This window comes from Myodes glareolus, chromosome 19, assembly GCF_982192425.1.
Source record: "Myodes glareolus chromosome 19, mMyoGla1.1, whole genome shotgun sequence".
Lineage (NCBI taxonomy): Eukaryota > Metazoa > Chordata > Mammalia > Rodentia > Cricetidae > Myodes > Myodes glareolus.
The window spans coordinates 9,014,141-9,086,229 of NC_142044.1; the positions used below are offsets into that span (position 1 = coordinate 9,014,141).

At 39.6% G+C, this 72,089-nt stretch overlaps 1 protein-coding gene across 2 annotated transcripts; it reads right to left on the reverse strand.

Annotated features, from left to right (window-relative positions):
* Window positions 1-19,536: 19,536 nt before the first annotated feature.
* On the reverse strand, window positions 19,537-44,615 carry Eif3e (eukaryotic translation initiation factor 3 subunit E). 2 transcript variants are annotated; one of them, XM_048457131.3, is made up of 13 exons: window positions 44,458-44,615; window positions 40,319-40,433; window positions 38,212-38,329; window positions 35,611-35,653; window positions 34,296-34,400; window positions 29,961-30,086; window positions 29,246-29,370; window positions 25,828-25,954; window positions 25,005-25,106; window positions 23,521-23,630; window positions 21,334-21,436; window positions 20,612-20,746; window positions 19,537-19,722 (listed from the first exon to the last, which is right to left on the reverse strand). In XM_048457131.3, exons 1-13 carry the CDS (start codon window positions 44,545-44,547, stop codon window positions 19,684-19,686), a joined length of 1,338 nt encoding a protein of 445 aa, XP_048313088.1. In that variant the 5' UTR covers window positions 44,548-44,615; the 3' UTR covers window positions 19,537-19,683. The 2 variants fall into 2 exon arrangements, with proteins under 2 accessions (XP_048313088.1, XP_085535129.1); XM_085679003.2 differs by lacking the exon at window positions 34,296-34,400.
* Between the last annotated feature and the right edge of the window lie 27,474 nt (window positions 44,616-72,089).

A 72,089-nucleotide genomic window follows, 5' to 3' on the forward strand; every position in this document is an offset into this window, starting at 1 on the left:
AAGCCAAGGCAGAATAGGGACTCTGAGACCAGTCTGGGCTACATTAAGTTCAAGGACAGCCTAGGCTAGTGAGGTCCTGATTCCAAAATGGGGCCAGAATGCCTAAGGATGGAGCTCAATGACAAAGACATGCGTAAAGTCTGAGGTCTGCTACCCAACTAGAAGAGGAGGAGGAAGACTGTATTTCATATCCTCACACTTTTTACAAAAATAACTTATTTATCATTTAAATATGACACATAAAATGATTCTAACATGTATATGTGAAGGCAAAGATACGAATAGACAGTTTTCAAAGAGAAAATCAGTGTTGGAGGACTAAAATTACCTGAAGTTAAAGCTTACTTTAAAGATGCAGCAATTGAAGAAGTGAGGTTTTAGTAAAAGTCATGTCTCTCTCTCTGGATCAGTGTATCAGAGTAGGTCCCTGAGTGACAGATATATATTGCCATTGCCATTGTGTGTGTATGTATGTATGTATGTGTGTGCATATATATGCAGACACATATATACAGACAACAAAAGTCCCCATAATCTTTAACAGTTTCAATACATTTTTAAAGTCCAAAGTCTCTTCTTAGACTTCAGGCAACACCCTTAATTGCAAAGCCCTGTTAAATAAAAAAGCAAGTTAAAGACTTCAACACATGATGGCTCATATTTCTTCCTGAGATGAATCCAGTTTGTCTTCTCCTTTTCTCACTGCCTTGTCAGAGTCTTCCAGAATAATTCTGAGTAGTATTGATGGGAGCAGACATCCTCATTTGCTCAGGTCTTAAGAGGAAAGTGGTCAGTCTCTTGCCATGATACTAGTTGTAATTTTCTTATATAAGTGCTTTGTAGTTTAAGGAGGGCTCCTTCCATCCTGCTTTCTGTGAGATATTACAAAAAGCTGTTGAGTTTTCTCGGATGTTCCGTAGACATCTTGTGAGAGTCATGAGATTATTTTCCTTCATCTTTTTGTGAATTACATTGTTTCCCCTATATATTCCTAGAATAAACCATATGTGGTTATACTGCATTTTCATCTAGTTTTTTGTCTTATTATATAACTCAGCCTAGCCTCAAATGTGCTCCTCTTCTAGTCTGCTAAATCTTGAATTCCACGTGTGCACTATGACACTTGGATTGTTTTATCTTTGTATGTGTTGCTTACTTGATTTAGTACTACAATGTTGAGAATTTTTGTAATCATGTTCGAGGATTATAGCCATTAATTTATTCTTGTAAAATCTTTATGTTGTCTTGATATTAAAATGGTGCTGACATCATTAAACACGTTTGGAAGGACATTTCCTACTTATATTGTCTGGAGCGGATTTTGAAGAATTCACACTCATTCTTTATTTATTTTGCAATTTTTAAATAGAACTATAGTTTTATTTGTTCATAGGCTTTCAACATATAATACAATTTCCTTAATGGCTATAGGACAATTCGTGTTAATGCTATCCACATTTTTCTAAATGAGTTCTGGTGATTTATGGTTTTCAGGGAATTTGTGGATTTAATTTAAATCATATAATTTATAAGTTTAAAAGCTTTAATTGTAGGGGCTAGTGAAGAGTGATTGCCCCTCTTCTAAGGGACTCAAGCTCTGTTCCCAGAACCCATGTTCAGCAGCTTACAGTCATGGAACTTCCATGGATTAAAATTCTGTCTTCTGGCCTCCAATGGCACCTGTACCCACAGGTAACTACACCCAAACCACACACAAAAACATGTAAATAGTAATGAAACATCTTTTTAATGAAGAGGTGGATTTCATTATTAGTCTTCAGGATTATAGAGACATCTTCCTTTTATTCAGGAATAAACGCTGAAAATTTTATTCCCTCCCCCCCTTTATAAACTGGGTGCATTTCAACCAAGAACCCCAAAATATGATATGACATTACTAGACCAAATAATAGATAGACCTTTATATCCTGTTTGATGGTTATAACAGTATACCCTTAGAACCACCAAATGTTTCTCCCCTGTTAAAGAAGCTTTTTGCTCTTCAGCTAAATATACTTCTTCAATGAGATGCACATGGAGTGCTGGGGGAGGGAGTGGGCATCTGCTTAGCCATGTAGATAAGCCAGTCAACCCTGGGGACCAAGGAGATGGCAGATTTTACAGACAGATGATATTTATAGAGGTTTTTCAGGAGATATGACATATAGCACACAAAAGTACTTGGTATCAGTTGAAGGTAGCAAATTTGAAATAAGATTTAGGTTTGAGTAAGTTTCCTATGTTTTTTTTTTTTTAAACTCAAACACATCTCTTTACCTACACTGTCATGCTTCTATGTTAAAAATTAGGCTTAGAACTCTCTTATTTAAAGAAAAGGGGGAGGTGCTGTACGAAGTATTACAGCTTGTAATTACCCGCCTACTGGGGCATGGCCTCTTATACTATATATGCGGAAGCCTAATGGAGGCGGTATTCCCTTTGCTCTCCCTCCCCTTCCTCCTTTTCCACAGTCTGCTCCTTTGGATGGCATGATTCAACTGGTCAAGTGGAGGATTCTGATTTGTGAGTTTACCCCTTAGTAAATGACTATTTCTCGATTCTGAGCTAGTGTGGGATTTCTTTTAAGCGTCTGATCACTGCACCAATTCTAACTTTGGCTGTTTGGGAAACTCAACAGCTATTTCAAATCAGTAAATAGTGCATTTTTCACATTGCCCAAACACATCTTTATAAAATCTCTGTTTACATTTGAAATAGTTAACAGACATGTCTCAATCACACATTAAATAGCATATTAATTCTTTAATTAAATAAAGTTATTGTGGCTCATAAAACTACGGGAATTACTGAAGATATCAACCTTTTCTCCAGATGGCCTTTAATATTGGTGATGGATTCATATACTCACACTGTCTCGAGAATAACAAGAGGGCTCGATAAGTGATTCAAGTATCTACAGTATTAAATTCATTTGCCCATTGACCTAAGTGTGCTAAATGTCAAGACAAATGGACTGGAAAATGCCCAATGTTCATCCTCTTTACAGAAATTCCAAGATTTAAGACGAAGCTATTTCTGTAAGTCTAGACCAGACTGCAGCTCTTTCCGTAATACTGAACGCTATGCCATCCCTGTACTGGAGTCTAAAAGATTAATCTGTATTTTAAGCTATGCCTATAATTATCCAACTCTGAATTAATAAAGATAATGACATATAAAATATTCAAATGTAACTGTTAAACTATATTTTGCTTCAATGTTTGTCACAAACAGAAAATTACCATAATTTCATCTAAAATCAGATTCACTGTCTTATCATCTTACTGCCTTTGTTGCTATTTTGTTTTTCTCGTTTTGTTTTTGTTTTTGTTTTTTTGTTTGTTTCTTTGTGTAACAGTCCTAGCTGTCCTGGAGCTAGCTCTTGTAGACCAGACTGGCCTCGAATTTACAGAGATCTGTCTGCCTCTGCCTCCTGAGTGCTGGGATTAAAGGCAGGTGCCACCACTCCCTGTATGATGCCACTTAAAAAACCCTTTCTCTAATGTACTGCCTAGAATTAAAGAAATGATAGGTTTCAGTTTAGAAGATAAACTATAATGTTGCCCTACGTAAAATGAGCTTGAGTCAAAATAATATAAAATCACTCATTAGTACTAACCAAGTACTAACCAAGTAACAATAAACTCGCAACAGCTACAAGGTAACGCCTACTTAAAAAAAATTAAACGACCATTAGGGCATATATGCAAGATTTATCAAGTTAATAAACAACCTTTGAAAAGAGAATTACTTGATGTGCTTAAGCAGGCATAAGTACAAGAAAGCTCCTTAAAATTTAAGCTTTCTATCAGAAGAAAAGCCGAAAGCACATATTTACCACTTATTCTTTTCTGGGACCCCTGGCACAGGGCCCAGAATCTAATGGATATTCAATAAATATATTTACTTGTTGCCTATAAGACAAGTAGTTTAGTACATGGGTGTCTTAGTTACTATTGCTGTGATGAAACACCATGACCCACAGCAACCTGGGGGAAAAGGGTTTATTTGGCTTGCATTTCCATATCACTGTTCATCATCAAAGGACGTCAGGACAGGAACTCCAACAGGGCAGGAACCTGGAAGCAGGAGCTAAAGCAGAGGGTATGGAGGGGGTGCTGCTTAACGGCTTGTTCACTATGGTTTACTCAGCCTGCTTTTGTATAAAACCCAGGACTGCCAGGCCCAGGGGCATTCCCACACACAATGGATTAGGCCCTTCCTAATCAATACTAATGAAGAAAATGTCGTACAGCTGCGTCTCTCTCTCTGTTTCTCTGGGTGTCTGTCTCTCTGTCTCTGTCTCTTTCCCTCTCTCCCTCTTTTAAACATCTTTTTCTCATACAATACATTCTGACTGCAGCCTCCTTTCTGTGCACTCCTCCAGTCTGCCCCTTAACCTCCCTTCTCCCCCAGAGCCCCAACCCCGGAAAAGAGCAGACCTTCCATGGGGCAGCAGCAGAAAAAGGAGCAACAGGATACAATAGGGCTCAGCATAAAGCCTTAGGTGAAGCTACCCAGAAGAGGAAAAGGGTCCCCAAAACAGGCAAATGAGTCATAAACACCGGCACTCCTATGGTAAGGAGCCCCCCACAAAGCCAACAACACCAAGTCAACAACGTAACATACGTGGACTTAGCACAAACCCACACAGGCTCCAAGAATGTGGCTTCAGTCTCTATGAGCACCTATGAGCCTTGCTTAGCTGATTCCTGAGACTGTGTTCTCCTGGTCCTCAACTCCTCTGGCTCCAAGAATTTCCCCCTGCTTCTTTCACAGGGCTCCCAAACTCCAAAGGGAGCACCCAGTGGAAACCTTCAGCCTGGGTTGTCTCTCTACCTAATGTTTGTGCAGCCAGATCTTATGGAGGCATTTAGTCATTGAGGTTCCCTTCTTTTTAGATGACACTAACTTGTGTCAAGCTGACATAAAACTAGCCGGGACAACGAACTAGAAATCCGACAGGAGTGCCAATAGGCTGCCTCATTCTGGGAGACACATAAGACTTCCGTTACAGACACTACTAGCCAGTTTATTCTACACACGCCGTAAGAAAGGATCACACAAGCTCTTAACAGAGAGGCTATCATTAAGGAAAATAATGAGAAGGCTTTGTTCCAGGCTCTGGATGCAGTCCTTAAAGAAGAACCCATTCTTGTTTCATGTGTGTAGACTGAGATGTGAGCTCAGGGCTGCTCTACTCCCTGCTGTGTGGGTAGACTTATATCCATCCCTCTAGAACTACAAGCCAGAAAAAAAAAATCTCCACCTTCTCTAAATTGCCCTTGTCATGGTGTTTTATCACAGCAATAGGAAAATAACTAAGAAAGAAGTTGGTACCAGGAGAGTAAGATACTGCTGTGACAGATTTAACCCTGTGCGGTTTTTGAGAAATGGAGAAAACTTTGGAGCTTTGGACTAGAGAAGCAGAGGGACAGCATGAGCAAAGCTAAACGGCCCATCCTAGCAGGAGCTTGGAAGACAGTGGAACTGAGAGCTCTGCACACTGTGGAAGCTCAGCTCAAGAGAGAGCCTTTTGATGGTATTTTGGCAAAGAATGTGGCTGCTTTTTATCCTTGTCCTAAGAATTTGCCTGAGGCTAAATTTAAAAATAATGAATTAATTTCTTTGGTGGAGGAGATGTCAAGACAACCTGATATTGACTCTATCATGTGGTAATTAGCAATCAACATTAGGCAGGCCTACAGTGATATAAAAAATAAATGGGGCAGAGAGAAACATAAAACGTAGTGTTTGGAGAGAAAAAGGACACTGACAAGCTAAATAGGATAGCCAAGGCTTTGAGTGGCTGTAACTGATAAGGAGATCAGCGTCCAGGGATAAAGGAAGAGTGTCTGCACAGCAAGGCCCCACCCAGCTTAACTTGGAACCTGTGAATGAGCCCCTAACAAACAACACGCGAAAACTGCTGCAAATGTGACTGGAGAGAGCAGGGCTCCGTCACAAAGTGGCAGCTGGACTTGCACGTGTTGTCAGCATGGTCCGTTCTGGCCTGGAGTAATAAAGGACACAGTAATGGGGCTGTGGAAACTTTTTCCATAGTTAGAGAGAGAGCTGCCTCTGAGGCCAGGTAACACGTGGTGTGGCAATCCCTGAATCTCTTATTAAGGGATTATTAAGGGTAATATTAAGGGTAAGGGGTATTATCAAAGTCCACAATATAGTTATAAAAACTAGAGGTTAACAACTCAACTTTTACGTTCCCAATAACATGGCATTATAATGTACAAAGTAACAAAGTAATAGTTATTAAGGAGAGACAAATAAAATATAATAAAGGAAAAATTTTAAATTCCATATATTTTGATCCTACTCTTTTTCTCCCCTAACTCCCCCAGAACCTCCCCATCTTTGAACCCAGTCAACTTCAGGTTATTGATCAACAACAACAAAAAACTCAATCAAAGGACAAAAACATCAAACCATAGATATGCATTTTTTGTGTTGGTTAACTAACTACTTCTGGGCGTGAGACTCCCCTGGAGAGTGATTAAATACTCAGTATCACTACATTGGAGAAAACTGATTCTCCCTCTCCCAGCAACCTCTTGGGTAGGGGTGGAACTCTGTGCCCTCTTCCCCTTCTCCCTGTGAGAATTTTGTCCAGCTTGAACTTGTGTGCTATGGTCTATGTAGCTCATGTGCACATCACCTGTTCTGTCTAGAAGAAGCTGTTTCCTTGGAGACACCTTCACCGCCAGCTCTTACAATCTTTTGGCCTCCTCTTCTGCATATATTCCTGAGCCCTTAGGGTAAGGTTTTGATAAAGACATCCCATTTGTTATTCCTTTTGGTCTGCGGTCCCTTTAAGGGGCAAGCCACGCCCACTCCCAGCGACTTCTGAGCTCTCCTCGCCATCTTTTTTTCTTTCTGTTCCCTCTCTTGGGGTGTGCACACGTGTCTCCTCTATGTCTCTCTGCCTCTCTGTCTCTCTTTTAAGTAATAAATGTTCAGCTGTATGTCTATTTACAATGTCTTGTAAATCTTTTATCTGCCGCCTGCTCACCAGCCCACTTGGATGACTCTCCTGGTCGCATGGCAGGACCAGCCTGCCCGGGACGCGCTCCTGCCTGCTCTGTGAGCTTGCCGCCTGTTCACATGGCCCCTGGGGATCTTGCAGGGACCCACAGCTGTCTCTGCTGGACTAGCGGCTGCTCTGTGAGCCTGCCGGGGTCATGCCATTATATTTTTTAAGGAATAAAACCATTTATGGCGAGTGCTCCAAAAATCTCTCACCTATGTGCACTACCCCGCTGTGGGTCTCTGTGTTAATTGCCATCTACTGCAAGAGCCAGTTTCTCTGATGAGGGCTGAGTGGATACACTAATCTATGAGAGCAATATTTCATTAGGAATCACTTTATTGCTATGGTCATTTAACAGAATAATAGTGGTAGATTTTCCCCACGGACCCATGACCTGTCTAGTCTCAGGTTCGTGACTACTTAGGGTCAGGCATGGGTTCCATCTTTTGGATTGGGCCTTATGTTCAAAAACAACAACAAAGTCCTATAACACCTGTGCCACAATTTCACCACCATCTTGCAGGCAGGTTATGACTGAATGACAGCATTCATAGCTGGGTGAGGCTGACGGCTTCTTTTCTCCTCCAGCAGCATGCTTTATAATAGTACTTTGCAGTATCATGGATGCTTATCAGAAGCCTCTAGTTGGGAACCAGCTTAATTTTCCTGTATTTAGTTTCACAAGTTAAGTGGTATCTTCATCAATATCACCTTATTGTCAGGTTGTGGAAGGTAACCAGTAGCACTGGCAGTAGCCTAGAATGTCTGGGGATCAAGTATGAGACCCCTTTGGCCAATAAATAAAGGAAAAATTTAACTCAAGACTCTAAGTGGCTGGTACATTCATTTAATAAGAAAGAAATGAAGAGACAGATGATCTAAATATTACAGCTAATGAAATTCGGGTGATGTTGGTCTGGAACTACACCAAAAACAGAAGAATTTTTTTTTTTAAGATTCTTAGCCACCTTTTAAAAATTTACTTTTATTTGTGCTCGTGTGTGTGTGTGTGTGTGTGTGTGTGTCCATGCACACACGCACAGATGTTTCATGAGGCTGTCAAATCCCCTGAACTTAGAATTATAGGTTAGTAGGACTTTAATAGGACAGTGGAGGAGGCACCATGCCTGGTACATAACAAAACTTAACTTTCTCTATATTTACAGAGTCATTTCAAGATCTATTTCAAAAAATGTTTAGTTATAAAAATTAGCAGGAAAAGTATTACAAAGATAAAGAGTAACAGTTATTGATAGTGATCTTTTGTGATGTTCATTTCCCAAGTATAAATTAATGGTTTTGTTCTCAGACTATAATTTTATAAACGTAAGTCAATAGGTATAGAACTTCCCTGGGTAGAAAAGCAGAGCAGTTGAATCAACTAGTTAAACTGAGTGTCATGGTGGAGACATGGTGGAGAAAATGAGCAAGGATTGATGAATGAATGGCGAGGAGGGTGTTTTACAGAGAGAAAGCACCAACTGGGAAGGGAGTCGGGGAAAGGAGAGCGTGGGAAGAGGGAAGGGAACTGAGTGCTGGCCAACAGGCCTTGTGGGCAGGTAATGTGATAATTATTTAAGTTGAAGCCCACAAAACATTGAAAACGGTTTTTAGGGGTTCACTTTCCAAGGATAACTCTAGTTCTTTATCAGCAGATTATTGCTGGGAAACAAAAGCAAAGTGAGGGGAAAAAAATGAGAGCAAACAGAGAGAGAGCAAAAGAACATGAGGAAAAACCAATGTGTGGCTCCATGCACGACTGAATCAGGAGTGAGGAGAAATTCAGATTTCAGCAGGGATGGGATGGAAGGTAAACGAAAAAGAATTTTCTTTAGCTTAACCATTCAAGACTGGTAAGTAGAACAAAATCAGTATGTGGAGGTTATACCAAATTATTTTGCATTACTGAATGTTAAACATAACCAAGTACACTGAAATGACTAAGGTGCCGTTCCTAACCTTTCCTTTGATCTCTGATTTCTAGGAAAGATAAAAATGGGAGACAGCAAAACACTTTTTCTTTTGTAACCAAGGCAAGCATTTTCAACTTAATAACTTTAGAAAAGCCCACAGTTGCCTCAATTTAATAAAACAACTTAAAACCAGGAGATGACGTTACTGTGTCCTGATGTTCACATAGCAAAGGGAACTTCGCGCCTTTAGAAGCACAGCTTTCCTGTGCCATGCTCCTTCCAGGAGACGCAGAGATTGGCTGGTGCCATCGCCATGCTGTGCCCACGCTTTCTTCTTTCTGACACCACCTGAATAAAGGCTGCCAGATCAAAGCACGGGCGGCAGAAAAGTGCTGTGGAGCCAACGCCATCCGTGGATGGAACCGCTGAAACCCATTTTAAAGTCTCATCACAAAGGGCTGCATATTTTTAGAAATGAGTTTTCTTTTAATACAAAGAAAAATGTTGGCCATTCCCTTATGTTTATAACAACATTCCAATTTAATCTTCAGTTTAAAAATTCCTTAATTATTGCACAACAGCACATTCTGGGTTGCACAACACCCATATTTCTGATACAAAAATATAGAGTTTTCCACCAGTCGGGGGGGGCAAGAATTATGCATTTCCAATCTTATAGTGATCATATATGTGTTTGTGGGGGGTGGGGTAGGGTGATATTGTTTTATTTTCTCAGACAGGGTTTTTCATAGTTCAGGTTGAACTAGAACTTGCTATGATGTAGCCCAGGCTTCCTTGAACTCCCGACCCCCCTGATGAGATGCACCAATAAAACCACACCTCCCCAGTAATGATAAATGTTAGAGCTATTGTTTCTAAGTTTTAACCCATCTTTTATGGGAAGCAATAAACAGGACAGAAAAAAACCTTCCATAAAAACCACTGGATTTTTATCAACTTATTACTCAAATATTTTCCTAGTAACAGTGATAGAACTAACAGGGAACACAATATAGTATAGGCATTTGATTCTGTTGCAAAAGCTTATTTTTCTTAGTCAAAATATCTTTATTTGCAGACAATTGACAGTAGACATAAGTGAAATTTCTACTGGGAAATTCCAAAGTAGCTGGATACAAAATCACCTCACAAAAATCAGTAACCCTTCTACACACTAATGACAAATGGACTGAGAAAGACATTAGGAAACAACACTTTTCAAAATAGCCCCAATTAATATCAAATATCCTGAGGTAACACGAACCAAGCAAGTTGAAGAGCTGTACCATAAAACCTTCAAGTCTTTGAAGGAAGAAACTGCAGATGATATCAGAAGATAGAAAGATCTCCCGTGCTCACGGACCAGTAAGATCACATAGTAAAAACGGCCAGATTCAATGCAATCCCCTTCAAAACTCCAACACAATTCTTCCCAGATCTAAAAAGGACAATTCTAAGCTTCATAGGGAAATAAAGAAAATCGAGGATAGTTAAAACAATCCTGAATAATAAAAGAACTGAGGGGGGTATCATTATGCTTAATTTTAAGTTGTACTTTACATTACAAGGCTACAGTAATAAAAAGTATCATATTGACATAAAATAGCCACGATGATCAATGAAATCAAACTGAAAACCCAGACCAAGTCCACATACTTATGAACATCTGATTTTTGCTACAGAAGACAAAGCCAGAAATGCCCACTTTAAAAAAACAGCATCCTCAACAAAGTGTCTGTCAAACTGGGTGGTTGCGTGTAGAAAAATACAGACAGATCCATATTTACAGTCCTGCACATATGGATCAAAACTTACCTCCATACGGATCAAACACGAAACCAGCTATACTGAACCTGATATAAGAGAAGGTGGGAAAGAGCTGTTTTTGCCACTCATTGACCCAGGAAAAGACACTAAACACAACGCTGCTAGCACAGATACTAAGAACAACAACTAATAAAAGGGGAGGGATCCCATAAAACTGAAAAGTTTCTGCTTGGCAAAGGACACTGTTGTGTGGACAAAACAGCAACCTACAGGATAGGAGTTCTTTTTACCAACTTCACTGATAGAGGGCTAACATCCAAAATATATAGAGTACAAAAAACCAGATACCAAGAAAGCAAATAACACAATTACGAATGGGTCACAGGTTTAAACTAAGAATTCTCAAAAGGGGAAACTCAAGTGACTGAGAAACACTTCATGAAATTGTTCAATGTTGTTAACCATCGGAGACACACAAATCAAAACCACTTTTAAGTTTTATCTCTATCTAGGAGGTTGGCTAAGATCAATACAGTAAGGGACAGCTCATGCTGCTGAGGATGTAGACTAAGAGGAACGCTCATGCACTGCTGGTGGGAATGTAAAAGAATTGCAGCATTTTTCTTTCTCTGTCAGACGGCTGCTTTTATGTTGCCAAACAACACCTGCTTGTGTGAAGAAGAAAATACCTACTCAGGATCTATGGGTCAATGACCATCCCTTTACTAAGAGGGCAAGGCAGAAGTAATACTTAAACACGTCCCTAAAAAATGCACCTCAGTATTTTATCCCTGCAGAACTTCCAGTTTGTAAATCCTAATGAAATAAGAAAGTTTTTTGTGACCTATTATGCTTTATGTCATTTTGCCCATTTGGCACATCTATGGCCTTCAATCCTTTCTAGCACTAATCCACATATCTTAGAAGTATATCTTTAGACAGACAGACAGACACACAGACACACACATCATCTTATTTACCTGGAATGATGCCTGCAAGTGGCCAAGCTGGTGTCTGTTCAAATGTCATCTTCAAAGAGTATTACTTCTGTCTCTTCATTGTTTTCATAACACTTAAAAACAAAAAAATCCATCAATCCTGGCATTTCCCCCCAACCCCAACTCATCAGATGAAACACCAGTCGGCTTTAGAACCCAAATAGGAAATGCATTAATGTTCATTTGTGCAGATTCTAACAGCCAAACCGTTTATTAAATTCAGAACATGAAAACTGGGCAGAACAGAACAGTGTTTGTGCTCCTTCTCCAGGAAGGTGGAGCTTTCTTCCAGAGGATCCTTGATCTCAAAATTGAAAACGCATCAGAGTAAATTATGCACAGGAAACACAGAAACGGTTGACCAGTGAGCTGCTTTTAAGAGTAATTAAAGTCTCACTGGAAGTGCTAAGCATTTCACTCTGATAGTCTGGCCCTGGCCTTGACTACTTTTCTTATTGCTGCTCTTTACAGGTCAGTTTCACTACCAGCAGTTACTGCTGATGTGATGTCATTTTCAGTGGCTCCCATGTTAATTCCTCTCTCTGAGAATTTTTTTTTCCTCTCTCAGATCCTTCTGAATATTATTCTTTGATTCAACAATTTACAGAAGCCTAAAATATGCCAGACATTAGGGATTCGCAGTAAAAAGAGATGTCACTCAAACAAATCAGTGTTATTCCGGATCAACCAACTCACAGGAACCACCATGGTTACATCCCAGTGGTCAAAACCAAGCGGAAAGATCTCTCAAAGTAGCAGCACCCTTTCTGTTCACAGGCTTACCAGTTGGGAAGCACAACAGTGGCCATATTTAGGGATCATCGGGGGAGGCTAGGAAGTATCGGCTAGAGTCACCTACCATCAGTTTGGAGCTCAGTGCTTCTGTACACTGCCTAGCTGTTTCACTGATGCTGCAAGACAGAGAGCAAAGAAGTTTTGAAGACCTTTCCACTCTAATTTCCACCATTACTAAGAAGACTAAAAAAAAAAAAAAAAAAAAAAAAAAAAAAAAAAAAAAAAAAAAAAAAAAAAAAAAAAAAACAACTTTAAACTTTTCCTATAAATGCAATGCCGAGAAACAGGTCTTCATGATTGACCATCCCATCCCCACCCCAGGACCCCGTTCTTCTCTAACAAAACAAATTCATCTAACAGCAATCTCAAGTCTAAATAACGCTTTCAATTTACTTAACAGCAGGGCTCTAACGATATATATTCGACTTTGTAGTCTTGGGTTTTGAGTTTGAGGCCCTGCATATGCTCAGCAAGCACCTCACCCCTTGCCTTATCTCTAGGCTTTGGAAAACCTTCAGGTTCTCAAATTGTTCCTCTGTCCCAGAAATGTGCTGGCACCGAGCTTCCCCTGAAGCCCACACAGCTCGTAAACTTTGAATCTTCCTGCTTCATCCTTCTGAGTATCTTAAGTCTGTGCCACGAGGCTCAACTATTGATTTATGGGGTGTTTGATCCAGGCACACAAAGAAACAGTCATATCACAACAACGGCAGAAGTACATTTTCTTTAGAGCTTCAAACCAACATTTTTTCCCTCCTTAGGCTTCTGAACATTATTCTTTGATTCAACAATTTACTGAAGACTAATATACACCAGAGAGAAGGAAAACCTTCCTTGATACCAGATTTGAGTTCCAGAGGAAAAGTAAAATGCAAATTAGAAGCACACACATGGGCAGTGATAGGATTCAGGCATTATGCTGGCCTGTCACCTAGCAGGAATGCACTCAGGCAGTAGTCTGTACACAGGTGCAAAGGCCCCTTTAAGAAACAAGCTCTGCCCATTCTCACTCTCGTCCCGCTGTTCTTCTGAAGAGGCAAGCTGGTCTCCTCCCTTCCCTCCCCTTTTACCCCTCTCTCAATAAACTCCTCACCTAAGCTCTGTCTGTATGACCTGTGTGTCACCTCACTCACAGTGGGCTCTCGCCACCAAGGGCCCTCTCGTGTAGAAATCATTACATAGTGAGGCTGTAGAGGGACAAAATTCATTCCCAGAGGAGTGGCACCTGGACAAGAGAGCAATGCTTCTATAAGGTATTTTAGCACCAATTAGCAGGTTCTCATTTTAGGGCCACAATTACCAGTATATACACTGCACGCGCGTGCACACACACACACACACACACACAGAGAGAGAGAGAGAGAGAGAGAGAGAGACAGAGAGAGAGAGAGAGACAGAGAGAGAGAGAGACAGAGACAGAGACAGAGAGAGGAAGAGAAAGAGAGAGAAGGGGGGGGATAGTTTATAAGGCTTTTCTTAACCCACAACCATCAAGACAGTTTGAAAACAGCAAGGCCAACAGTTGGCATAAAATGGAGCATTTTTTAGTCATGAAAAATAAAATGAGGAGTACTAAAGCTATAAAACTCATGGAGGTAACTGGTGGCAGCTTGGAAAAGGGAAGGAGCAGAGTATGTTCAGCACACAAAATATAAAGCTTAAACAGGTTGCATTTAAAAGATTTTTATTCTCTAGTTAATTATTTTTTTGCACTTGTGCGTCTGTGTATATAGTTGGTAAGTGCATAAAAATATAATAATTGAGAGTTAAAGTATAAAAACCACAGGCAAAGCTCCAGCTTGAGAATGGCCAATCTAACTAAAGGCACAGATATTCATTAAAGTGTGAGTTTGAGACCTGACAAGCACTTGAGTGATGACCTTCCATCTGTCTAAAGTAAGATTTTAAAAACAGGCCATAAAAAGTAGGGTGAAAAATCATCAAAGTGAGAAATTCAACAGATATTTACCAGCAAACCAGGTGAAACGAACACTTAAGAACCAGAAGGCATGTTAAAAAAAAAATCAACCAAAATATTTGGCAAATCTCTCGCTCGCTCGCGCGCGCATGCGCGCGCGCGCACACACACACACACACAAAAACTTACCCCCATGAATTTACTTGAGGAAACAAACCTCAGAAATTTGGGGGAAAAATATCCAAAGAGCCATCTTTCTATGAAGAGAACAGTACAAACACCTTGGTAGTCACAGTGAATCACATTTAGCATAACTAAAATTTGCACAGAGCTATTGTAGTGAGCCTGAAAAATATCAATTAAAGAAAGAAGTTCTAACAATGTTGTTTTGAGTGTTACAATATGGACAGAATGGCTATCAAAGAAAGATGGGAATTTCTTTCACTATAACAGTCCGTACATCTGAATAGTGCAGAAATAATAACTTTAAATTACAAGTAAAATCATGCGTGCCAGATTTTCTAGAATTAACCATTCTAAGAACAGAAATTCTAAGCACTGGGTTGTTCATCTATTCCAGGGGAAATAGTAAAACTTCAGAGAACAAGCAAAACAGCTAGAATTAAAAAAAAAAAAAAAAGCCCAAGGAGACAGACCAAAAATATTAAGTTGGAACCACTTCTATATTAATAATCAACAATACACACAGCTTTCCCTGGCATAAACACACACTATTCTAACATGTTCAAAAGAAACTCCATATTAAGCAAGAAGTTGGAAGCTTGTTTATCAACACTTGTGTGACAGGACCCTCTCTGGGGAGTTGCAATACATGCATCTACTCACCCCTCACGGGGATTCCAAGAAACACCAAAAGTGTGGATACCACAAAGGTCCAATTTGGTGAACCAAGGACGTTTATTGGTGTTATTTACATGAGTAGGTGAGAGCTCACTTATAGAAACCCAAATGATTCACAGACATCTGCATCACTAAAACCCACCCCAGCATGGATGACAGCTCACAAAGCTAGGAGCATGAAAAACTCTGCACAGACCGCAGACAGTTCAAGAGGTTCAAGTGTCCTTTCTGGGTGCCTCAGTATATTAAACCGTTTAAGCAACTGGTTTGGTCTAAGTCTTCTTCACAGCTCTAGGTTTCATTGTTTCATTCTAGCTTCAGTTTTCATTGTTTACTCTGAAAGGGAGGAGCAAAGTCAATCTGGTCAGTTTCAGGAGCTTCCTGAAGCTGTTTTGTTTACTTCCTGCTTAAAGAGCTTCCTGCAGGATGAGATGTTTTAATCTCAGAGTAAACTGTTACACAACACTTGCTTGAGTAATCTATTGTATCATATATACGTGGTTAACACAAAAGGCAGTGAGAAGCTATGGACTAAAGATGAATACACCTCAACCTGCTGAGTGAAGCAAGCTACAGGATACCAAGCATAATTTCAGTTTGACTGAAAAAAAAATGAAATCTAAACTTTTATATAAACAAAATATTCATACAAGTCACTACAGTGCTTACTTTTCAGGGGTGACAAGAAAATGTAACTCTTCAAGAATTAAGTTTGTCTTTTTTCTTTTCTTTTAATTTTTTTTTAGTTTTTTTGAGAAAGGGTTTCTCTGTAGTTTTGGAGCCTGTCCTGGAACTAGCTCTTGTAGACCAGGCTGGCCTCAAACTCAGAGATCTGCCTGCCTCTGCCTCCTGAGTGCTGGGATTAAAGGCGTGCGCTACCACCGCCTGGCAAGAATTAAGCATAAGAACTGAAAGGGGTTACTAGGTATTTCTTGCTTCCTTAAAACAGGTTGCATATGTTTGTGTGTGTCTATACACGCATATGGGTATACATTATATATACGTTTATATAGTTTATACTTATAAATAGCACAAACACAGGCTTACAAGTAGAAAACAATGTAAAATACACAAATATGCAAAGTTTACAAATATGTGAATTCTTCATGGATTTGCACAAAAGCTGCTAATGCATAGAATGTGGAATATAATAATAAAGAACAAAGTACAAACATGAAAAATAAAATTTATTTTGACTTGATACCTTACTGGAAAACTTTTTCTGTTGTTTAAGGTCATATCCACAGTCAAGTAATTTTTATACAAATGCATGTCAAGAATATATCTTAATAATGAACAGATGTTATAAATATGCAAAAAATGGCCATTATATAATTTTTTCTAAACGATACTAATGAAAGGGCTGGGGGAAGGAAGTGAGGGGAACAGGGGTATGGACAGGACAACGGACCAGCGAGCCCTGACAGAGACCAGACCTTAGTTTACGTTCACTAGAATGAGACAGAGCTGAGTAAGCAGTTCTCAGGAAAACCACAATTTATAGACAAACTGGTCAGCAGGCCCCCAAAGCCCTTCTGCCAACTTGGCAGACGCCCCCCCCCAACCCAACCTTCTGCAAGCTAAAGACAACTTTCCCTATCTCTATCCTGCCACCAGCAACTGCTAAGCACTAGGCCTCCCACCAGTCAGCTCTCACCAATCAACCCCCAGACTAACCTTTCCACCACCAGTCAACCCCAGATTAACCAATCCCTTCCCTCTGGATTTCCCTAGCTCTGCTTAAAAGCAGCTTGTAATCAGGTTGGAATCAATAAAGTGCTTTTGTTATTACACATGTGGCTATTGGTCTTCCTTTGAGGGCTTCTCTCGGACCCTGACAACCAAGAGTGGCATATTGTTTCAAGAAAAGTGGAAAACTACTGGCCAGAGATCACACTGGCAAACTGATCATGGAATACTTTTTGTGCTCACTTCCAATAACTGTCCCTGACCAGGACCCTAACAACCCACAAAAGACTACCCCTCAGCAACATGACAGATCTGATACAGCTGTTCTCTGCTCTACACTTTAACATAAATACTAGACTGACCATGTTTTGCCACCAATATACAACTACTATGGACATTTTCGTGTTTCTAGCTTGCCTATGGTAAATTCCTTTTCCTGAAGGTTGTTCCGAGCCCAGCAGAGACATGTTTAATAGTAACTACATCCCTTCCCTGAACTTTTGGTAACCCACGTAGGCCACATCTGGTGAACTTTTCAGCTGTGGAGAAATATTTGCTATTAATGTGTCTTGGTTAAGTTATAGATCAAAACTTGACATCGTAGTAGTGCATGCAATTCTACTTAGCCTTGTAATGAACTATGGCTTTGCTACTGATCAGAACTTTTGATAACGGAATTAGCTATTATTCGAGGATCACTTTCTATCTTGTTACTGATATCAATTTCTGAAGCTTTCAACATGAACTCTGATAATTTCATGCTACAAATATTCTTTTATACTATCTAGAGTTGCCAGGGTGACATTTAGATTTTCACAACAATCAGCACCTCTGGACTCCTATTTAGCAATACCCATATCCCAAGAGCCAGAAACCTCAATTCTGCACGTGGTTGATTACAGAAATGAAATTTTATTAAAGATAGCCATAAGCACTCACTTAATAAAACACACACTTTTGTACTATGTAACAGTTGAACAGTTCCAACAGGAAAGCATAAAGCCTTCAGGGCCAAAATATTATTATATGGTGTACACCCTGATCTTGGGAGTTCCGTGCTTTCTAAGTGGAATATGCAGTAAAATTACATGAGAATCTGAGCAACTGACTTTTAGCAGTGGTCTGACAAACGGTAAAACAGAAGAAAGGTCTTTCATGTTTATACCATTAGCATAGAGGAAGAGCAACATAGACCATCATACCAGTCCAATTCTGTGTGAGCAAGACCCAGTAAAAAAATTATACATAGATAACATAGGTATCTACTAAACTCAAGTGTATGACATTCAGGGAATTTATAAAATGTGACTTTATACTTCGACTTAGTCTCTAACTAGAGTAAGTAAGAAAATTATTTTTAAAAACTTTACTTGTAATATCACCAAACTAGATATCAACAGTGTTGGGGGAGGCTGCTTGTTTGTTTCCCGGTCGCCCAGACTCCCAAGATAATCACACAGAAACTATATTAATTAAAACACTGCTTGGCCAATCACTTAAGCATATTGTTAGCTAGCTCTTACATGTTTGGTTAACCCATTCTATCATTTTATATTTTATTATGAGGCTTGTGGCCTACCAGAAAGGTTCCAGCCGGCAGCTCATGTCTCTCCTCTGGCAGCTCCATGGCTCTCAATTCCACATCCTTTCTCTTCCTCTATCATTTTATTGTTGTTGACAGAAGTTTCTACCCTGCCCAGTCCCACAACCATTCAATCCCAAAGAAACACACAGAGGTCTGTATTAATTATAAACTGGTTGGCCTGTTAGCTTATGCTTCTTATTAACAAACTCTCACATTTTAACCCATAATTCTTGTCTGTGTTAGCCATGTGGCTTGGTACCGATAGCGAGGCATTCTCATCTTGCTTTCTCTGTGTCTGGGTGTCGACTGCAGACTAAGCCTTTCCTCTTCCAGAATTCTCCTGTTCTGGTCACCCAGTCTACACTTCCTGCCTGGCTACTGGCCAATCAGCACTTTATTAAACCAGTACAAGTGACAAACCTTTACAGGTACAAGACCACTGTCCCACAGCACCAAAGTATCTTTCAACAAATACATCATTATTACAATATGGTAAATAAACAAAAGGAGTCCTACTAAGTAATAAAAGTAATACAGGACTGACCTATATGACAATTTGTTGATTATACATTATATAGTATAGATACATTTGTTGGTCTGAGTATTTTTTGCTCTAAACAACTGTGCATGTAAAACTTGTCAATAAGGCTGGCCGATTCTAATTCCATTTTTGTAAAATTCTCAGAGACAGAGATTAGTGGCTGCCACATATTAGAACTACCAAGGTGACCTAATGCTAATTCTGTATCTCAACCACAAGGTACACAAACCTGCACATATTTAAAAAAGAACCACTTATACATACTGTTCCCATGCCAATACTCTGTTTTGTACTGTCCTACAGTACCCTGGGAAACTGGGTTTACACATGGATCTCTTATATACCTTTAGCAACGAGGAATATAGTTGTTTGAAAACAAAGTTAATAAAATACACTTGCACACACAAGGAAAACTCCAGCAAGATAAAAGTGAATCATGGCCAATTTTATTTAAATTCTCCAAAATTTACAGCAAACATGTCAATTGCTTCTAAAAATGTATGTCGTCCTTTATATATAATGGTTACTGTGTCTTTTACTGATTCCTTTTTCTTCTTTTCCTTAGAATTCTTTAGTAGAAGCCAGAATCTTGGGTTGCCCAGTTGGGAGCCTAAAATACACGCAGAGAGAAAGCATCAAGATGGAATGAAACCCCCATGTTAAGAAAGCACCTCACCACTGGTAGCTTTTGGACAGAGATAAAGCACACCAATAATCAGTCACTAACATGTTAACAATAATCAAATTCATTCTGGACATAGAGAAAAAAAGCAAACAAAAAAAATTATAGTATAAACTACTGTTCAGCTTCAGTTCTACTAGACTTGGTTGGAGAATGCAATTTAAATCCACTCTAACCTATTCTTCTGGTCTCAATTCAATGAGTCCTTAAATACTCTGAGTTACTTACTAACACTTTCTACCCTCAGTTGTATGTATTCAGTATGTAAAGAGAATTACAAATGCTTTGGAATTTTGAAGTCACAAGGCCACTCAAGTTCCGTGAATGTCTAAAACGAGGGATCTCTACTAAAAAGAGAATGGTCTATTTTGGACAGGTATTTATGAACATCAGATAAAAGATAAAATTAAAATTTATGTAAGATCAGCATAGAAAGCAGTATTTTGTTTTATAGAACTATGTCTTTAGAGTTAGAAAGAAACACATTTCAAGCACATGTAACTTATCATCTATCAGCATCAAAATGATGTGCTGAGCCCTGAGGAAGCAAGTTAATGAAGTCACATAAGAGTAAAAGAAAAAGAAAACCCAGTTATAATTAGGAACCTGTTTTTTTTCTGTTTCTTTGACTAATGAGTTTAACACATTTAAGACAAAATTTGTTTCAGGTTAGTACTTTCTTGAAGAAAATATTTATAAGCTTAAAAGGAAACACAAAATTAGAACTAACCAATACTGGTTATGTTCTCAACGTTCATGTAACAGTTGTTACATTATTGCTAAATATCAAACAGAATGGAAAATGCTTGGTTCTTACCTCTGATCTACTGTTCTGATTGAGTTTCTTTTCAATATTCATGGCCAACATTTGGCTTCTAAAAGAAAGACTTTTTGTCTTTTCAATCACTTGCTGATAGGGCGATACTGCATTGTTACCCATTACCACGTGACCCTAAAATGAAAGAGAAATCACTGTAGCAAAGCCAATGAGTGGAGCGTCTCAGTAAATCGTGAGCATGACACAACACCACATGTCTGCTGCACCCCTATACACTGTACTGGGACAACATTCACCCAGCAAGAAAACACAGGAGGTACTACCACCTTCAAACAACTACTTTTTGATGGGACATACAGTACCAGAAATGGGCTGACACTGAAAGGCAGGAACCCTGTCAGAGTTACAGTCCTGTCCTCGTGACAGCTCCCATCCTGGTTTTACTTTTCCATTTTGAGAGTAAATTTGCCCAGGACGGCCTTCAATCCTGCCTCAGAGCCCAACTAGGGACAATTACAGGCCTGCTTCACCAGGCTCAGCCTAATAACATTTCCTGAACAGGTGTTGTGTTGTGCATGCTTGTAATCCCAGCAGAGGAGGCACCTGGTCAGCCTCATCTATACAGTGAGTTCCAGGGCAGCCATAGCTTCACAGTGAGACCCTGTCTCAAACAAAGTTTACAGAATAAAATTTCTAACGAAAAACTTGTAGTTATTCTGTGACTGTTAAACAGCATGTACCAAACCTACAATAATACTTACTAGTTTGGAGTCAATCTTGGCATCCAACCTTGCATTTCTAATCAGATTCACAATCCATCTCTCAGCTTCTTCTGGAGTCATATTCAGTTTATCTGCTAGCATGCTAAGGACAGACAGATGTACACATTTAGTTTTTATACACGGAGTATTCCCGCAACTTGTCTTTCCTGTGTCTCCACAATTAATCCCTTCTGTTTCCCATTAGTACTTTAGAGAAATGTCAATTTTTGAGCAAGCTTTTAAAAAATATACTATCTCATCCAGCATAGGTGAGTCAATCTGTTTAAGTTGGATTGGCTGACAGTCAATTTTCCCTACATCCTTCTACTTATTTATCTTTGGAAGCAGAATTTTGCTGTTTAGCTCTGGCTGATCTCAAACCTGAGGTAAGCTTCCTGCCTCTGCCCACTCCACCCAAGTGCTGAGATTACAGGCATGTGTCAGCACATCCAGCTATAGTCTGCCGTTTACAGCAGAGCATCTGGGTTTCAGACAATAACTATGTTTTGGGCAGCATTAAAAATTAAAATCACAACAGAAACTCTGTTTTTGTACTTTTAATCTTCTAAAGCAGGCAAAAAGAAGTTTAGACAACCTCAAGTAAATGCAGTGCAGGGACTAGAAGAACCCAGGGCTTTGGAAGCCTCTGGAAATTTAGTTTAAAATGCTTTAGAGATAGTCTAGCAGAAGAGGAAAGAGATCCAAGAAAAATTAAAATGTCCATAAGATAAATAGGAACACTTTACGCACAGGTCAGTGTTCAAGAGCTTGCCTAACTCAAGGGCCTGGTTGGATTCCGGCAGCACAAAAAAAGCAAGCCAAGCAATCAACACGGACAAAACCGTAAGCATTCAGAGAGTCCCAGTCCATTACCATCACCAGGCTGCAAATTTCAACAGAGTAGGAATATATGGTCTCTTTCACTGACAAAGTAAACATAAACACAAATACCAACTTGTAAAGAGCGAGAATTATCACAAATTCCTCATCCATGACACCTCAGAAGCCTTACGATATAAGATGTTCAGAGCACATTTATTCACTGAACAAAAATTTGTACTAAATTCACTATAAAACACAGGAGCAAGAAGTTCTGGCCAAATACACATGCAAACAAAACAAATCAATTCCAAACACACAAGAGAACACAGCCTATGAGGGAATGGAGAAAATTACAAAAGAAAACCAAAATATTAAGCATTCCTTTCACAGAGAAGCCCAACAACAAATCTCCAAACAAAGAACACTCTAATCCAGGTAGCTGTCCATTGGCCCTATGTGCTATGCCTACCTTTTAAATCACACATCAATTTTTTTAAGATTAGGAAGAAAATCAATTTTAAAAGGCATGCCTGCAAACTACAATGAAGCCCTAACCCCGTAAGAAAGGCCCAATGATCACACTGCACGTCTAACTATGGACAACCACTTCAAGGACAACCCACTAAAATTAGGCAAGCATGGATAGATCTCTTACCAAAAACAAATGACATTAAGAAACAGAATTTGGTTCACACAAAATTCCTCAGAGGCAAACATTAAAAGTCCTAAGTTTTTATGTTTTATATTTGACTTCATCTGTGGCCAAAGGGCACTAATAATTTTTGAAAGCCTAATACATGAAATTACTTTCTAATAGGTCATGTACATTTCACAATTTTGCCAATTATTTTCTCACACAACAGAGAAACTTTCAACTCAACTTCACCACAAGTTTTCCATGTTTCAACATTTTAGGATGTCACAGCAGCTTACTATATGAGAATTCAAATATGTAATTAAATAAACAAACTAAATTAACAGAAATTATTACCAAATGGAGTGGTCTTACAACAAAATTTCCCATTTGCTAAGGGCTAACTCATTGCCCTACTGCTGAAAATCATCTTAAATAGCCCTTCCCAACGGTACAGCACTATTTACTGCTGGAAAAGGTAATAGAAAGGAAGTTTAGATTTTCAACGTGTCACTTGCAGAAATTATATTGTACCACACAAATAAAGACTAAAGATTCTCAAAATTCAAACAGATTAAAATTTCTACAAATCATTAGCAAATTTTGTTTCTTCTAAAAGCAAATAGAAAAATGGAATCAAATGAAATCTTATTTTATGTATCATTATAATAATTGGCAATTATATAGACTAAATAAAGGTAGAAACATATATCCAATCTGAGCGTTCTTACTTAATGCTGATACACTGGTGGATACGACAAAAGGTTTCAAATATGAAGAGACGGGCATTTTCAATGAAGTCCTCAAGACAAGCCACCAAGAAAAAGTCATTCACAAGCACCTATATGCATAAAAGAGATTATAAAATTAATGTTGCTGATGACTGCTTTTAAAACATGACTCACTTTGTCTACTTTATTGCTCTGTTCACTATAATCTACCTAAAAACTGTACAGCATACCAATTTCTAGAATATTGCTGTTTCAAATTTTTAATATTTTAAACAAGTAGTTAAAAAATGATGGAAGAAAATTTCCAAGAAAGCCTCAGTGGCTCCTTATTTCATTGATGATCTGAAATAGCAGAACAACTTCCTGACATGTTTTGTTTAGTCCAACATGCCCTAACTACTAAAAAGAAGAAATGAACTAAGGACATGAACTTTCTGCAACACAAGACAAACAGACTGAGAAAACAGTGCAGGAATGGCTACCATTTCAAAGACAGTAACACTTAAAAGAGATTATTTCAACAGCAACGGTAATGATCACATGGTTATAAGAATACAAACTATCAAGATAGATTTTAGTTTTCCATGTTGACTAATATTCAAAAAATACCACAATATGTATTTCCATTCTTCCCCTTAGAGAAAAAAAGATCCTAATTAAACTGCACACTTTTTCCCAAAATCTGATTTTAAAGGATGAAATTAGTTGAGCATGGTGTTATACACCTACAATCCCAGCACTCAAGAACCTAAGGTACAAAGATCATGGGCCTAGATCAGTTGAAGATAAATAACAAACTGTGCACTCAACCCTCACATAACCCCAAAATATGTTGTGAATATGAGCTAATCAATTAATTAACTAGATGTGGCAAAGCCCTGGATATGGTTCAGTGGGTAAAGCATAGCATGCAAGCATAAATCCTGGAACTCAGGCAACAGGGAAAGGACAAACAAGCTCCACAAAGCTCTCCTCTAGCTTTCATGTGTGTGCCCACAACACTAAAAAAGTTCTTTAAAAATCAAACGAACACACGATAAAAGCAGCAGCAGAGCCTTTAATACCAGCGTGTGGGAGGCAGAGGCAAGTGAATGGGTCTCTGTGAGTCCACTGACAGTTTGGTCTATGTATCAAGTTCCAGATTTTCTCTGAAAGAACTTGTCAACTAAACAAAGGAAAGATTGGGTATAAAATCATAACTATAAAAATTTCCTGGTTTATAGAAAATGTTAAATATAATCATTTAAAAAGTTCTAAAAATAACTCCAAATATGAGCCGAAGTTGTGATATGTATGTACATATGAACCAGATTAGAAAAAGAGAATTAAGGAGACCCAGATGCATTCAAAACAGCTGAGACAAATGCTAATTACATGACTTCATTCTACCAATAACCTGCCATCTAGCTTTCTTAATCCAATTACTTCAATACCACGTCTATAAATTTAAGAAGGTAAACTGGTTAGTAAAAATTCATACTTACCGATTCACATTCCCTCAGCTTTTTCTGAGCCCCATCAAAATCAAAGTTGACATATAAGCATTCAACAAATTCTGTAATTGGGTCTTTATAAGTGTAAGACTCCTGTAAAACCAAGTCACATGTCCAGTAAGAGCTGGTGGAGCACTTGTTTAGCACACTGCCTGTACATGGTATCCCCACTTTCCAGTTCACAGCAATACACCTGCCCTATTCTACAGCACCTAGTCAAACACCTATCCCAGGTAACTAGTCAAACACCTATCCCAGGTAACTCAGTAAGCCTGGACTACTGCCCAAAGTCTCTAAACTCTCAGAATTATTCATAAGTTTTCAATTCTAATACCTAGTCTCTTTTAGTTAATAAACAATGAAGAACTTCTCCAGGTATGAAGATATAACCCTACTACAACAATCGCTTCCTTGTATAACTGCATTATTATGTTAAATAAAGAGTTCTTAGGCTGTTTATGTTTGTTTTTCTGAGAAGCTCGATATAAATCTAACAGCAGTGGCTTCTGCACACCTTAAGAAACTTACTATATATTCTATTTCAAAGGTCACCATCTACTCGTGCAGGTAACAACTCCCCAAACCACCAAGACAGCTGTAGCAAGCCAGAGTCTTAGAAGAAAGAACCAATCACTCCCGCCACATATGTCACAGATACAGGGAATGTACAGAAGTGAACGGTCAGGGCTGGTCTCTCTTCTAACTTCATGTACACTTCCCTTCTACTTTACATATATTCACCTTAAGACCCCAGAGTATTACTTTAGAAGAGATTGCAATTAAGGTTTCAGCGCTTTAAGGTGTTTGGTTTTACCTGCTGAATAACTTTCACTAGGTCTTTCAGCACCTGCCGGCGTTTCCGCACATCTTTGTTCGTTATGACGGCAGTAGTCAGATAGCGGAGAATATGTGGACACATTGTCTGGATTGCATTAAGGTACCTAAAGTAAAAATACAATAATTACTTGATAGTCACTAAACTCACACAATTTTCAATGTAAATAATTCAGTGTGAATTAAAGGTAACATCTAACTACATTGTTTAACCTAAGACTGCAAACATTTAAGAATAACTTCTACAAGGGAATAACCACCTACAAAATCAGCAGAATTCAATGACAGGATGGGAACTGCACCACTACTGCCCATTAAGAGTGAGTTGGAAGACTCATTCAAGAATCCAGTAAGTCCTTACTATTGTGGAATCGATGTTGGAAGGTCTCTAGATGTACTATTAGTTTATCCCAAAAGCCCTGGATACAGCTATGACTTAGACTCTTTCATCAGAACACAGGAGAGAGACTTTGCACGTGCACGTACTTTTGCAGTCAGAACACTGGGCACGTACACAAACTAACTAATTTTGCTGATGTAAAAGTAGAAACAATGAGGACATTATTAAAGTATTACATGGTCTGGATTAAATGTGTAGCAGTGGCAATCATGAAAAACAGGAATAGATGTGACATAAATGTCAATGGGGTCTTTGCCGTTAATTACCAAATCATGCTACTACTGATGATAGACAACCGTCTAAGTCATTGCATTTCTCTAACAATTCCCTTACATAGATCCAATAAATACTAGTTGAGTACCTTCCCCACCAGGTATGATGTTGAGTTCAGAATTATGTCTGTAAAGATCATTTCTCAAAACTATATATTCAAGTTCTAGAGTATCAGTCCAGCTCCCATCAATAAAGCTGACTCCACAGAAATTGTACTTTCAATTATAAACTTCTCAGAAGATGAAATTCCAGGCAGCTTTTAAATATTAACTTCCATACTCTCCTAGACTATAACATGCACACATGCATATACACAAACATCATTGTATTACATAGTCTTACTGAATTCTTCAGGATTTTAGAATTTAATACCTAATAATCTGCAAATTTATCATATGATGCTAAGCTTGCATTCTTTTTACTTATTCTAAATTGTCTATCACTGCACAATGTTTTCATACTCCTGTGAGCCACATCCTTGGTGTGCCGTTTCTGAGAATACATGACAGAAACTGACAAAAACGATGTGAAGAAGTAGGAAGATTACATAGGTACTTATATAAGAAGTCTAATTTCTAAACTATTCTAATGACAAAATTAAAATAAAGCATTTGAGCGCATGTTTAAAAATATAAGTTAAGTAATAAGACAAACAGAATTCCTTCATTGGGGACAACTAACAGGGTTCAAAATTAAAAGTGCTTATAAAAATTGATGGCAACTGAGTTGGGCATGACAGTGCACACCTGTAATGTCCACACTTGGGAGTAGGATGCAGAAAATCAGACGTTCAAGTAATCCTTAGACACTAAAGTTCAAGGACAGGGTAGGCTCAATGAGATCATCTTTAAAAAAAAAGTAAATAAAAATTTTTTACACATTTTAAAATGTTTATTGGTTAATGCTGACCTATAATAAAACTTCCTAATACTTAATACTGGGGGGGGGGGGAGGTTGCAATGTCAGAGCTCAAGCCCAGGGCCTCAGAAAAGCTAGACAAAGATGTAGCTCTACCACTAAGCTAACATCCCAATTCTTATATTTAGTTTCTAAAATCATTTTTCTTTCTAGATACTTTTACTGCTATCTACTGACAAGCATATGGGAACACTTTATTGCTTACATAATTCAATTAAGTTGTCTTGACATTGCTTCTTCGCATGCAACTGCATTACAGATTCATCACTTCCAGTTGAAGTTAGTTGAATGAATTTAGAAATATGGGACTTTCCTTTGTGCTTGTAATGAGGTCTATGACATTCTAGAAGTGCAATGTGAGTTTGAGTGGATCAGTCACAGATCTGTTCAGCAAGGAAGTTCTGCTTCTTGTTTTAGCTTTAGACAGAACGGAAAACACACAAAGCTGCAAGGCCTGGCTTGTGATTCATATCATGCTGTCACTGAAATGACTTTACTAAAGCATAAATTTGACATGAAAGCACTGTTTTCCTTTGAAATCTCGGCCTGAATATTAGACTCCAGAAGTGAATCTCCACGTCCTGCTGTGCATGATGACAGTAGCCCAAGGGCAGCTGTAACTCAGAAAACATCTACCTTTCCCAGACCAAGGCCCTGGTCCCTCACCTCAGCAACGATTCTAGTTTCAATCAAGTTCATTTGTCCTGGTTGCGTGCCTTTGGCTGCTGAAAAAAACAACTGAATCCCTGCTGGTAAATGACTTTTCTTACTTGGCTAACAAAACAACCATTCAGAAACTTTATTTATTTAATTTATTCACACACACACACACACACACACACACACACACACACACACACAGAGCCTATATCTATCTGTAAGAGTCAAATTTGTGGTATATAACTGTGAGTCAAAGAAGGATGATCATGTTTTAGGCAAGACTGGGGTACACAGAGAACCTCAGTAACAGTGAGAACTTTAAAAAGGAAAACAAAAATTCAAATCAAAACAAAACTTCTGGTCAACAACACAACGGTATAGTTAACAAATTTACAAAGCAGTGGGTAGATTTCTTATCAACTCAAGATAAGCCAAAGACCGGACAGGGTAAGCTGCTAGAAAAGGGACTCTTCCATGATATAACCTCTACCCTTTTCCCTTCCAATAATTTAGCATAAGTCTTAATTACTAATACTTGACTATATAGTCACCCCTCAATATCAATAGGGAATTGGTTCTAAAATGTCATTGTGTGTCTAAATCTATGGATGCCAAAGTCCCTTATAAAATAATGTGCTACGCTTACATATACTCCTGTATAATTCAAATAATCTCTAATTACCTATAATATCTAATATATAGTTTCTGTTTGTTGATGTGGGTTTCCCTCTGTATCCTGTGATTACCACTGATAAATACAGTTACTGCTATATTATTTATGGAATAATTACAAGAAAATACTTGTACATATTCGGTAAAAATGAAATTTTTCTCAGTTGGTTACAGATATGTAACCCACTAAAACAGAAAGCCAGCTGTATGCAAGACAACAGAGGCCCCTGTGACAATGCAAAGTCTGATTTAATCCTCTGGTTGAGCCCTGAGTCTTCATGATATCTATATTGTTGGTTCAGAAATCATACTTTTTAAGAATAATTCTGAATGACGGGCCTAGAGTTATCAAGTAACTTACCTAACAGCTACATGTGAGGTTTTTAATTATCAAGTACATATATACTACAAACAAAATTGGCAGGTGGCAAATTTAGATAATCAAAAACTAAAATTAAACAGTGATGTAACTTACTGTGGTTGGTAAAGGAAGAGATCAATAATATTATCACGGCCTTTTGGATGGTTGAAAAAAACAAACAGAGACCAATGAATGAGCCACGTTCGCTGTTGAAGAGACTGGAGCGGAGAACTCACAGACTGAAGGATTAAGAAACATATACACAGGGAATATTAGTATGTGAAAAACAGACAAGCAATAAATATATGCAATCTTAAAACTGTAACTAGGACTAGACCGTAGTCTAAGGTGTGTACTAGCCAGGCAATATGATCAAGGTTTGACTCCTATCCTTTCCTCATGATCTTTGATATTACAAACTCTTACATGTTATAATCATTTCAGAAGACATTGTAGAAACAAGGGCAGAAGTAAACAGTCCATAATTTGTGTAGGGGGGTGACATTAACGTGGGTCTAGCCGTCATCCTCAGCAACAGCTCTCTACAGTAGGAGGCGGTTTCCACTGGCACAGTAAACAGGTAGAACCCCAACAGCAGACGTGACGGGCTAAACCCTTTTCTCTACCAGTCAAACCAAGTGTGTCAGTCTTCAAAGTTAAAAAGAGCAAATAAACTATGCTTTTTTGGTCAAGTCAAAACAGTAACAAAAACCCAAATGTAAAAGATTTTTATGTTTTTCCCCTCTTAAGAGAAAAATGTTGTCCCGTATCAGAAAACACAACAAGTACATAGAAATTTCAGACAATCAATCCAGAACACACAACTCACGTTATTGTCTATGGTCTCTTTTAACCGAGTAAGGTCTTCCATGGCTGCATCCCAATTCTGCATTAAGATTTCAGAGGCCAATTTTCCCCAGAGTGAACTTAATGCATTTCTATCTGTTGCTGGAACCTGTAGGAACAATTGGTTATAGTCTCAATATTGTACAGCAAGAATGTCGACTGAGGTTTACGCCCCACCTGGTCCGTAGCCATTTAGTTGCGAAGAAATACCATTTACTCTGTGTTTCTTTGAAACATGATCAAGAAGCCACTTGTTCCAATTTCTATCATTAAGCATACCCACAAAATGATCCATATACAAATACGCACAATTGTTAATAAGCTAAAACTGGAAGCAATCTAAATGTTTATGAGTAGATTAAAACCCCAACAGAAGTACATGCACAGAACGGAATACAACTGAGCAGTAAGAATTCTGATAGCTGCTGTAACACTATCTCCAAACCTCACTGATAAAGAACAGCCAGACACAAACACATATTTTATCATTCCACAACAAAGTTTGAAAGAAACAAAACCACCAATCTGCAGGCACACAAAGCAGATCAATAATGTCCAGGACTAGGAAATGGCTCAGTGGTCAAAAGCACTTGTCCTAACAGAGGCCCCAGGTTATATACCCAACACCCACCTGGTGGCTCACAACCATCTATAACTTTAGCTCCATGGGATGGATCTAATGCCCCCGCCCCCGTTTTTTGTTGCTGATTATTATGTTGTTGCTGTTATTTTTATATCTCTGCAGGCACTAGGCATCCACAAGGTGCAGTCACATTTAGACAAATACTCATACATGTAAATTTTTTGAAAATTCAGAAAAAGTATCTTTGTCAATTGGTGATGAGAAAGATGCATGTCAAAATTCATTGAAATTCAAAAATCATTTTATAAAGTTCCATAACATTGCTCCTATTATACAATGATTAAAACATTTCAATAGGAGCTAGAGAGATGGTTTAGTGGGTAGGGTACCAGCTGTTTATTTTAGGATCTCAACATCCACACACCAAACCGCCTCTAAGCATAGTACTGGGATTGGGGAGGTGAGATATGTTGGAGTTTGTTAGTCTAGTTCCAGGTACAGGTAAAGACGGTCTCAAAGGAATAATGCATAGAGTCATAGATAATACCCAACCTTACTTTGGGTTCGAATGCATGCAATAATCCTGAGTGTATATACTCACCCCCACCTGACACACACAATTTCATCAAGTCTACTATGCTATCAAATTCAACATACATTTACTTTGTCTCCCAACTCAATACATATTCCAATTAAGATAGTGAAGTATATATAGGCCATGCCTGGGAATCAGCATGAACTAGACACCTTTTAAAACTGACAGGACAGCAGGCACAGAGTCAAAACTGGCTAATGCTCAGTGAGTCACTGTTACCCAAGCTGTCTGGGAACCATGCAAAGTAATTTTAAAGGGACTGATATGCCACTGACTGTTAACATCAATACATCTTCAATTCTAATGGGGTGGGGGGATGACACAACCCTAAAAAATAGTAATCAGAAATGGTTCTGGTATTTTCAAATAACTTTTACTTTCAACAGGTGCTTAATGGTTCTATTTTAGAGGTAGACCAAAGGCTCTAAAATGAGAACAGATCCTTAATAAAAATTCAGTAACTTTCAAAACAAAAACATTCAAAAACGTCTACTAACTCTCCTGATTTCATTTTAATTAATACACTTTTGAGGCATAAGAAGTTTCACATCCAAACGGTACATTCAACATATTATAAAAGTCACCAAGTCTTTTAAAAATAAATCTAGGGTCACACAGCTTTAATTTATAAACACTGACCTACAATAGGTCATTTGGAGAGTCAAATTCTAATCTCAGCCCACAGTTACAAAGGCTCTTTCATAGCTTATGTTTCCTTAACCATAGATTCAAGAGTAACCAACCACCAGGAAAAAAAAAATCTAGAAATGAAAAAGTCTAATGCAAAAGAAATAACTAAATTAAAACATGTCATTCCAAACCCAAAGCAAGGCTTTTATTTTTACTATTAAACTTTCAAACAAACACCTACAATTTTTAATGGCAGTAGGTAAATCATCTGTTCTTCCTTTGCACTAGATAACAATGTGTCAAAAGAAAACAGCTTGCACCCAGCTCCAATCTTTTGTTATGAAATGAACAATAAAATTTGCATAAATTCTAAAAAAGACAATTTCCACTTGCTGCTCTTTATTATTTGAATTCCAACATAAGATTTCTTAGGAATAATGCGAAGGTATATAGCTGAATGTTTTTAAAGACAGAGTATTATGTGTGAAAATTTTTAAAGTAAATATTAAAACTCCCAATAATAAAGCATTCATCCACTAATTATAGAAATTATTAGGCTAATTATTAAGTTGCACTCCACGAACACGACACTCACAAAACTAGAATGTGTTCTAAGTGGTGGAATAAAAGCTTTTTGTACACCTTCAGCAAGTTTGTAACCCCACGGTTCGTGTGCACTGCGCTGGCTCAACTCCATCTCATTCCAGTTGGCTCTTCACAGCAACCTGCTTTCAAGCGTGGATATACTAGAAGAGTTTCAATATCTGGATTTCCAGCAGTTACCTTAAGTTTCCATGTCTTAGGAAAATGGCACGTTCACTCACTGGCCAGCAACAATAAATTTACTGTGCTGGAACTCTAACACGACACTAAATCTTCATTCTCAAAATTCACTCCCACAAGTAACAGATGATATGAATAACCGGCTCTTTTCATGGACCTGTAATCATACCAGGCTTCTGGTTTTACAACCCTAGCTTAAGCTGTTTATATTCTCAAGGTAATCAACTTTTGCTCTCTTCAATCCCTGCTAACATTCAAGGTAAAAGCGATGGAATTTTCTGATAAGTCACCACACGGTCAACATCAATGATTACCTTCAGTGCACTTGCAAGCTAATCACAGCTTATCCGTAAATGAACTCATTTACACAAATGAGAGAATGAGCAAACAATGCTTTAAATCAAGCTTGGAAATAGGCAGAAAAGATTTGTTTCCTTGAAGGAAGGACAGTGTGTAGTCTAGAGACTCTCCCATACAACCGCAGTGTAAGAGAAATCTGAATAAATGACAATCATCTGCCCCTTTAACTACCCCAAACAGGAAACCTGAATTTCATGGAAGGCACCAGAGACGGCATGCTCCACATGTTTTCTTTGTGACATATAAAACTAGAAGAAAAACAGCAAAAGAAAATAAAGAAACCTAAGTCATTGACCTAAGCAGGACTTTCTCTCATTTCTAGGATTAACTAAAGAAACCACAGGCTTGGGTACTTGTCCATTAATTCACAGTGAGTCCCAATTATAACTTCCTCAATAAAAGGCTAGATAAGAGGAGCACTTTGATTACTTTTAAAGAGTACCTATTACAGTGATCACCTACATAGAAGACAGAATGAGAAAACTTGCTAAGTCGAAGCCTGAGTTTTAATCAGGCTTCATACCAGGCTGTTTCCTCTGCAAAAGCACACACTCTAGGAAGTGACTGAGCAGACTACAATGCCAGTTAGTAACTGTTCAAACTTTTCCACACCTCCATGTAATGAAGAAATCACATAGCTTACTTTTTATTAGCTGAAATGGGTAAATAAAAATTAGGTCAACATTAAAACACATTTTTTTAAAAATACAGGATCACAGTTGTTCAGAACAAGGAACAGATTAGGTACATTTGTTAAACCTGTGTCATTCACTCTGTTTACAGTACCATAATAAATCCATGATAGGACAGAATTCTGCTAACACTAAAATTCACATACATTAATGGTTTCCTATTTTTCAAATTAAAGCTCCCTCCAAATTTGTTTTTAAGTTGTATTTATTATTATTGCATGCATACATATGCTTGCATGGGTGCAGGCTGCCACAGAGTAAGTGTGGAAGTCAGAGGACAGCTTTGCAGAGTGGTTTTCTCTATACACCCTGATGTAGATTCTGGGATCAAACTGAGGTCTCCAGGTTTGTACTCTAAGAATAATGTTTACTTCCATCCTATCTTGGCAGCCCTCCCTTCAAATTCTAAGGCCATACTATGGTTTTCTATTTGGGTTTTGCTGTGAATCTTCTCATCTCTCTCTCTCTCTCTCTCTCTCTCTCTCTCTCTCTCTCTCTCTCTCTCTCTCTCTCTCTCTCTCTCTCTCCTTCCGTTTTTAAACCTAAACTACTTTTCTCCTTTGCCAATGACTGTTTTAAAATTTAACAGACAGACTCAATAAATTTTTTTGAGGAACCAGGAAAAGTTCTAGAAGCAGAGGGTAAAAGGAAAAGAAAAAACACAGAGGTACTTACCAAAACTCTAAAGAAGTAAAGATACTCTGCAGCTCCTGAGTAATTCCCACACTCGTACTGGAATTTGGCATATCTGTAAAGTGTATCTAAATATTCTTGCCTAAACTGGGGGGAGGAGGAGAAGTTTCCATAGTTAAGTTGCAAAATTCCATTCATTTAACTCTTTTAGATGAACAACTGCCACCAATAAATCCTAATCAGAGAAATACTTGATTGCATGTACATATGTGTGTGTGCATGAAACTGCTCAGTTTTTACCTCAGAATTCTGAACTGTACTGATAGAAATTTTACTAAAAACATAAACAAACAAACAAACTTGAACTACAACCACTAAGTTGACTAAACTAACTTAAGCACATGGACACCTCCAACGTTGTTAACACAAACAATAATATTCTTTTTTCTGAAAACTGGCCTCAAAACATTAGTAACTTTTAAACAAAATAAAACTGAAGAAATCTAAAAGAATTGAAGGCTTAAAACAACAACAAACTACTAAATACTCTGTACCAAGCACAGAGTATTTTGTGGTGATCAGCAATCTATCTACTAAACAAGAGCTGAAAACTCAAGGATAAGCTCGAGAGTGCAGAGTGCCCTTCTCAGGCCTGGTGGGCAGGCATTTAATCCCAACCTCGGGAGGCAGTGGCAGGCAGCCGTGAGTTCAAGGTCAACCTGGTCTACAGAGTAGTTTCCAGGACAGCCAAAGGTACACAGAGAAACCTCAAAAAAAGAACAAAACAAACAAAAAAGGGTCAAGCCCTAAGCTAACAGAAGAGGAGTCAAAGTTTAGGAAGAACAATAACGTTATAAATTAATGAGGACCAGAAAATGTCAAGAGCTCCTGCATTCCCCAAAGCAGTCAAACTACTACTTGTGTGTGGAAAGAAGGCATTTTAAATTCAATTCTAGTTCTGCCTTTCCTCATAAAGCTACGAGGAAAAAGAAATCTGAGTTCGACACAGCAGCAGGTGTTTATGATTTTAGACCCAGAAAACAGAGGCAGGAAGATCACCAAAATCTGTGGACAGTTTGGCCTACATAGCAAACGAGTCTGGGAATACTTCAGGCAGCGAGAGAGAGCTACTATTTTATGATGATTCACATAAAGCAAACACTGTGAGAATTTGTTACAAAATAGGGCTTATAAACAAAAATTTCCCCATCATCACTGATTATTACAAAAACTGTTTAAAACATACCAGTAGTTATTTAAGTTAATCTAAGAATTCCATAAATTTGTGCATAACCATAGTCTCTAAAGATCTTTTCCCAAAAATTACCATTTTTTTAATATTAAAAAAAATACTTACCCCATGCTTGTCTGCTAGGTAGTCAAATAACATCCGACCATCCCTTAATATTGGAAAAAGTGAGCATTATTATGGTTTATAGGCTGCAGAACACAAACTACACAGCTCTAACTTCTGCATTATAATCCAAAAAGTCACTTTAAATCTCTTAATACTTAAACAGAAATATAACTTCTAGAAAAAAAAAATAGCACATGTCAAATTTTGATATAAGAAAGAATACAAACTTGGAAATTTTACTTTCAGATTTCTCAGGCTCTGACTGAAGACCAAACTTAGATGGTACCTAGGTCACACTGTCACAAACCTCACGCAATTCTTACTCAGATCAACCTGCCAAATAGCGAAACTTAATTTTTCTTAAATTAGTTTTGCATTAACTCTAGATCTAAACAGACTAGTAAAAGACAAGTAGAACAAGAACACCAAAGGAAAAAGAATAAAAAGCAAAATGTTTTCTTAGGCTTTTTTCATATGTGGGAGTCTGCTGTGGCCTGTGTCACACTTTGGGAGTCCTGCCAGCCCTGCCAGCATTAAATTACTGAATACAAAACTGAATAAAAAAAAACTGTGCACAAAGTTCAGACTTTCACTATCCTCTGTCTACTCTCTGAGAAAGTATAGGAAACACACTGTATGATCAATGGCAACTAAGAGATTAGTAGAAAAATACCATTTCTATGAAAATAAAGTAGTTTGTAAGTCTTTTAGAGTACACATTTGTAACAGCCGAGTCCCTCATTTGTTTTCAACTAAGTTCCTGCCTTCATTTGCTATTTTCTGGTGCTACGATAAAACATTCTGAAGCAAAGCAACCTGTGGAGGAAAGAGTTCACTTCCCAACCAGTCATTGAGAAGTCAGGGCAGGAAACTGGAGGCCCAAAGGGATGCAGAGACCATAAAGAAATGCCACTTAGTGGCTTGCTCAGTTTGTTTTCCTATACAACCCAGGGCACCCTGCCCAGGGGTGACATTGCCCCTCTCTCCCCATACATAGACTGGGCCCTCCCACAGAAAACCATTTATCAAGAAAATGCCCCACAAGCATGCCTACAGGCCAATCCAATGGAGGCAATTCTTTTCCCAGATTAATTCAGCTTTACCAAACTGACAAAGAAATAATCTGCACAGAACCCATTCCATGATGAAAGGCTCTGTCTACATTACGTGGTGAGTATATCATACACGCATTCTGCTCTCTCCTTAATGTCACCATCTCCAACCTTTTCTTTGAATAGTTTCTCTCGTTATGTCTAGCTATGAGTATAAGCGTGTGGGTACCGTGCACATTACTGTAGGTGCCTACAGAGGAATAGAGCCCCTGGAGCAGGACTTATAGGCAGTTGCACATCACCTCTGCATCAGTACATGGTCTTAAGCCATCTCTCCAGTTCCCATTTCCAATCTTTGTGCCTAACTTATCCTAAAACACCTGTGCTCACCTAACATCCGGATTATTTCAGCATTCACTTTCTGCATATTCATAAAGAAAGGTGGAGTTTTCTCCTTTGAACAGCTTTTTATCTGTGCACCTGTACGTACTTCTGCACAAGCATCTAGTGTAATACGGCACGGTGCACAGCATATTACAGCACGGCAGAGAACTGTGTAGCACGTGCAGCTTGTCTAATGATATCAGGTAAGACTTTTCCAAATCACAAGTAAAACCTTAGAGAAAATCTCTTAAAAATTTGGTTTGAGCATATATTATAGAAACCAAAAGAATAGCAAAGTCACTAACACTTTCTGAAATAAACACATTAGTAGTTAAGACACATCAATAACATTCAGTTTTAGTACATTTTACTTTTAAATATTTCTAATAACTTCAAAGGCTTCAAAGCATCAAGTAATATTAAGGCAATGTCCCTTATTTGGAAACCAAACAAGAAAGTCTGTTTCTAGATTAAAAAAAAATTAGAAATAAAATAGTCTTAGCTGGGATGAGTAGAGACATTGAAAGATGTAAAAGAATGTAAGTGGTAAGTGAGCTCAGGCTTCTCCTTCGGAAAGCAACCCAGGCGTTCTAGGCATCACCAGTCAGGTGGCTGACTCTTGGGAAGGGCAGAGGCAAAGGTGGATCTTGAACACAGGAAGTTTAGCAGCATTCCCTCCTGTACACTTCCTTGGTGCAAGCAGCACTCCTCCAATGTGACATTCAAAGTCTCCAAATACTGACAAACGTCTCCTAACAAGTGTCAGGGCATGATAAGGTATGACTACCTGGTTAAAAAAACTTTCTTAAAATCATAGTATTAGGGCTGGAGAGGTGGCTCAGCTGTTAAGGGCACCTATTGCTCTTGCAGAGGACCTGTGTTCAAATTCCCAGCCTCCATCAGAGGCTCACAACACCTGTAACTCCAGTCCCAGGGAATCTACCCCCTCTTCTGACCACTAAGCACACTAGGCATGTATGCAAATACACATTTTTCAGCAAAGCAGTATACACATAATAAATTAGTACTAAAATATATTGCTATGGGATACAATTCTTAAAGAATAAAGACAAATGAAAATAAACAGGTGAGGCACTCACTGAGATCAACTTTTACTACAGGGTCCCAGGTTAGAGACCTTCTATGATCCGAGTTCACAGATTACCTGGTGGACTGCATCTGCCTGGTAGTTTCTGGATCTTCAAACATCTTCACAATTGGTTCTGTTTCTGCCTGGAGCTGTTTCAGCTGCGCAACAACTGTGGTTCTTTTTTCTCTCAAAGCTAATGAAATGGTACCATGAGTTAAACTACACCACTCCACGAGACTATCTAGACAAGTTTCCATTAATTCAAACTATACACACTTATTCTTTATACTTTCTCTCACATGCCAGGAACCACCAACTCAACACCTCCCTGAAACGCACAACTTCCTTTTGCTAGAGCCCCAAAGGCACATAGAGAAAGAGGGCTTCATCTTCCTACTGTGGAGGGGAAAACTACACACAAACAAGGAAGGGTGGAGTGACTAGTGTGGAAAGAGAGTAGGCAGGAACAGGTCGCGTGTTACCCAGCTCCACATTCCCATGGTTTCACTCCAAGTATCCTTCTATTTGTTCCTATTTAATTCCTGACTGACTACTACCTTAGAGTTTATGAACATAGGCACTACACTAATGGTTTACATATTAGTACTAGGTGGAATGCAATTTTAATCTGGTCGAGAATATTTTTTAATATAAACTACAATTTCACAACCAAATTTTGTTCATTATACCACCACCAGAATACAGAGAAAAGTCACACAAAATCTGCATTGCAAAGTATCTCAGATTAATGCTCAACAAGTAATAGCCCTTGTACTTGTGGTGGCATGCATTTGTACTTCTAGGCACTTAGGAAGCTGAGATAAAAGCAGACAGTAGTGGGGCTGGAGAGATGGCTCAGTGGTTAAAAGCGCTTGCTCCTCTTCCAGGAGCTGAGCCTGATTCCCAGCACCCACAGGGCAGCTCATAACCATCTCTTATGTGAGGCTCTCTTCTGATCTTCTGGGATACCAGGCAGACATATGGTGTGTAAACATGTAAGCAGTCAAACATCATACACATAAATAATAATAAAAACCAAAACCCTTCACTTTCATCACCAACTAAATTTAAATAGTTACTGCCTATAAATTAAAAACAAAGTTATACTGACTTTAACAGTGTCTGCATTATACAAGGATGGTCAGATCCTGCTCCTTCTCCACACCTGGATACTGTTTCTGTTCCCAATTTTACTTTATTTATAATTATTTTCAGTGTGAACGATAGGGATTATTGGGGTGAGTCTAGGGGCTGGTTCTCTCTACTACCTCTACCGTGGGCTCCAGGGAGTAAACTGAGGTCATGAGGCATTTGCAGCAACGCATCCCCCTATGAGGCACCACTCTGGCCCAACACGGACTGGCTTTTTCTTTCCCTAAGCATTTCTTTATAAAGCTCAGTGCTTAAGATATATGTTCAAAACCAAAACCCAAAAAAACTTCCAAGTTCATGTCCAAATGAAAAAGCAAAGAACCTATTAAAATCTGAAAAACAACATTAAAAAGTGAAGAGCTCTTTGCTGTTCAGAATTCGTTATATGCGCAACAAAAGAAAAGGCACGGGGGGGGGGAGCCCTATAGCATATAGGGATAAGCTTTTTTATTCTTTGAGGCAGGGCTTTGGTAGAACTAGAACTTGATGTCTGTATAAACCAGGCTCTTTTCAAACTCACCCGCCTATGCTTCTAGGCCCTAGGCTGCTATGATCAGAGGTGTGTACGTCCAAGCCCAGGCCATAGTTCCTGTACTTAAGGAACCATTTTTCTCTTCTTTTCTTCTTCAAGAAGCATCTTCTGCCCTGAGCCAGTCTGGAACTCTCCTAGCAGTTCTCCAGCGTTACTACAGGGCCTTAGGAGTTTCTCCTCAAATAGGTCCGGGTTGGGGGCCAAAATCTGCATTTCCCAAATAACTCTCCCAAGTAACCTGACGATGTCAAAACTTATAGAAAATTGTAGGCCATCAGCCTGTAGCATAGCCACAGCTGATGGCACACACTATGATCTGAAGATATTTGGAGACTATGTTTACAGTGGAGTCACATCTTTCATAAGCAGAAACACATCTTAGAATCCTTGTGACTCTTGTGTTTCCACCCAAAGACTTTAAGAACGGCTTTTTAGCTACAGCTCTCATATATCATAAATTTTCATATACATTTAGCTATCGAATGTGCTTTAGCTTACCATGAGGGATATCATCAGAGTAAAGGTTTTTGTAGACATCCATAGCAAAGTCTACCATGTTGGTATCACTAAGAAGATCCAATTTTCCTTGTAATAATTCTTTTTCATTATATATCTGTAAGAGAAAAACTACTTTTAATGAGTATATCTAAGTTCTTCTGTTTATTCAGCATCATACTTCATGAAACACTACTTAAAAATGCATGTGTGTGATGTGTCTGTGTAGGGGCTGCTGAGTTGGTTCAGCACATGTGTGGGGACTGGTGAGTGGGTTCAGCAGGCACAGCACTTGGTAAGCAGGCAGGAGAATAGCGTTCAACCCTGAAAATGGCACGAGCATGACGAAAACTGACTCACAAAGTCAGACGTCGTCCTCTGACCTCCACGTTTGTGTTCTGGAAGCCAATGCGCTGAAATCTCTCCCTAACTCCTCAGTTTTAAAATAACCATCACACGGCCAGAGATACAGGTCAGTAGTAAAGCACTGGCTTAGGGTACGAAGGCCCTAGGTTCACCTCCAGTATGAGTACATGCACACACGCGCGCACACACACACACACACGCACACACACACACACACACGGTCACCTATTTGTAAAAAGAAAAGTAACCAAAATAGCACGCACTCAATTACACAACATATTATCTACTCAAAGATTTGAAAATGAATGTCATTTCCATTTTACTCCTGAACAACTGTTTTATCAAGCAATCTTTTATTCTTTCTAGAAAAGTTATATAATATATAAAAATCTCTATGCCTTCTCCACTGCAAAGCAAGAACCCCTGCCCCCTCTCCACGCAGGTAATGAGGACTAGGCTCTTAAATATTCACCTCTTTACTATTATCCTTTGCCTCCACATGATGCCTACCCACCTCTCCTTGATGTGGCCACGCCTTCACAGTTTTCTCACTTAATAGCTGCAATCATTTATGGGCTTCTCCATCTGTACTTCTAAAATAAAACTAGCACCAATTTTGTAAGCCAACAACCTATGCTAGGTTTTTCATTTGCAGAGTGCTCGGGAAACATGTATTAGCTCACAGAGAAGAAACATACACATAGACTCACATAAAGATGAAGGCCGAGAACATAGAAGGAATCTGAGACACATTTATCTATGTGAGAAAAAAAGACTTATGTTCTGAGTTTAATATGCGAAGGAAAGAAAAATCTAGGAAAAGTCCACAATAGTGTATCACAGAATCAAAGGTGAACATCACAAATCATACAAAAATCTCCAACAGTGACATCTTAATAGTCACTTAAGACAAACGGACAAAAGGCACATGAGATGATCTCAACTGCCTTAATCAAAAGGGAAGTGCCTATAAAGACTATGATAAAAAAAATCATTGCTAATGTCAGTGCAGACTGGCTAGAATATTAATAACCTACTAGCAAGAATACAACCACTTCAAAGCTTTTATCTCCTGAAGTCATACACTCTTCAACTCATGAACTCCGCAAAATACCTAAAACATCTATTTAAGTATATTTCTAAAACTGTGCATAGCACACGGGTCGTTTAAAGCTACGATGGATGAGTAAACTTGCATAATCCAACAGATTAACCAGTCTGAAAATCAACAACTTCTAGCATAAGATGACACAGAAATGAGCTCACGAAGCCAGGGGTGCTGGGATGCACTTACAATCCCAGGTCTCAGGAGAAGAAACAGGAGGACCTCTGCGAAGCTGGGCTACATAGGGGAATCCTGTTTCTAAAAATGGAACGTGGACTATAGATCATAGTTGCAAACAGATTGCTTGCCATACCAAGAGATTAGTTCAGTCCCTGGGAGTCCTTGGCAAATATACATTCCTGATGTTGAATTTCATTTATATATAAACTACATATATAAATATGTATACACATACATACACACACACACACACACATATAAAAATAAATAATTTGGATATAGTCTTGTAAACCCATTCCTTGGGGAACTGACATGCAAGTAAGGAGTTCAAGACCATCATTCAGCAAGATCTTCCCTCAAAAGAAAAACAAGCTCAAACAGGTAAAACAAATCTATACTGTGGAAAGAGCTTACGCTGAGAGGTGTGATAACTGAGACGTTGGTTAAAAGGGGAAAAATTCTGAAGCGCAGAGGAATTAAAATAGGGCAAGGATCCTAACCCATGTCCAAATTCAAAGCCCAGGGTTTGGGCCTTTGAACCATCTGTCCCGAGGTTAAGAATAAATGGTGATATGCAAATACATAGTCATTTAATTAATTATTCAACAATTTCAAAGCCTTTATGCAGAACTATAAAAGTGCGAGAACATGGAGAACCTAAGTTGTTTCTCTCCTGGAACCTATACTCTCCAATGTCTACCATGTGTCAGTCCTGAAACCCATCATGATCCCTGACTCCTCACTGTCTAGCTTTCAGAACACAAGCACCTCCTCAAAGTTCTATCCACTGAAGACCACAGAAAAACTAATTTAACAGCACTGGGCCAATACTTGTCTCATATGTACCACTTTACCTCACAGCCAAAAGTTTTCAGTGGGGAGATGTCTACCCTTTATGTTGGATTTTTCAGAATTCCAAGTTCGGGAGGCAGAGGCAGGTGAATCTCTGTAAGTTTGACGTCAACCTGGTCTACAAGAGCTATTTCCAGGTACCAAAGCTACACAGAGAAACCCTGTCTCGAAAAACAAAACAAAACCGAATTCCAAGTTCCAATATTTAGTTACCTGCTAAGTAGACACTCCAACATCTGCCTTCCTCTTGATGTACTAAGGCCATCCTAGTAACATCCTCAAAGGAGTCAGTTTTCACTGAGTCTCGGTCATATTCTTGCCTTAGCAATAAAGAAATCTACACTTACAATTTCCTCCATTTGCCTCAAAAACATGAAGGCATAAACACACAAAAAATATGAAATTCAGGCAGTTTCAAAATATCTCTGCTCCTCAGAGAAAGTGAGGGATTTCAGTATATATTTCTCATGTACCAAAGGACTCTCATTTACCCAGAAAATGAAACAAAACACACTCAACTTTTTATTTAATCTCTCGTGTACAGTACAAAATTCAATGCAAAAAAAAATCTATCAAGTCTCACCTGCTAAGCCATTTTTCAGCATGGAACTTTACTTTTCTCTAGTATCAACAATTTTAGAGCAGTCTACGTGTGTTTAGAAATCTTATGAATATAAAGAGTACACCTGCCCTATAAACTGTATCAAAACCAGACTTTTAAAAAAATGCTGTTCCCTATGTTATCATCTGTGTCCAGAAACAGAATTCATCAACTTTTCTGGACAAAATTCTATCCTTATTTTGTAGCATCTTTACTTACTAAAATGCAACAATTTTCTCCAAAAGTCAATGTAAAGCGAAGCCTAATTATTTCTAAACCAGTATTTCTTTTCAATACTCCCAAAGTCCAAAATCCTTAAAACGCTGAAACGTGTTAAGATGAATTCCCAGAACTACATCCTTACTGAACACTAACGACCAAGTCCTATAACTTTACGTCCGAACATCGACACCAGAAAACAAAGTTTACACTGCAGTTTGTGACACTGTGAGTTATTCTTCGTTTTTATCTCCCCTCCCTCCCAACATTCGTGACGTTTCTGCCAAGCGAACACCTATCAAAGACCAGGAGGAAACAGAGCAAAGCACCCACAACTTCCTGGAAATTAAAGGGGCCAGATGTTACTTTTTAAGTGTACGAGAATTATGTCAAGGTATCCCGCGCACAGCAACCCCAAATCCAAGCCCACGCACTCAGTTCCTAAGAGAAACCTTGAAACTTCCGACAGCACCCGCGGCCCGGCGAGCGCGCACCCCGGCGCCCCTCCCGCCCCGCCAGCGCAGCCTAGGGCGGGCGAGCGCCGACGCGGCCGCCCCAAGGATCCAGCACCACGCAGGAAGCAGTGGCCTCGGCGTCGCCGGACCCCGCGCTGTCACCTCGGACCCCCGAATCCCCGCCGCCCCGTGCACCCCAACACCGCGCCCCTTCGAGGGCCGCTGCCATCCCGGGGCCCAGCCGATGTCAGGGCGGCCCGAGCCGGCTTCCGGCTCGCACGTGTGTCGGCCCGGCCGCCGCCTCCCCGCCTCTCCCACCGCCTCTCTCATCCCTACAGCTTCCTCCGCCTCCAAGCTCCCTCACCTCCTTCACGGACAGAAATTCGAGGAGCGGAAACACTAGATGCCGGTCCAGAAAGTGCGCGATGCGCGTCGTCAAGTCGTACTCCGCCATCTTGCCGGGGGAAAGGGAGCGTGTCCGCGAAAACTTTATTAAAACACCGCCCAAAGGCGGACAAGCTCCACACTGCGCATGTGCACTCGCGGCCCCGCTAAAGCGGGCGGTCGAGGGTCGCGCCTGCGCGTTGTGGTCCCTCCTTCCCTCCGTCCCTTCCTCTCCACGCCTCCTGGGTGGGGCTCAAGCCGACTGTAGGCTGTTTCCAAATTCTGCACAGTTCCCTTCTTGTTGCACCAATGAATAAATGCTAGTTCTACGGAGGAAGGGAATCCGGAGTTCAGTTTTAGATTTGGTGTAGTTTGGCCTGCTTGCTTGGTGTCTAAGCGGAGGGAATGATTGTTAGGTCACTGTACATACTTGAAACTCGAACAAAGGCAAAGATCAGACCTAGAGATATAATAACTCTTGCTAATTTACTGATAGGATTGAAAACCATGAAACTCCATAAAGGTAAGCTGTCAGCGTGTTTGAAAGAAAGGCGAGGGACGGTAAATCTAGGTACCTCACCTTACTGAAGTGGGGCCATTCAGACCATAGCACTGGATAGTAAATGCATTCATGGAGGTCAATTTGACCGCAGCTGGAATTTACTAAGCCCCAGGGCCCACCTTAAATCCCTGTCACTTGAGGTCAGAAGACCCACCTTTAATTTGGGCCACACCTATGGTGGCAGCCTAGATTAGGAAAATAGAAGCTCTTTGCCTGCTTGCCATCACCCTCCTTGGCAAGTTCATTTCTCCACTGGTCTTAGAGTCCACTTCTGGATTCCAGCATATACAGAAGACCACCTGAGTCACCCAGCCTTGTAAATTGAACAACTACAGGGTTCTTGGACTTTCTATTGGAAGACAGTCATTGGTCATTGTTGGCATAGACCATAACCTGTAAGCCACTCTAATAAATCCTGTACACACACACACACACACACACACACACACACACACACACATTCTGTCAGTTCTGTCTTTCTAGAGATCCCAGACTAATACAATATAGATGGAGAAGAGAAGAGATGGTATTGTCCTAAGAGCCAAAGGAGGGGAGGAATCCTAGTAGCCATATGTAATAGCTCTGATACTTTGTGGTGATAAAGCCTATGTTCACATTTAAATTAAAATTATTTGCAACAATTTATTTTGTTTATATAAATTATTCACAAGAATTTTCTGCCATTATTATTTGATTCTGGCCCCCTTTTACTATTGGTGACCTTAACATGGGAGCTTTTAATAAATTTTGGATGAAAAAAATCTATTCATGGTGAACTTAAAAGATAAAAGGAGAAAGACTGCAGCGACATATTTTGAGGACCTCAACTAGAATAGTGAGTAGTACATGCGATACAGGGAGTGTGCGTTAAACAATATGGTTAGGATGCTAAGAGTACTCTGTACAATACTGACGCTGATACCTAACAGAGGAAGAGAGTACAGTGAGAAGCTAACTGGAATATGAGCAGAGCACAGACTATCAATCAGGCTGATGCCCAGTACAAATTACAAATTACCAATGAAATACAGCAGATGGAGAAAGCTCAGCTGATTGGGGATACGGAATTTTTTTTTTTTCTCGAGACAGGGTTTTCCTGTGTAACAGTCCTAGCTGTCCTGGAACCAGTTCTTGTAGACCAGGCTGGCCTCGAACTCACAGGGATTCACCACGACCCGGCCGGGATGCTGTATCTTATGACAGACACGCAGACCTAGAATAGAGAAATGCACGTGGTTCAGGAACAGTTTAAACAACAGAGAAACACACAGGCAGGAAAATGAAAGAAGGACCTGAGAACAAGTGCTTGGAAACTTAGCTAAAGACTAGTGTCTGAAGGAGAGGATGTGACAGAAAAAAAAAGTGAAGGCCAAATATTAATAGTTGTGAATAATTTGAGATTTATCTTAATTCTGGGAAGTCTTAAAGTATTTTTGAGTATGAAAGAGAATAGTTCTATATTTCCTGGAGGTTAATTTTGACAATTGTGTGGCTAGTGGGTTGGATGAATGATGTGTGGGCAGGGTGTGGGGGCTTGCAAAGTTAGGCTGGGCAAATTTTATTTGACCAGATAGACAATGAGAGCCACTTATGGAGTTTTTAAATCGAAAAGACATAAAAAAGTGATATTTGCCCCTTAAAATTAAACTGGAGTTGATTTATAAACTGGATTAAAGTGGTTACAGATTGGAGACTCTGTTGATTGGTTTGCCTGGCTTTTTCCCTGGAAATTTCCTTGCTTAGGAGTCTTTTTTCTTTTGGTATAAGGGAGGTTTATATTCTTAAATATGGAAAACCTAGCTTTACTGATGGAGTCTCTTCCTGGTATTTTCAAAAAGAAGTATTACAGAGAAATCACCTGGTTCACTCTGGTAGTGTCAGGTATAAAGTTTGATTCTTACCAATCCACCGCATGTTTACTGGATGTTCTCCACTGAATAATCACCATATTGAGTTCTTGAGAAACAAAGAACAAGAACTAATTCTAGCCCACAAGGAGTAGTTACAAAGGGGTGGCAGTTATGCAAAGCATGAACCAATCATAACATGATGTGAAGATTCCCTTGTACACAGTGTTCTTGGGGCTTGGCAGAGGGAAGTGAGTCACTGATGGAGTAAGTAAAAGCTTTGTGGGGAAGTTAACATTTGACTAACTCTACCTAAACAGATATTCAGGAGGCACAAAAGTTAAAGAAGAAGCTCAGTGTGAATGGAGACTTTGAGAACTTCTTAATGCTAGGAGGGACATGCATCTTATACCCACCAGCAAGACGTGAGTCTACATCAGGTCATTAAGGATAAATTGTCCTAAGACCATGGACTATGCTGATGGATGGAGTTCTAGGCAGCACAGTGGCACACTTCCTGCAACAAGGCCACACTTGTTCCAAAAACCCTCCTAATTGTGCCACTACCAATGAGCTTATGGGAGCCAATTATATTCAAACTCATGCTTGAGAAACATGAATATGACAACTATTTGATACTCTAATTCTAATTCCTGTCTTAGTACCTTGTGCATAACAAATAATAAATGTTTTAGAAAAGAATAAAGGAATAAAAAAACCAAGTATCCAAAACTACGTGATCTTACATCTGTATTTGATATTCTCAAATGAATGTCTACTACAGACACAATTTTAACAATCAGAATGTTTGTTAAGAATCAATGGCTCTTTTATATATTTCTAGAGAGCAATGATGCCACCTCAATCTACCTGATTTTATGTACTACCTGATGGTTCTTATTGTATTTTGGTACATCTGCCTTCTTCAGTTATATTTCCATCTCATTTTGTCAATGCATTTTCAGTTCTTAATCAGTGCCAGACAGTGTGAGAGTCATAGAGTAAACCCCAGTGAAATACTGTTTCTCTGAAAAGAATTCATAACAGGGCAGAAGGCTAGATATATAAAGCAAGAATTACACTGCAGTAGTATAAGCAACAATACCTATGAGAATGCATTGTTACACATTGATCTGATAGGACTAAAAGCATACACACAGTTAATATGTACGTTTTATGTGTTTGGTTCTTATGGCAAAGTACCCGCTGTTTCTTGTATTATCTTTGGAATATGACTTCTTCTTGACCTCATTCTCTCGCTCCGGAGGGACCTCCCTGAACCCTCCATGTACTGATTACACCCAATGCCTGTGTGAGCATTTCCAGAAGCCCCACTCAATCCTGCTGTCATCGTCACTGAAGAATCACACAGAGAAAAGGCACCTTGGGAGAACTTTAACCCACTCTCTTCACTAATCACCTCATATAACGCTAGAATTGACAGCTAATTGCCCCCAAGATCTGTGGCCCCCAAGTAAGTAACTAGAAGGATGTAAAGAAACAGAACTGTCACTGTTCTTCCTCATCTGTCCCCAACACTAGGACCTGGGATGTAACGACTCAGTTATTTGGGAGGACCGCAGCAATTCGCAGTACTTTGGAGTATGTCATAGGAATCTCAGATTTGTGAAGAGTCTATAAGATGTTATAATCTAAATAAACCACTAACCAATTCAGAATACCTCTTTATCTGTTAAGTATTTCTATTTCTCTGTGTCTTTTATAAAATGTTCCACGTCTATGTTACCTATCTTGAACCCTTTCAGTGGTACTGACCACTGTGATAGATTAATTTATGGATGGCCAGGATCTGGTGCTCCTGGAGCCAATATATTTAGTTGTACTAGGTCAGGAATGAAATGTATTTTCTGCCTATATTCCATGTACCTGTGGATATAAAGAATAGGAAGGCCTATAGAGATTTCCAAAGAAAACAGCATAGTTCCTGAGCTTCTGGTTATTACACCGACAGTAAGCTGATACTGTGAGGTTCTGTGTTTGGCTAGAGAAGTCGCCCTTGAATTGCCTATTCTGGAAGGTGTCTCTCAGCTTCTTATCACATAGCGTTGTTTATTTGGTTAATGGATTTGGTTCAAGGTGATTGGAATGGATAACCTTTGTTGTCAACTTGGCTACGTCTGGAAAAACGCAAGCAACTGGGCACACCTGTGAGGGATTTTGTTGATTGGCTCAGCTGAGGTCGGAAGAATCACCTTAAATCTGGACCGCACCTTCTGGTGGCAGTCTAAATAAGAGGACACTGAACCAGAAAGCTTTTGCTTTTTGCCCGGTTGCCCTCACTTTTGCTGGCAAGTTCCTCTATCCTGTTACCGAAGCGGCTTCTCTGGGAATCCTTTGGGACTCCAGCATCAGACTGAGACTGATGGGGTGTTCAGTCTGCGAACCAAACAGCTATTGGGCCGTTAGTCTTTTTATTATGGGAGACAGTCATAGCTGCAGTATCTGGACCACAGCCTGTGAGACACTTCAGACTTGCAAATACAAATTTTATCAGTTCTGTTCCTTTAGACAACCCTGAGTAATATAGTAATTCTGCAAAGACAGGCCTTGTTCATCACTATGCAACGCTTATTTGGTACCATAGCTATCTGTCGAGTTAGTAAGGGATTTAGTCTGAATAAGCATATTTGTGCTCCGAAGATCCCTCAGGTGACATAAAGACCAGTGGCAGTCCTGGAGTCCGTGGGTAGAAAAGGATGGAAACTATGGGAGGAAAAGGCAAAGCCAGCAAATGCCTTGAATCCTGGTACTTGTTCTCTGGCAGGGAGACCTGTCCTTTCCCAGTCTTCAGTGTCGCCGGAGATGAACTGTCTGGCAGGCGAGGGTGGGAACGAGGTCGGAGTGTTCTGGTCTTGGTGACTTCCTTGAGTGCAGGAGGCAGAGGATGGAGGAGCTGTCAGTGAGAGGTAAGTCTCTCTGTTTCACAGACCTATCCAGCACCTATCATGTGTCAAGTCAGGCCGAACAGAACGTGTTTTAGGGAAGATTAGGAGGCAGCAATAGGCACAGAGCAGGACTCACGGCCGCCGTGGGAGTGATCTGTGTACTGGCTTGATTAACTGCTCTCATCTCTTCTTTGGTCTTCAGAATAATCTCAGTATATTTTCAAATGACCACTCCCCGATTTTCTTTGGCATAGTCTATTATGCTTATCTTCTGCCGTGTTCTGGAAATGCGTTCTTTCTCTGTGGTGAGTTCTTTCACCTCGAAGCTGTGTTTTCCTAGTTTGGATCATCTTCCACACCAGGAAGCATGCCATTTGCTCATTTTTGTGGGTACACATCTGTTGTTTGTTTCCTTTGTAGAGATGTTAGTTTGCTCCTTTTCCTTTTGCTTTAATAATTTTGAGTGGAATTTCCCCCTTCATGTTCTCCCGGTGCTTATTTCTATGGGAAATCAGTTTGTCTTGATTATCTACAGTGATGCAAGCAAAGGAAATCTTTTAGTCCTCAATAAGCTCCCTCTTCTGTTGTTCTAAGTAGTGGCTTAAACCTGGGTGGACTGCTTCATGATTCTCTGGAACTGACTCAGTCCTATTCCCAGGCCCATGGCACCCTTTCTTCCCTTTGGCATCACTGGTCCCTGTACTGATCCCATTTCTCCCACTCCCCGCTCTACCCAGCAGCCTCTCTTCCTCAGTATGGGGTCAAGTGTCAGAGCCTAGCAGACGAAAGAGTCACAGGCCAGCTTGACTAGTCTTATTTCTGCACTCCTGCTGGCTGGAGAGCTGCCCTGAAGAAATGCATAGCGTGTCTGACCTCATGGGGACTGAGTGCTGTTGAGACCAGTACACAAACCTGACCACCAAGTGCCCATTACAGCCAGGCTCACCTCTGGGCCCTTGCACCAGTATCTGGCTGTGCCATCCAGGCGTAGGCTTCAGCTGGACTTCCAGCTGCCAGTTTCTTTCCACACAGACTCCGTCAGTCAGTCTATCCTTGTGAAGGGGGTGCCCCCATCAGCTTGAATTTGGGGACCTCTTTGCTTTGATGTAAATGTGCAGGAGTTTTGGGTCTCCCTCCTCTCAGTTGTAGCTTAATTTTAGCAATTTGCAAATTAACAGGTAGACTATCTTGAGTAATTTAGGGATCAACTCTAAGAATTCTAAAACTGATAGCCTGAACTGGTACAGGCTTGCTGTAGGAAATCCTACAGCCAGTAGTTACTGGCCCACTGGGGCGTGCCCTCTTATACTATTTATGCTGATGTAAAGCATGCGTCCGGCCTCTTTTCTGGACTCTGTTCTCCGTTCTAGCAGAAGATTCTGATTTGTGAGTCTACCCTAAATAAATAACCGTCTATTATTCTCAATTCTGTGCTAGTGTGAGATTTCTAAAGCATCCATCTTCACACGCTGACTCCTGCTTACTGCCAATCACCGTCAACTGTACTTAAAGCTGAAATAAGTTTTGGGACAAGTCATAGACAGTGCCTTCCAGACACATTCATTTAAGAGTAGTCCCAAATGTTTGCCAAGTGCACATATTTTTATATTTTGTATCTCCATTGCTACCTCCTGCTTAAGGGCCTGCTTCTTTGCTAACCGGGTCTGCTGTGTTCTGCTTTGCCCACCCGCTCCACTCCTACTATAGATCAAACATTACTTCATCACTTGCTAACTCATGGACCAAACTCTAACCCACCTGGCAAAGCTTTGAAGATACTCAGTGAATGGGACCTTTCTCTTCTGGTCTAACTTTTTGGCCTTCAAACTCAGAGTGTTAATTGTACCTGTGTGTGTCAGGCAGGTATCGAACATGTTCCCAAGGCTTCGTGCTTTTAATCTGCTTGGTATTCCTTTCCTCTTTTCCTTCTTCTGGCTATTCTAGAAATTCCTGGAATTAAGGGCCCATCTCTAAGACTCCCATAACATTTTGCACTTAATTTTATCTTGATATTTGTTGAGGGAGGTGTGGTGGTGGTGGTGGTGGTGGTGGTGGTGTGTGGTCCTGTGTGCCTGTATGTGCACTCAGGAGTGGACTTGCAGAGACCAGAGGTCAATGGTGAGTGTCTCCTCTATCAGTTTCTGCCTTCTTTTTATTTTGAGGTACCATCTCTCACTGATCCCAGAGCTCACCAGTTGTTGAGACTGGCTGGCCAGTGAGGTTTCCAGGATCTTTACACATTCACCTCCTCAGTGCTGAGGTTGTAGGTGAGTGCCAGCACAGATGGCTTTTTGACTAGGTGCTAGAGCTTTACAGTGGAGTCCTCACGTTTGCATAGCAAACATTCCACCCGCTGAGCCATCTCCTTAGCATCTGACTGCACTTTTGAAGCCTGCCTAAAATGCAAGTTGTGTTTCACCTGCAGCTATGGAAACATGTTTGAGGCTTATTCCTGTACCCACTGGACTCTATAGCACAGCTAACAAAACAGCACTCTGACAGTGAAAGGTTGAGGACCCTCAGCCCAAACTGTCAGTGGTCCTTCACCGTTCTTAGCATGAAATCTGAACGTCCTCAAGGGAACCTCAAAGGACCTGTTCTTCCTTTTACTCTCCCTTCTGCTAAACTCCAAAGACTCAACTGGCTTTTTCCCATCATGCTCTTTCTCCCATCTCTTCAACCTCAACCCCTCTTACTAGGCCAAAGTCACTTGTGCATGTGTGTGTGTGTGTGTGTGTGTGTGTGCACGTGTGCTTGTATGTTTGTGTGTGCATGAGCCTATGTGTGTGTGTGCATGTGTATCTGTGTAGGTCAGAGATATGTCAATGTAGAGGTCTGATGTCTTCTTCAATTGTTCTTCCACTGATTTTTTTCTTTTTGTATCTATATTCTTTTATTGAAGAAGCCATTATCATGTGATATTTTTCTAATGGTGGTAAAACTCTCTTTAAGGTCATATGTTATATGTTATAAATGTATTACAATTTACTATATAGCCTACTATAAATTTAGATGGAGGGGTTATTTCCACTTTACAAATGCAAATAACACTATGTGTGATTTTTTTTGTCAACTTTTTGTTGACTGAAACAACTCATGGGAGGGCAGACTATTTTGGCTCACAGGTTAGTCCATAATGGATGGGGAAGGTGTGGGAGAATTTATGATGGGACCTATGGCAGAGACTCAGGACACCTTGAAGGATCAAGATACAGAGACTGGGATTGGAGTCTGAAGTAGAGTGGGGTTTTAATCCTCAAGGCTTTCCCTGGGAGCCCACAACTGCCAGTTAGACAGAGCCTACCAAAACAATGCCATCATCTGGAGACCATGTGTTCAAATACATCAGCCTGTTGGGGTCATTTCATAAGCAAGCTAAAAGATATCACAATGGGGAGTGAGGGGGGTTGAGATGGAGGAAGGGTAGATATAGGAGCAGGGAAGAAGATATCTTCACTAAGGAAACCATTTGAGGGTTGGCAAGAGATTTGGCTCTAGAGGGAATCCCAGGTGTCCACGGGGATGTTCCCTGCTAGGTCCTTGGACAGCAGAGGAGAGGGTGCCCGAACTGGCCTTGTCCCATAGTAACACTGATGAATATCTCTAATATCACCATAAACCTTTGTCTGGGGATGGATGGAGATAGAGACAGAGACTCACTTCAGACCACTGGACTGAGCTCCCAAAGTCCAGTTGAAAGGCAGAAGGAGGGAGAAGATGAGCAAGGAAGTCAGGACCTCGAGGGGTTGGTCCTCCCACTGAGACAGTGTGCCTGATCTAATGGGAGCTCACCAAATCCAACTAGACTGGGACTGAATGAGCATGTGATCAAACTGGACTCTCTAAATGTGGCTGACAATGGGGGCTGACTGAGAAGCCATTGATAATGGCACTGGGACTTGTTTCTACTGCATGTACTGGCTTTTTGGAACCCTAGTCTATTTGGATGCACACCTTCGGAGTGGGGAGGGCCTTGGACTTCCCACAGGGCAGGGTATCCTGCCCTCTCTTAAGACTGGAGGGAGAGGGAGGACGAGGAGTGGGGGAGCGGGGGGGGGGGTAGTGGGAGGAGGGGAGGAAGTGAAAATTTTTGAATGGAAAAATAACAAAGAAAAGATTTAAAAACATAATTTCATTAAAATATTTGACTTGCAAATAATATTTTTAAAATAGATTGGAAACTGAAAGAACTCTTGTGGTTCTTACAGAGGTCCCAGGTTCAAGTTTTGCCTCTACATCAGGCAGCTCACCATCCACCTGTAATTCTAGTTTCAGGGGATCCAGAGTTCTCTCCTGGCCTCCTTGAGCACCTGCATACACTCACACATACAAGTACACATACACATAACTTTTTTTAAGAAAAAAGAAAAAAATGCTAGGAATTACATATTTTAGTAAAAGAAGTATATTTATTTTAGTATATTTTAATTACACTGATAGGCATCATGTATTACACTGATATGATATATATTATAATGAAGTATAGTATTTAAATTCTTGGTTAGCAAACTTGGAGATGAGCATTTTAGAAAACATCGTTGGCATACTTTCAGTTAAAATAGTCTGACCATATAGTGGGGAAAAAATAGGTTACAGACAAATTTATTTGGTTGTTATTTTGTCTTTTATATAAATAAAATTTGGTTTTTGGTTTCATTTAGAGTTTTTTTATTTCTTTAGAAAGTTGATTCAGGTAAATGTAATTGTCAAATGCTATAGTTGACCTTTTGTGAATAGGAAGACATGAAAAATTCTGTTAAAAGGGAAGGAAGAAGAAAACAGTTGAATAAGAAAGTAGAATAAACCACTGTACAAAAAATTAAACATTTCTGCCCATTTCAGAATGTGATCCATAGGTAAAAGTATCTCTATTTATTTATTTATTGGCTCTCACTTAGAGTCACTTTGCTTTTGTTGGTGCTGCCGACATCGCTTAGTGGTAAACTATGTGTAGACCCCTATGTTTGTTCCTGAGCACCACCAAAAGGAGAGAGAGAGAGAGAGAGAGAGAGAGAGAGAGAGAGAGAGAGAGAGAGAGAGAGAGAAATGAAGGAAGGCAGTAACAAAGAAAGGAAGAAGGAAGAAAGAAAGAAGAAAGGAAGAGGATACCTTTCTTAAGGGCATTGCAGCAATTGTTTGATTTAATGTTCAAACATTTTATCATTGTTTCTGCTCTTGTATCCACAATCTTTGCTGTTACAGTTATAACGTGTGGCTTCCTGTATTGGAAAGAAAAAAGCAGAAACCCCCTGTGAGGGGCAGTACACCTTTAGCAATTTCTGGCCTTTCATTTTGATCTCTGATTTATCACACACCTTCACAATTTTACTAGTGTCAGAAGGAGGGCTGTTTTCTTTTGGAATGTTACATTCTTGGGGGATGAAGTGTTCATTCAGAGTCTTTAACACTGCAGTGGAGTGCCCCCTGAGTGTTTAGCATCTGGATTCAGCCGTCATCACAGTAATGAGAGATAGAGCAGGCCAGATCTGATTCTTTCCAGCGGGGAATAGCAGACCAACACCAAGTTCACTGTAGCTCTTTGCAGTGTTGCAAAGATAAGGAACCAATAATGCAGCTATATGAAATACTTCTGCAGTCTTGCATCCAAAGTACGTTATTATCACCTATTCCATTACCACATAGATTTCTTTTCTCTATATGAAACATTTTCAATTGTGAATTAAATTGCTATAAAAATTTCAGGGGCTTAAAAGCCATAATTTTCATAAACCAGTTACAGATTATTATTATAAACTACTTTTTCTTATATACACATAACAGTATTTTTCTTTTTCATCACTAAAGTTAAGAACATTAGGGCTTCTGAAATATAATGAAGAGCCCACGTTTCCTCAAAATGACTGCTTTAGCATTACCAAAACTGTGTGTCTGACTTGCTTCATGTATGTTTAAAAGTCCCTATTACTCCCAGCACAGACAGATCTCTGTGAGTTTGAGGCCAGCCTGGTCTACAGAGAGAAATCCAGCACAGGTTCCAAAGCCACAGAGAAAAACCCTGTCTTGAAAAAAATCAGAAACCAAAAACCAAACCAAACAACCCTCCCCCAAAAAAAGAAAAGAGAAGAAAAATCCCTATGACTTATATCATTAAAACCATAAATATGCAAAATAAAGATAAACTGTGAAGAAAACAAACTCCTTGGTGAAACAGTCACTTACAGGCCATTGCTGGTCCAAACACATGAAAAGGTTCTTTGTAGTGAGACAGAGAGGATAGTTCATTTATTTAGCACAATGATTACACCTTGCTGTTTGAATATTACCCCAACCAGACAATACGATTAGAAACTACTTTACAGATGGAAGGATTGATGAATAGGTTTACATAGCCTGTCCAAGGCCACAAAACTAGAAGACAGCACAGTTAGGAAGTCTGGCTTGGAGATTTCTTAATCATTTGACTAAACACACAGATAGGAAAACATTTTTCAGAGGCTTTATTGTGGTTCATATGTACATACATACAAAAATACATATGTACATACACATACACACATATGTACACATACACACATATGTACACACACACATATATAGTTTAACAAGTTTTTAAAAATCATTTTAAGTATATCGTTCAGTAGGATATCTAATATTCAAACTTTCATCGAGCAGATTTCCAGAGCTTGGCACACTTTACAGAATTGAAACTTTATCCCTGTTAGATAGCATGTCCTATTTCTACTCCTCCACAGTACCGGTAACCATCATTCTACTTTATGATTCTATAAATTTGACTACTTTAGATATTTCGTCTAAGTAGAATAATTTGTCATTTTTCTTTTTTTGTGGCTGGCTTCTTTCAATTAGAATTCTATCCTCCAGATTCATCATGTTAGAACATGTGCCAGAATTTCTTTTTAAGGCTGAGTAATATTCAGTTGTATGTACATACCACATTTGTTGATCCATTCATCTGCCAATGAGCAAGGATCTGTTTCTTTTTTTCTACGCTGGAGGTTGAACCCAAGGCTTACCCACATATTGAGCATGCTTCCACCTTTCACTATGGTTGATAATGCTGTACCGAACAAGTGTGTTCAGATAGTTCTTGAAGATCTAGCTTGCAATTCTTGGAAGCATATAACCAAAAGTGGGAGTGTTAGCTTGTATGGTATTTCCATTTTTAATTTATTTAATTAAAAACATTTCAGACAAGAGCTCAGATGTAACCTAAGCTACTCTCAGACTCACAATCCCACCATTTACTTTTCTTCTTGTTGTGCTAAAATACCTGACACAGTCAACTTAAGGAAGGAGAGACGGGTCATGGCTGACAGTTCTAGGTGATGCAGTCCATCACGGTGGAGAACGCGTGGTGGCAGGAGTTGGAGGCTGACTGGTCACATTGAATCAGCAGTCAGTAGGCAGGGAATGAATAAGACGTGGGGCAGGGCCAGGCTGTTAAACTCAAGTCCTACCATCAATAATACACTTCTCTCTCCTAAGGCTTCCACAACCTTCTCAAAGACCACCACCACTGGGGACTAGTTGTTCAAACACATGACCCTATCAAACTTGGAGATCAATATCCTGGAAATACACAACCCAAAAGCAACAAAATAGCCTGAATGTGAAATACCTATCTTATCACCAATCGCTAAAGCCAGAAAGGGACCTCCAAGAGTTGGACTTTCCTTTATGCGCTGCTGTAAGCATCCCTCCCTAAGCCAAGGCATTGCCAGAGATGCTCAACTGAGGGAGAGAAGACGTAGAGCCACCACATGAGTATGAATGGAGAGAAAGGCTAGAGAGACAGCTCAATGGTTAAGAGTAGTGACTGCTCTTCCAGAGGTCCTGTTTCAAAGCCTAATACCCATATGGTGGCTCATAACAGCCTGTAACTCTAGCTCCAGGGCATCCAATGCCTTCTGGCCTTCCTTTGTACTAAACATGCACATGGTGCCCAGGCATACATGAAAACAAAGCGTGTGTGTGTGTGTGTGTGTGTGTGTGTGTGTGTGTGTGTGTGTGTGTATGTATGAAAACTTAAAGGAAGGAAAAAGAAGGTGAGATAAACACCCATGTCTGTCTACTTTCTGGCTGTTGATGCAATGTGGCCAAGTGCTTCACATTCTTGCTGCCATGCCTTTCCTGCCATATTGGACTGTACTCTCAAACCGTGAGACAAAATTAACCCTTACTTTCTTCAATTTCTAGTTTTATACTCTCTATGTAGGCCTGAAGATACATCTGAACTTGACTGGCTTAAACATTTGTTTATTTCTCTTTATTTTTTTATTGGAAATTGTTTTTCAAATCTTTACACGTGAAACAATATTGATGTAATCTTTTTTTTCTACTAAAACATTCATTTCCCCTATTTTTATCTGTAATTTAATCTATAAAATGAAAAGAGTAAATATTTAGACTTTTAAAATAATTTCATGATTAAGATATGGCCATATATTTATGTACATAGTATATCTCATATACTTGTATTTTTGCTGGAGGTATTAAACCAAAGCATTAGCTATTCCTTTTCTTAAACATAGTTGAAAAGTTCACTACAAAGGAGCTCTGCCTTGGGAGAAAAGTTATTTTCAAGAGCATCTGAGTAATAAATCATCTGGAACGGAATTTTCAGTACCTTATTGTGAACTGCCGCAAGTCACTAGCGGCTTGATAGAGGTGACTCTTTGTTACCAACTCAGAGAATTCACATCTTCGCTAAGTGTGATTCCTTCATCAAATCTGGAGGCAATAACCATGTTTCAGGGACATGACCTTCACCTAACACTACCTCTAAAACTTCTCTCTTAAAACGAGCTACTTTTCAGTGGTTTTCCAGAATTCTTGAAAAGAGATCATTTTCGTTTTTTTTTTAAAATCTCACTCAATTTTAGTCCAAGATGTCCATTTATTTAATTTATTTTTAGTTTGTCCATGCATAATACTTGTCTCAGAATAACTTTCATTTGGTTCCAATAAAATCTAATCTTCCTTGATGAAAATAGTAATTTGCCACTAGAGGAAGATATACAAAAGAACATACTGTTGCCTTTTCTAAAAACGATTTAAGCAACAACACTATCAGGATCAGTTTACAGCTTTCTGGGGGATCCTGGACAAGAGAATACTCAAAAGTACTACTTGTGGCTCGGAGAGATGACTCAGTGGTTAAGAGCACTGGATACTCTTCAAGAGGACCTGTGTTCAATTCTCAGTACCCACATGGCAGCTCACAACTGTCTGTAACTCCAGTTCCAGGAGATCTGACAGTCAGGAGATGCCATTTAGCTGCCAGAGGGGAAAGTCGTGAGCTGCCAGCTGGAACCTTGCCAGTAGGCCACAAGTTTCGTGGTAAAATATAAAATAATGAAATGGGTTAATTCTAGATTTAGGAGCTAGCTGGGAATATATTTAAGTGATTGGCCAAGCAGTGATTTAAATAATAAAGATTTGTGTGATTATTTCAGTTCTGGGCAGCCGGGAACAAACAAGTGACTTCCTACATCTGACACCTTCAGACCTATGCATATGAAATAAAGTTAATAAAAAAGAAGTATTATATGTGGAATGTTTTCATTAATAGCCTGCCATATTACTAAAGAAGTAACCTAATAGACCTAATAGAGTCACAGTATAGTGTATTTTCTGAGGAGGAAGTGACCTTGGAGTTTTAAAAATGGAACATCCTGATGTTCACTTGTAAGTAAGTGAAGAAGAAATTCAGACAATCTTTGTAAGACTCAGTAAGCTTTCGACAGACACGACTGGTGATAGAGATTTTAGGGCTTGTAAAAAATAGAACTGACTTGTAAGATGGCAAATGACTGGCAAAGTTCAAATTTGATATGAGCCTCCTACATAGGCTAGAAAACTTTAAATACGATTTCAAATACTTTTAGGCAAGGTTAATAAAAATTCACTTCAAATAAGGTTTTAGTCATGTCTGAACATACAGCCTTTGAGCAAATTGGACAAATATGAAAAATCAGTTTTCTGTTTCAGAAAAACAACTCTTATTATTTTTTTAACTCTATGATAATCTAAACACTGTGTGTGATATACACACAGTAAAGTTATTAATCATTTAAAAATGATTTTGTTCTTTGGGTTACTGTATTCTACCTGAGAAGCCTAGGCTGGACATCTGAGACAGACATATGACCATTGTGAACCCTTCATATTTGTTAGATGTAGCAGAATATTTACTGCCCATAGAATGGCCTCATGGGTCCCCCATGTTCTTGAAGTTGGGCTAAAGATTATGGCTGACATTAGCCAATGTGCTATGGTTTTAGAAGTGCCATGTATCAGATAATTGCAGAACTTATAACCAAAGGACAATACCTCAGGTCCCTCATTCCCTGCTATAGTAAACTAGAATGATATATTCAAGGTAGCTCAGGAGCATGGTGCAGATAGCCTTAGAATTCTCAAGTAAAGTTGGAATGAAGGTTTGTAAGAAAACCATTGCCTCGAGAGCAGAGTTTGGAGGTTTCAAAAACAAACTTATCTTGTTCTGAAGTTTCAGGATTGGCTAGTTATTATAGCTAGGTACAATCTATTCTATTTATCATTGTGTGTACCATCAGATGACTTAAATAATATCAGGATCTGTTAAGGATTAAGCTTGTTGTTACTTAAGCATTGTGGAATTGCCAACAATGTACTAGAACTGCTTGGATGACTAAATGAGAATAGTAGGTGAAAATTTTGGGCATCTTTCTTCTGCATGGTAAGTTGCATTGAATGAGAATGATTTCCTAAAATAATAACTCTTTTAATGATATTCATAGAATCAGATGACCTGATGTTATGATTGTTTCTTACAGCAGTAATACAAGGCTGATATTATTGCCTCTCACTTTTATAGCCAGGGGAAAGAAGCGTGGAGTAGTTAAATGGTTTACCCAAGACCATTGTGCAAAGTTCTTATGAAGTCGAAGACGCTTCTATCCCAATACAGTTTGAATTCCAAATCTGTGGTCTTTCATCATTTGTGGCATAAACATTCCCCAATGACATGCACATAAAACCCATGTCTGGGTCAATCATTTCTTCTAGAGATGTTTATTGGTTGCTGACCACATAAGACATCCTACATCAGCGTTAGAGGTACAAAAGTAAACAACAGAAACCATTTTGTCCCAAAGGAAATTTCACTCTTTCTCAGGCAAGCAAATTTGTCATGATATATTGGTGCAACCTGCATAGGATGGAGAGGGAAGATATGCTGCTGATAATTATGGGACTAGAGGGAGGCTGGAAGGAGGTGATGAAATTTTAGCTGAATATTTGAAGGTGAATGTAGGTTGATCTGACCTTTAGGTTATGTGATTATAAGAAAATAATAAACACAAAAATTTGGCATTTCTTAAAACATGTGAGAATAAAATTAAACAGTTATTTTTAGAGGGAGGGAGTATGGAAGCCCGTCTGTACATCTTAAACTATACTTGGTATTTCTCCAAAGTAATTCAGAAGTCCGACACAGTTTGTTGTTTGAGCAGGCTTTTGTCCTTGCCAGTACTAACATAGAGTAAGGTTAAGGACCAGAAGAATGGCTTCGCACGTTAAAGCACTTGCCACACAAACCAGAAAACCTCAGTCTGATTTGGATCCTGAAGTGGAAGGAAAGCAAAATCAATTCTCAGATATTGTCTTCTGATTTCCACGCATACACCATGACATGAAAGTGCTCTCACACACATGTGTGCGCATGTGAGGGCGCACACACACACAAACACACACACATACACACACAAATGTAAATGAACTGCTCGGAAAAGAATAATGTAAATAGGACTGTTGCAGATTACTAAACACATTTGACTACCCAGAGAAAAACTTTTCTGGTTTAAAAATAATTGTTGTGACCGGATAATGGATTTGGTTGCTAAGACTGGGCATGTTATTGAGTCTCAGACAGAAACCAAGAATGGCATCATGCATAACTTTTACTTCTTGAAGAAAAAAAAGAACCAAGTCAACCTCTGGTGAAACAGTTCAATTCGTGTGGGAAGAAAAGCCATGGCTATAACCAATTATGTCACCCATCCAAGTTAAAGATAGAGAATTATTGTCAGATGTTGGAGTTTTCTTTCCAGACAAACGGCAGCCTTCTGCCTTTACGGTTTCAAGAGTCGTCTTCCAACACTCCTTTAACACTGGAAATGTTAGAACAGACGAGGAAAGGTGAAGAGCAGTCCTCACAGCGACATTAGCTCAGCTCACAGGGCACACATGCAGGACCATTTATCCCAAATCAGCCGCTTGAGGAACTGATGCTTCTTTGGGTACTGAAAACTTGTGTTTTCCATTTTCTCTGAATTAAGATTAGAAAATGAAAACGAGAGTTTTCAGGACTGCATTTAAAACATAATTTAACATCGTCAAGACGTTTGGCTGACCTCTGATTTTCTACCCGTATTTAAAGGAGGGTATTAAGTTGGAAATCATTTTGAGGCAAATTTAAAGACCATGTCAGAAAATAGAACTTTTTATGTTTTAGATTTGTAATGTGATGATTCCATTTTTGACTAGCTTCCACAATGTATTTCTATAAACTAAAAGAGAAAATATTTAACTTGAAAGGATAAATCTAGTTTTTCATGTTTTTAAACTAAGATGTTGAACAGAACAGACTTGAATATACAATTTAACATTTCATTTGCTTTGTTTTTTTACAGTAATTTTTCTAAAAATGTTTATTTTTAAGTAGTTCAAATACTTTATAATGGCTTCATTATTCTGGAAACCATGCATGTTGATTTGGGAACTGATAAAATACTTCAGAAACTCAGAATTGCATGTACATTTGCCAGTGTGAGATTGGGCACAACAAAAATATCCCTAAACCAGTAGTTTTCATTCGGTGGGTCAACCTGGGAATCAAATGATGCTTTTCACAGGACTGACATCAGACTGTTGGAAAATGCAGATATTTACATTACAATTAATAATCCAAAATTACAGTTATGAATTAGCATTGAAAATGATTTTATGTTTGGGAGTCACCATAACGTAAGGAACTGTATTCACGTGTCACATCATTAGGAAGGTTGAGAATTATTGCCCTAAGCTCTATACTTTTTCACTGAGGCTAAAACATCATTTATGTCCCCTGAATTATACGCCAATGTTATGTGTATTATGTGAGAACAGTTTGAGTAGCTATATAGGAAATACCTTAGTGTTATCCTATTGACAGATGGCTGAGGAGGACTCGCTTGTCCCTCACTGCGTCAACTGCACACTTCCAGGTTTATATGTAACTCAAAAATAGCTGAGCTGGTTCCCACAAGTGTTGCAGTGAAAATTCCCTCATGTAGGAAACAAAACTTCATTGTCATGGAAACAAGTTCTGTCACCTTACACTTCTGTACAACTGGTTGTCAGAGCAACTACTGGGCTAGAACTGCATTAAAAGAAACAGAGGTGCGTAACGACCCTTATGGTGTTTAGGAAAAGAAAACATGGCATGAGGAAGAGATGTGGTTACCTGCAGATAGACAGCTAAGGTGGTAGGAGAATACTTACAAAGTGTCAATGTGAACAGATGTGGTTACCTGCAAACAGACTGCTCAGGGGCAAGAATACTTACAAAGTGTCAAGGTGACCCAAAGAATGTTTAGCTCCAATTCATACTGTGTTTGAGTGAAGAAAAGCTAGCGGGATGTCTCTATGTATAAAAGCACTTGCTGCCCAGCTTGACTAAGTTTTATCAGTGGTACCCACATGGTAGAAGGAGAGAACTGTCTCCCATAAGCGGCCCTCTGCTCTCCATATAGACTCCATGGCACCGCACGCCTCTCCTCACGCCCATAAATAACAAATGTATTTTAAAATAAATGTAGCAGGGAGGGTGATTTGACAGGGATAGGAGGGTATGAGAAATGAGGGAATGAGAGTAGTCAGAACTTGTCATATGCTTGTATGAAATTGACAAAGGACAAATCTACTTAATAAAAAGCAGCGTATTTACATCGAATCTGGATGTAACCAAAAAGCCAAGATCGTATGAGAAGAAAAGAATTATAGTATGTTCTAGTACGAAAAGCTTTAAAATGCTCTAGTGGAATAACAATTGGCTTGGAAGGAGCGGAGGTGCTGATTCTTCTTGGCTCTGTGGGTAGGAGGGAGGTCTGGGAGACAGTATCATTTTTAATTCATAGAAGAAAGAAAGAAAAAGAACTTGCAAAAAAGTTCAGTACCATAGCCTGGCTGGTTTGAGAGCAGAAGAGGCTCCATAAAGGGTTGAGAACCAAATTATTGACTTTCGATTCTAGCATGGAGAAGCTATGCCTCTGTCCTCAGTCACACCACCTCTCCAATGCAAGGTTGAGTCTGATGCTGTAGCACAAACCTTCAGAAACTGGAGACAAAGGTGATTGCAAACGCATTTGGTAAACATATATTCGTAAAAGCTCCAGCAAATGTCTCTAAAGTAAGTGATGTGCCTTGTGCGAAACTTCATAGAGTGGTTTCTGGATACATTCAAATGTTTTTCTCTTGTTAGCAATGCTTTCATGGTTGGCTGGATTCACTTGATATTGATGATCTACACTGTAATAAAATTGAAGCAGAGAAACTTAATACTGTCTGAATTAGGAACCACAGCTTCACTGAGACCTAATGTATCACATTGCAGCATAGCATTCTAATATACATAATTTCCTAAATCATGCATTGACTTTGGGGAGCACTTAAATATGCAGCTCACTTCTCTCAGAGTGTCTAGAATACACTGAACAACACAATGTCTTGCGTGTGAATGTTAGGAAAGCTTCCACAGGCAGATTTATTCCAGTAGAGACAGAAAGCAAAGCAATGGTACTTTAACATACAAACATTTAATATATATTAAATAATAATATATATGTTATTTAACATATAAATTAATATATTTAATATAATATATATATTAAAAGTTTGTTGTCAGAATTCTTTCCAGACCCTTGTGGCATTACACAAAAATAAGAAGATAACATTTCCTGGTGCTAACCTGGGTCGTATTTTGATCCATTTAACCATCAAAATATATCAGCCAGGGTAGGTATTTCTTACTCCCGTGACGCTTTTAAAGAAGATAATCTCAGAGAAGTTACTAAAGTTAATGCAGCTGGTGGGTGATGGAATCGAGACTGGAGCACAGTCCTGTCTTCGGTCTATCACACGCTTGTCTGGTGCTCTGTGACTGAGTAGAAATGCAGAAGGCTGTCTAAAATCCCATAGCAGGAACTTTGGCACCATTCCTTCCCCAGACAATTCTCTGAGTGCTGCCAAAGAAGGCATGCATTCGAGAAACAACCACATCACGGTTGCTTTCTGAAAGGCATGAAGGGAATTACCAAACCAGTGTTTGTTCTTGTTGACATTGATAGAGACTCCAGGAACCAGGTGACTACTTGCTCACTGTAACTCCTGAATAACAGAGAGCATGATCTGGACTTTCAATACCCCCCTTTATAACAGGCTTAAATGAATGCTAGCCTAAAATCAACCATTGGAGTAGCTTAGGTTTTGTTGGGGGAAATGTTTGCTCTCTCTAAACCCAATATTCAAGCCTTCAAATCACTTCAGTCATGTATGAAATAAACCAATGCCCATCCTAACACAGTTCTTCACTTATTTGATATTTGACAATTGCTTGTTTCTACAGGGAAACGGGCTTTGGCTGGCTGACTAAGTGACCAAGAATTTGGATACGAATGTTTTCAGTTGGTTTCAGGGAGGAGAAGGTTTTCTATTTTCTCTTTGACATAAATTTATGGAGCGTTTTGTGCTGTTATGCTGACAGCCTTAGTAATCAAAATAAGGGAGAAATTGTAAGCTGTGGCTTTTAGTGAAAGACAAAGTAGGAAATAGATATATTTTCATTCTCAAAAGTCTGAAATTGGTCAAAGGAGAGAAACCTGTTGTTTTAAGGCTAATGTATAAGCTTCATAAAATTTCACAGGCAGTTTGGAATTAATTTAATTTTCATGAGGGAGACAATGACTACATGTGAAAATGAAGGTAACAAACTCAATTAATAATCAAGGCAGTATTTTTCAAAGGAGTATTTTGTATGCAACTTCTAGAATAGCACCAATGGCCCGAGACTGTTGTTACTTTTGTTCTTACATGAGCCCCTGTCACTGAATATGGTCTAGACTTAGATAATGGAGTATTATACACATGGTGTATAATACGCAAAGCATAATGTGTTTTCCCTCTCCTTTCTTGTACCCTGTACCCATCTTTTCTCCTACCATCCCTACTTCCTTTTCCAAAAATGTGTCACTTTTAAGAAACTTTTTTGTTTATTATTTGTGTCTCTCCCATCATGCGTCCTGTGGTCCCACCCATCTCCCATCCTCTTGCATCTGCCCATGTATCCTGTGATCTCAGCCATCCCCTTGCATCTCTCCATGTATCCTGTGGTCCCACCCATCTCCCATCCCTTGCATCCGCCCTATGCCCCTGAAACCTCTCACAACCCCAAATTCAAACAAAATAAAATTTAAAAGAAAAAGGGGAAAAACGGGGTGGGGAAGAATATCCTCATGGAAGCTACAGTGTGAAACACTGACTCACACCTAAACCCCTCTTGGCATGCAGGCGTTCATTGCAAAGAATCATTGGTTTGGTCTGAGGCCGCTACCCGGTGGATGCTGGGCAGTCACTGAGACTCCTGGACGTCCCATTGCTGCCATGTGTTGCAGAGATCCCGAAGTCCTGGGTCTACAGACCATACTTCCCCGCTTCGCCGTGCTCCAGCAGATCGCAGATTGGAGGGATGTTGGGGTGGGCTAACTCATAACCCTAGTTCTAGGCCTGGGCAGTTGCAGGGTTGGCCAGCCCAACAGCCCTTCCCTGTCTTCACTACCAGGGTGAGCTCTCCAGCATTGTTCTGGTTAGCTCACCCTTTGCAGTGATGAGCAAGGGGTGGGACCAGTTCTCTGGCTTGCACATCCTCAGGGTCGGTTCTCTCACACCTACACCATCAGCACTAGCTCTACTTTGTTGCCTGGGCCAGGTAGAGGGGCCATTCTCCCGAGTGCTGCCTCTGATGAGGGGCAGAGATAGCTCTTGCACTCTTTGGACCTCAGGGCCAGCTCTTACATCCGCCTCGGGTGTTGATGGGTGTGGGGGGTACCTCTCTCTCCCACCCACACTGCCATACGGCAGATAAGGGGTGAAAAAGTGTGTCATTCTTGGGGAATCCAGCTACTAGGTCACTTGCTACTTTTTTGCAGAGACTCATGAGGTCTGAGGTACAGGGCCACTCTCCCAAGCATTACAGGAAAGATAATTAAGCAGTAACAGTTATGCTGTGGCAGTCCCTAGGAATACTTGCAGGCAACGCTTTTGATGTATTGTGATATTGCACAACTGAATATCCAGATTTAGATCTGACCCTAAATACTAAGTGATCCTTCCAAAGAAAAAAACTTTAAGGATGGAAAATTTCACTTGAATTAAAAAATAAAAGCGCAGGGATACTGGGAAGATCGAAAAAAATACATATCCTTGAGGATAGCAGCCAGCAATTGTCAGAGTGCATTAAAGGGAGGAAAGACTTTGGGAGAGATCCCTAAGGACTGATGGTGCGGGGGAATTGTCTGTAATCTGCCAATTATATTTTAAATAAATGCTGATTGGCCAGGCAGGAAGTATAGGTGGGAAGACCAGACAGGAGGTAGAGGTGATGCAATGAGAACAAGAGAATTCTGGGAAGCAGGAAGCTTCCCTCGCCATTCCTGCCCAGACCACCGAAGAAGTAACATGTGAGCTGACAACTGAAAAAGGTACTGAGCCACATGGCTAACACAGACAAGAATTATGGGTTACTGTAAGATGTAAGAATTAGTTAATAAGAAGCCTGAGCTAATGGGCCAATCAGTTTAATAATCTTCTGGAGTTCTTTGTGTGATTTTCTTTAGGGCTTGCCGGTTGTGGGGAACCGGGCAGGACAGAAACTCCAACAAGCTGGCCCTCACACTACAGACTAAAGCTACGGCTCCAGTAGTGTTGCCTTTCAAACACAAGGACCCGAATTTGATCCTCTAGAAACCACATTCCTCAAAGTTGGGTATGATGGTGTGTGTTTATAATCCCAGAGCAGAAATGCAGAAACAGAAGGATCCCTGGGACTGTTTAGCTAGCTAGGCTATCCTACTTAGTAAGGGGCAGGCCAATGAAATACTCTGCCCCAAGAACAAAGTGGATAACACATGAGACATGACAGCTGAGGTTATCATTTGGCATCCAGGCACACACATGTCATCTGTGCACACACATACATACACATACGAAAAGTGAAAAAAAATAGTTCCAGAAACTTTGGATATAAAACTTTTAATTTGAAGAAGTGGGTTTATTATTTAAAATAAAATATATTGCCAGGCAGTGGTGGCACACGCCTTTAATTCCAGTACTTGAGAGGCAGAGACAGGTAGATGTCTGTGAGTTTGAGGCCAGTCTGGTCTACAGAATAAGTTCTAGGCCAGCCAAGGCTACACAGAGAAACCATGTCTTGAAAAAAAAACTAATAAAATAGATATTTCAGAGACCTTATTATAATGTGTCTTAAGTGATTATATAAAAGGACTAAAATTGAATATAATAGGTGTGTCTATTTAAATCCATTTCATCCAGAAATTCCTACTGCATAGTCAGATAGCATCTTGTTCAATTCTTAAAAAATTTTGAAGTCCTGTTAAATGTAATCATTTGTTTCTACTACTACATTCTGGATTTTAATAAAAGCAGAGATCTTTCTTAATTTTGTACTGCTTGTACCCAGCACGTAAAAGTGGTGTGAGAGTCGAGTGGTGGTGGTGCATGTCTTTAATCCCATCACTCTGGGAGCAGAGGCAGGTGGATCTCTGTGCATTCAAGGCCAGCCTGGTCTGCAAGAGCTAGTTCCAGGACAGGCTCCAAAGCTACAGAGAAACCCTGTCTTGAAAAACCACACACACACACACACACACACACACACACACACACACACACAAATTTATCGCTCACAATCCCTTCAAAAAGGAATAAAAAAAGAAAAGAAAAGAAAAAAATTAAAAAGTGGTATGAGAGTATTTGTTGAGTTAATAAAGGAGAATACACCATCAGTAAAGATTCTATACATCTTAAAAACTGGGAATCACACACATGCTTTCTTAAGACTATGTGATTGCAAGAAATCCAGCCAAAATATATGGATGTTCAGGAATATCTGTTGATTGCTCTATGACTACAAGCATTTATAACTGTTTGTCAATCATTTCATCATTTATTACCTTCACACTCAGTGAAGCCAGGTTTTTCCTCTCTTTTTTCAGCACCTGGCACTTTCCCTGGGAACTCTTTTGAGGATTGGTCCTGGAAGAGAGTCCTCATCCTGGAACTCTTTTTCTTATATTTTGTTCTATAGGGTCTGATATTAAATAGTCCATTTTTCTCAATCCTAACAGATCAAAATGTTTGAGCTTTATTTTTGGCTGCAGGTCTTGCTATGAGAGGTAGATAAGAAAAGAAGCAACTTTGCCAGCAAGGTTCAAAAAGATGCTTCTTGTAGAGAAAGGCAGGCAGGCTGTAGTTATGGTTCTCATTCTTGAGTTCAGATTTAAGGATAGGGTGGTTTGAATGAAAATGGCCTCACAGGCTCCTAGGGACTGGTACTATTAGGAGGTGTGGCCATGTTGGAGTAGGTGTGGCATTGTTGGAGGAGGTATGTCATTGGCAGTGGGCTCTGAGGTCTCAGAAGCTCAAGGTGTCTGAGTCTTTCCCTGCTGCCTGAAGATCCAGCTCCTTCTCCAGCACTGTGTCTACCTGCATGCCACCTTGCTTCCCACCATGGTAATAATGGACTGAACCCCTGAACTGGAAGCCAGCCCCAATTAAATGTTTTTCTTTATAAGAGTTGCCATGGTCATAGAGTCTCTTCACAGCAGTAGAAATATTAAGACACGGGGTTCAGTAAAATGCAGTTTTATGTGATTTCTCAAATGCTCTATAACCAAAGTAGCTAAATTCTGATTTTTTTTCAAAGAAAGAAAACACATCATTGGAGAACAAGGGAGTATCTCACTAAAGGATGTTATAAAGGACTTGAATTTGTATTACATGGCATGGTGAGGAGCTAAGGAAACAGGGATGTTCTTTGGATTAGACTCTAGATGTTGCCAGAAACCAGGGGTAAGATTCTGAATGGGTCCCTTAATAATGTCTACCTAGTATGAGAAAGAACTCAGTGATATTAAAACTGTATCTGACAAAGGAGAAACAATCAATCATAGTGGCCAGAAAGGGAGCTATATGACGTCTAGTGGTCTGGTCCTGGTTTCATGTTTGTCTAGCACAATCTCTGAGTGGCTTTGTCTGATGCTGGGATTTTGTGGGATTACTTGTACTTAACAGGAGAATACCACAGTCTAGCTCTGAGTGCTAGGTCTGCTCTCGGATGTTCAGGGCTGTTTTTCCAAGTTCTCAGATGCATGCTTCATGCTGTTTTACTGGCAGATTAGAGACTCTTTTCTCTAGTAAGATACCTATTGACTGAGGTGAAGGAGTCTGAAGGCATGCTTGAGAAGCACGGCTATGCAGGACACAAGGCTGCTAAAGGGGAAACAGATTATAGAGTCTAATAGGTGTGAACACGGTTCGTCCATCAATAACAACTCCTTCACCTGCAGACGAATGGGTTTGAACATGGTGCCTCTAGCAATAGAAAACATTAGTCACATTGATAAAGACCAACACTGCAGAGTGAGACTTGAAAGGACCCATTGTTGGTAGTGAATAAGAAGGTTAAGTAGGGTCTCAGAAATGGGACAGGCCTAGGGACAAGCAGAGAAGAGGAAGAAATAGGCTATCTGATTGGGAATTCTGCTTGATAAGATAATAAAATGAACTTACTGGCAGTGGAAATGGAAAGTATTAGATGTGAAAGATAGTAAATAAGAGTCTGAAATCCAGTCACAGTGAGACTAAGAGACAAGGCTTACTTGGATATTCCTAACTCCCAAATCTAGTCTTGGAAGCATAGAGAGTACCCCATTAATATTTAAGGACTAAATTAATTAACCAATGAATAGGCCTATGTAACTAACAGGATGTGGAGCGGGGAGAGAGGGAGAAAGAGAGAGAGAGAGTCCACAACTTTGATGCAGTATGGAAAGGAAGCATATTTCAGAAGAAGAGGCATCCCAGTTTGGTCATGTGTAATCTTGTGATGAGATATAACATTAAGGAGAAGACACCAAGCCAGAAGTCAACTATGTGGTTTGGAATTTGAGTGCCAAATAAAGGTCAAGTTAAGGACTGCAGGATGAACAAATAATGGGGAAGACTGATGTCATCAGAGTCTGTAGACTTTCCAAGGCTGGGCGAATGAAGATAGAACAGAGAGAAGAGTCAGCCTCCCACTGTAACATGAGGGCCGGTTTGTTGGGGTTTCTGTCCCACCCGGCACCCCAACAAGTTGGCAAACCCCAAAGAAAATCACACACAAGACTCCATAAGGTTATAAACTGATTGGCCCATTAGCTCAGGTTTCTTGTTAACTCTTATAGCTTATATTAACCCACTATTCTCATCAATGTTAGCCATATGGCTTGGTACCTTTTTCAGCGGGGGCAGCTTACATGTTGCTTCTTGGGTGATCTGTGCAGGAGGCACGGAGGGAGCTTCCTGCTTTCCAGAATACTCCCAGTCTCTTTGCTCCACCCCTACTTCCTGTCTGGCTTTCCCGCCTATACTGCCTGCCTGGCCAATCAGTGTTTTATTAAAATATGATTGCCAGAATACAGACAATTCTCCCACACCATCCCACCAATTTATCATGGTGGTTATAGTTTTCTGGGAGATAAACTAGCATTAGGAGAAAAAAACCCAGAAACACCTAAGTTCATTATAAGAATATGACATGGGTCTCATGAACATGAGTTCTGGAAGTACTTAACAGGATACTACTGAGTTCTATAGGTATATCTGATATCCTTCTCAGCTTATAACTTTTTCTTGCATTTAAACTTTCTAAGTTGAATTTTCATTATCTGTAAAGAGTTGATAATTATTGTGAAGCTAGATCCTAAAGAGGATCTAGGAATTAGATCACAAAACTTGGGTTGGTAAGATGGCTCAGTGCCACTGGACAGTCCAGATGACCTCAGTTTAATCCCCAACACATAAAAATGGCAGATGTAGCTATGTCTGTTGCCCCAGCCAACGACTCCTAGAGGAGATAGGAGGGGGAAATGGAGCAAATGGCAGAAATATCAAGGGAGACCCTACCTTGAAAACAAGGTAGAGGGAGGAAATTTGTCCTCTGACTTATACATACACATGT

What these genes read in the sequence shown, in the direction of transcription:
- Eif3e (XM_048457131.3), bottom strand. Translation starts at nt 44,547, where the DNA reads ATGGCGGAGTACGACTTGACGACGCGCATCGCGCACTTTCTGGACCGG. An exon ending in AATTTCTGTCCGTGAAGGAG is followed by an intron (nt 40,434 to 44,457) that starts GTGAGGGAGCTT and finishes TTTCTCTTACAG; the next exon opens with ATATATAATGAAAAAGAATT. An exon ending in CTCTGATGATATCCCTCATG is followed by an intron (nt 38,330 to 40,318) that starts GTAAGCTAAAGC and finishes CCATTTCATTAG; the next exon opens with CTTTGAGAGAAAAAAGAACC.